This window comes from Pyrus communis, chromosome 15, assembly GCF_041283825.1.
Source record: "Pyrus communis isolate YQ-2024b chromosome 15, ASM4128382v1, whole genome shotgun sequence".
In the NCBI taxonomy this organism is placed as follows: domain Eukaryota; kingdom Viridiplantae; phylum Streptophyta; class Magnoliopsida; order Rosales; family Rosaceae; genus Pyrus; species Pyrus communis.
The window spans coordinates 14,228,526-14,300,614 of record NC_142579.1 but is presented as its reverse complement, the minus strand read 5'-3'; positions in this window follow the sequence as shown (position 1 = coordinate 14,300,614).

Sequence of the window (72,089 nt, the reverse complement as noted above, 5' to 3'; positions counted from 1 at the left end):
ATAAGTACATGAAATGGACCCAACTTGCTCCCCCTTGCATGGCAAGGAATGGAGTTTGTGTTAAGCCCAAGGCAAGGTGAATGTAATTGGGTTAGGGCCATTGTTTTGTGTCTTCAAGTGCATACAAGGCCTTCAAATTCGTCCATCCTCTTGGCTCCATGGATAAGCTATCCAATCCATGCCCAAAAATGCTCCAAATGGCCTCAAAATGCACTTTCTTGCTCCCTAGGCCCTTAGAACCTGAAAACACACAAAAGAAGCATAAAGGACTAAAATAATGAGAGAAACATAACGTAAATGCACGAGAACAAGCCATTTAAGTCGCATGAATATGCTCCTATCACTCATATCATCAAGGTTAAAAGCAAAAGTATCTCATATCATGCTCTTTCCCTGTCTTTTTCTTTGTCCTTGTTCTTACTCGCATGGCAAAGTAAAAGAAGCAATCAGCCGGCACTTGGAGTCAGTCTTCCGTTCTGGAGCCAACTGCCTGGAATCTATTCCTGATTGCTTACCTAGCGTTGCTCTCGAGTAGTCATCTTCAACGGTTGATACACTTCCGGAGAAGGGACCACTTCTGCAAAGGGGAGCGAGTAAGGCAAGTGAAAATGATACATTGAAGCATGTGGAGACTAACATAGGCTGAGTTATCCTCCAACCCTTTTCATTACGAATTGGAAAGATTGAACAAAGAAACAGACCAAAGGGGTAAGCTCAGACCTTCGGGGAAGACCAAAAGAATCCTCCAGCCCAGTAGCACAAAGGAAAATCAACAAGTGGAGGAGACCAAAAGAATCATGCAGCCCAGTTCGAGAGTATGCCTGTGGAATCACCAAGATCAATGCCTCAATGCAATCACCAAGGAGAAGAGGGAATTTACACTCCATAACCAGATTTGCGTCCCTAAACTCTTCTCTTTGTTAATTACATTCTGCCATGTTTAGTATGTTTAGTTGTTGTTTGTGTGTTTACTTATGTTTTGTGTGAATCTATGCTTAAAACATTGAGGACAATGTTTGATTTAAGTGTGGGGGGGGGGGGGTAACTAAGTATATTTAATGCAAATTCGTGGGATTTTATCACCCATTACTTCAAATGTTGTTCCTTGCTGTTTTAAGGTGTTTTTAAGTTGTTTTAGAGTGTTTTAGTATGTTTTGTTTTTATAACTCCGAAAATCACATAAAAATTTGAAAAACATGTTTTAAAAAGCCTAAAAAGAGTGTTTTGAGTCGTTTTTGTGTGTTTGTGTCTTAGGGTACCTTCCAACACAATGATAAGGATTTGGTTTGTAATTGCATGACGGTTAAAAAGAGTTATTAACATAGAGAAAAGTTTGATTTACTCTTGGTATATGCTTGGTTATGGTTATAATGTATGACTTCACATGCAATCATAAAAGAAAAATTCGTTTTTGTAACATGCTTGAAGGAAGGAACTCAAACAAATGCTACATCCCTGTGAGATTCGAGCCATTACTTTCTTTGGAGAGTTATTTTCTGTGATTCTTTGTTTTCTAAAGTTGTTGCATGATCTCATTATTCCTTGCTTGGTTACTACTTAGAATGCAATTGTATCATGATAGAACTAAATGCTAGAACTTATATCCGTTTCATTCAAAGCATGACATTGAATTGCATAACATATATCAAGATGAAGTTGTGTAGTTGCCACCATAGCCAAATAGCCTTACTTCCCATATTTCGTATATATTAGTTTTAACCCCGTTGAGCCTCGTTTAGCCTATTTTCTTTGCTAACCACATCACCCCTTACCTAGCCTAGTGTAGGACAGTCCACACCCTTGTTCTTAAATGATAGTGAGCATGACTTAAATGAATTCCTTTTGAGTACATTATGAAACAAAATGAGTGTGGGGGAGAATGTTTTGTTCTTAAGCGTTTATGTATGTTTTGAGAGTCAAAAGAAAAGAAAAAAATTGTGAAAAACATATGAAAAAGAAAAACAGAAAAGAAAAGAAAGAAAGAAAGAAAAAAGAGCTTGTTCTCCCTTTTTGTTCAAAAGTTGAGTTTTCATTCAAAAGTTAATTCTAAGTTAATTCAAATTCTTTGCTCGCTATTTCTTTAAGAACCTTTGTTTTCCATATCCCTTCTTTGTTAGCCAAACACTTTTTAGCCCCGTTACACCCCTTTGACTTCTATCTTGATCGTTATGTGTTTAATAATGTGGAGTTTGGAATTGATATGAGCATATGGTGTCACTGGTTCTTGCATCTAAGTAGTAGCATTCCATTCATGAGATCATACCTAAACATGCTTATTAACTCCAGAAATTGCTTCCTTTGAAATACATATATGTGAGTGTTCATTTTTATGTTTACATCAATCTTCTCACATATACCTAGTGTAGGGTGTGTAGTCAGAAAATTTGTGTGAAAAACGAGAGTATATCTTGTAAGGATTTGAGCAAATTCTCTAAGGCATGTTACTACATTCGAAATGTGTTTTAAATGCTTAATTGTGAACTAGTATGTGGTGACTATGATTAAAAATGTACTTAAGTGTAGAGATGGCTAAAATCTGTGGGAATAATGATTTTTAACTTGTTATGTGCATTGGAAATCCGTGAGACGATTGTTGGAAGGTGTAGGTGGTGTTTTGTTCGTTTTGTCTAGTTTCATGTTCTTTTGTTGTTTTGTTTTGCTCGAGGACTAGCAAAAGATAAGTGTGGGGGTATTTGATAGGAGCATATTTAGGCGACTTACTTTGCTTGTTCTCGTGCATTTACGTTGTGTTTCTTTAGTTATTTTAGTCCTTTATGCTTCTTTTGTGTGTTTTCAGGATAATAAGACGTGTTTGACGAAAGGATGCCTTGTGGAGTGTTTTGGAGCACTATTGGGCTAAGGATGGATAGCTTATACTTGGAGCCCAAGTGTTGGATGAAATTGAAGGCCTTGTATGCACTTGAAGACACAAAACAATGGCCCTAACCCAATCACATAACACCTTGCCATGGGCTTAACACAAACACCATTCCTTGCCATGCAAGGATGAGCAATTTGGGTCCATTTCATGTACTTAAACTCTAGCCCAATCCACAATCACTTCAAAGCCATGCAAAACCTTTCAACACCCTTTAATCATCCCCCTTTAAGTTATGATTTTATTTCCTAACCCTACATGCATTATTTATTAGCATCTTCACATGCATTCACACACACTTTACACATTCAAACACTAGCCAAAACCGTGAGCTCCCATTCCCTTATGCCATTTTCAGATTTCCACCCACTAACCTAGTCATCAACACATGCATTCCCTTCACATTCACCCACATGCACTCCCACTCTTTAATCATATGCACTCCCATCATAAATCCATCCCATTTTCAGCCATTACACTTCATCATTGCAGCCACATTTCCAACCCACATGCACATTCAATCATTCACACTTGCACCCTTTATTCTTCATCATTTCAGCCATGTATAAGTAGTCTTGCATTTGCAGAAAATCCACTTCCTTTACACATGCATTCATCATCATCACTCTAGTTTTAATTCACATGCAAAACCATCAACACATGCACCCATCACCAAAACACTTATCTTTGCCGTGAGTTCCCTTGAAATTCCAGCTTTCCCATTCATCATTTCACCAACAATTCAGCCACATTCCACATGCATAACCAACCTAGTGTCACTCCCATTCATTCCCTTTAATCATTCAGCCACCATCATACATTTATTCTCTTCCCAAACACATACACAACCTGCCATCATTCCAGAAAACACACTCAATGCCGTGGGCTTTCAATGCAATTCCAGCTTTCACATGCTTTCCTAGCTGTTTGTTCATCATTAATTAGCCACTTGCATGCTTAAACAAACAGCCATTTACACCTTCATTCTCCTATAAAAGCCCTTGCATTCACTCCCCATAACATCTCATTTTTTTTTCCATTCACTTCACACAACACAAACACAACCCTTGTGCCGCAAATCCCCTTCCATTTCTGTGCAGTTTTTCTCCTCCATTGCAGCCACTATCCAACCACTTCCCATCCATCCAAAACACTTCACATAATCCCCAAAGCTCACCTTAGACCTTGTGCTACAACAACGAGGAAGAAAAGAGTGCCTAAACGTTCATACAATTCAAGTTTGAGTTGTTGGAATGTTTAGGTGTTTCTTTGATTTCAAAGTTTAAATTTAATTCTCTTTGTTTTGTACGTATGAGAATGGAAGAGAAGAGTGCCTAAACGTTCATACAATTCACGTTTGAGTTGTTGGAATGTTTAGGGGTTTCTTTGATTTCAAAGTTATGAGGAACTAAACCCCCTTTAGCTAGGGGGTGATTCGAAACTATGTTTATATTTGCAATATGAATTGACTAACTTTCGTTGGAATTTCATAAGTTGTGGATTCAATTTGGTTAACCGTTTGATTGATAACTTATTTATGAATGTTTATTAAGAATGCGCGCTTAATTTTCATGCATGAATATGACGCTAGAATATAAGTGAATTTCACCTAATCATTATGAACTTATATTCACAAGTAGTGGAGGTTGCTTATAAACAATCGCGTTAAATGAATTCTTGGCACGAGTTTCATGCTCATCATAGTAACGAATGCCTCGTCAACACTTATAGTTTTCATAATGCTTAATGATCTTTGATTGTATCTTTATTGTGCTTTTCACGTAAAGGACTTTTGGAGAATGTGGTGAATTGCGTTGCGCTAACCCATCCAATTCATTAACTTAAGGAGAACTTGACGGTTAATTTAAGCGGACCTAATTAACCCGGAGTGTTGAGTTTCATAATTTATCGAAAGACCAACTGAGAATCAATCTTGTATGCAAGTGTAACATGTGTGGAGAAGAACCCCTTGGCTATTCCATCATCCATATTTTCATCACATTCATATTTACGTTTTGCCTTTAATTACAATTTGTCCATTTAATTTAATCTCGTCCAAACACAATCTCCCCCATCTTTTATTAAGTCTTAATCATTCGTATTTGTTTTATTTTTGTGTTTTCAAGTATTTGAAGTCTTGTGTACTTGTTTTGAGTTCTTGTTAAGTAAGTTAAGTGTTTTAAAAATTAGTTTTATTTATTTGAATCAAGTGTTTAGCACCCCTAGTTAATCCCCGGTTAGAACGATCCCTACTTACATCATTACTACAATTGTCACAAATAGGGTTTAGTTTGTGTGCGTATAATCTACGTATCAATTGTCCTAAACTAGGCTAGGTAAGGATAATGTGGTTTAACAAAGAATAAAGGTTAAACGAAGCTCAACGGGGTTAAAACTTACAACAAGTACGAAAAATGGGAAGTAAGGCTATTTGGCTATGGTGGCAACTACACAACTTCATCTTGATATATGTTATGCAATTCAATGTCATGCTTTGAATGAAACGGATATAAGTTCTAGCATTTAGTTCTATCATGATACAATTGCATTCTAAGTAGCAACCGAGCAAGGATAATGAGATCATGCAACAACTTTAGAAAACAAAAAATCACAGATTATACTCTCCAAAGAACGTTATAGGCTCAAGTCTCTCAGGGTTGTAGCGTTTGTTTGAGTTCCTTCCTTCAAGCATGTTACATAACTAATTTTTTCTTTTATGATTGCATGTGAAGTCATACATTATAACCATAACCAAGCATATACTAAGAGTAAATCAAACTTTTCTCCATGTTTATAACTCTTTTTAACAGTCATGCAATTAGAAACCAAATCTTTATCATTGTGTTGGAAGGTGACCTACGACACAAAAACACAAAAACGACTCAAAACACTCTTTTTAGGTTTTTCAAAACATGTTTTTCAAATTTTTATGTGATTTTCGAAGTTATAAAACAAAACACACTAAAACAGTTTAAAAACACCTTAAAACAGCAAGGAACAACATTTGAAGTTAAGGGTGATCAAATCCCACGAATTTGCATTAACAACATTAGTTACCCCCCCCCCCCCCACACTTAAATCAAACATTGTCCTCAATGTTTCAAGCATAGATTCACACAAAACATAAGTAAACACACAAAAAGCAACTAAACATACTAAACATGGCAGAATGTAATTAACAAAGAGAAGAGTTTAGAGACGCAAATCTGGTTATAGAGTGTAAATTCCATCTTCTCCTTGGTAATTGCATTGAGGCTTTGATCTTTGTGATTCCACAGGCTTACTCTTGAACTGGGCTGCATGATTCTTTTGGTCTCCTCCACCTGTTGATTTTCCTTTGTGCTACTGGGCTGGAGGATTCTTTTGGTCTTCCCCGAAGGTCTGAGCTTACCCCTTTGGTCTGTTTCTTTGTTCAATCTTTCCAATTCGTATTGAAAAGGGTTGGAGGATAACTCAGCCTATGTTTGTCTCCACATGCTTCAATGTATCATTTTCACTTGCCTTACTCGCTCCCCTTTGCAGAAGTGGTCCCTCCTCCGGAAGTGTATCAACCGTTGAAGATGACTACTCGAGAGCAACGCTAGGTAAGCAATCAGGAATAGATTCCAGGCAGTTGGCTCCAGATCGGAAGACTGACTCCAAGTGCCGGCTGATTGCTTCTTTTACTTTGCCATGCGAGTAAGAACAAGGACAAAGAAAAAGACAGGGAAAGAGCATGATATGAGATACTTTTGCTTTTGACCTTGATGATATGAGATACCTTTGCTTTTGAAGAAGCGGTGAATGAATCAGCACACTTCAATCTGACGTTTCCTCCTGGGTCATCTGTACTCCAGGCATCCGGTATCATCTTTGGGGAAGAAGAAAAAATTGAGTATTTCAAAAGGCTTTGCTGGGAGTGCGCCCTCAGAGGTGAGGGAGAGTTGGGCATTTTCTTCAGGTCTGCCTTGCCATAAAAAAATGAAGGTCAACATATATAGAGATAATAGCAAGTGGTGGTACTTTTTACCCTTGTCGACAAACGTTTTGATCCCGCAAATCCGGCTTTTTGAAATAGTGGCGCCTCTTCGATCTTTGAATACGCCTCTTCGATTTCTGAGCAGGCGCCCCTTCGATTTCTGAACGACGCCCCTTCGCTTTCTGAACGACACGTGGTAGTGCAGATGCGGCTCCTTTTGACAAAGTTGCACGCGTCTTCTGAAAAGCAGAGAAAGTGATAGGAGCATATTCATGCGACTTAAATGGCTTGTTCTCGTGCATTTACGTTATGTTTCTCTAGTTATTTTAGTCCTTTATGCTTCTTTTGTGTGTTTTCAGGTTCTAAGGGCAAGGTATGCAAAAGGATGCCTTTTGGAGCCTTTTGGAGCAAATTAGAGATTGGAATGGATATCATATGCTTGGAGCCAAGAGGATGGACGAAATTAAAGACTTGAAGTAGGAAAGTTAAATCCTAAAAGACCTCATGTTTAAGCATCATTGAAGACTCCTACGCATTTTAGAACACAAAAACAACATTCCTTGCAACCTTAGGACATTGTCGTGTGTTTCCTTGTGTCTCCCTTCCTTGCCATGCAAGGAAGGGCTTTGTTCCCTATTTTAAACACTTAAAGCATTCATTTATCATATCATTCACTTATTATAAGCATTCACTTATCATATCATTCACTTATCAAACCATTCACTTATCACTTATCACTTCCATTCACTTATCACTCACCACATATCATTCATTTATCACTTAACATATCATTCATTTATCACTTAACATATCATACACTTATCATAATCATTCACTTATACACTTATCATAATCATTCACTTATTCTTTCATCATTCAACCACCAATTCAACACATGCATTTCAAACCTTTCAACACCCTTTAATCATCTCCCTTTAAGTTATGATTTTATTTCCTAACCCTACATGCATTATTTATTAGCATCTTCACATGCATTCACACACACTTCACACAAACAAACAACTCAAAATCGTGAGCTCCCATTCCCTTATGCCATTTTCAGATTTCCACCCACTAACCTAGTCATCAACACATGCATTCCCTTCACATTCACCCACATGCACTCCCACTCTTTAATCATATGCACTCCCATCATAATTCCACCACCAATTCAGCCACAAAACATTATCATTGCACCACATTCAACCACTCCACATCCCTCACCAAGAAACCATTCAACACACACATGCATCCTGAAATTCTTTGCCATGCAATCACATGCATTTCCCTTGACCTTTTCAGCCATCACACTTCATCATTACACCACCATTCACTCTTTAACCCACACACACTTCACACAAACAACATTCACATGCATTCACATGCATTTCCAACACAAAACACACTCAAAACCGTGGCCACCTTTGCATTTCAGGATTCCCATTTGCATTTTCAGATTTCCAGCTTTCCCTTTTATTTTTCAGCTTTCATTCTTCATCATTGCAGCCATTCCACATGCAATTCTCCATCATTCCTCCACACAAACACCTTAAACAAATAGCCATATACATCTCCACTCCTCCTATAAATACCCTTGCATTCCCATCATTCAAAACATCTCATTCCATTGTAGATACCACAACACAAACACTCCATTCCTTCTCTAGCCGTGAGTTTCTCTCCATTTTCTGCACCATTTTCTCCACCACTCCTCACCTATTTCCATAATTCCCCACTCCATTCCACACTTCCATCCCCCAAACCAATTATCCTTAGACCTTATGCTACAATAAAGAGGAAGAGAAGAGGGCCTAAACGTTCATACAATTCAAGTTTGAGTTGTTGGAATGTTTAGGCGTTTCTTTGATTTCAATGTTTAATTTCAATTCTCTTTGTTTTGTATGAGGAACTAAACCCCCCTTTAGCTAGGGGGGGATTCGAAATATATGTTTATGCTTGCATTTTGATTTGATTACTTTTAATTACGTTTCATAAGTTGTGAATTCAATTTGTTTAACTATTTGATTGATATCCTATTTATGTATGTTTATTGAGAATGAACGCTTAATTTTCATGCATGAATATGACGCTAGAATATAAGTGAGTTTCACCTAATCGTTATGAACTTATATTCACAAGTAGTGGAGGTTGCTTATAAACAATCGCGTTAAATGAATTCTTGGCACGAGTTTCATGCAATCATAGTAACGAATGCCTCGTCAACACTTATAATCTTCATAGAGCGTAATGATTCTTGCTTGTATCTCTATTATGCAATCATGTAGGGGACTTGTGGGGAATGTTTTGGGTTGTCGTATGCAATCATCCAATTCAATAACGTTAGGAAGATTTGAAGGTTAATTTAAGCGGACCTAATTAACCCGGGGTGATGAGTTTCATAATTTATTGAAATGCAATTGGAAATCTTTTTATTATGCAAGTGTAACATATGTGGAGATGACCCCCTTAGCTAGCATTCATCCATTCTATTTCATCAATTTCATATTTACATTCTGTTTTAATTTGTTCATTTAATTTAATTTCGTATAAACTTAAATCCCCCTTTACTTTAATGTCAATTTAGTTAGAAATCATTTTAGTTTGTGTTTTTAAAAGCATTTTGAGTCTTTGGTTTGTCTTAGTGTTTTAAAGTTTAGTTTTACATTCTTTGAGTCTAGTTTAGTGTTTTATATTACGTTTTTATGTTTTTGAGTCAAATCCAAGTGATTAACAATCCCTCCTAATCCCCGGTCCAGAACGATCCCTACTTACATCATTACTACAATTGTCAAAAAGAGGGTTTAATTTATGCGCGTATAATTCTCGCATCAAATTTTGGCGCCGTTGCCGGGGATTAGCAACTTTGCTAATCCCTTGGTTCTTTTCTTTTTTTTTTTTTTGTTTAGTTGTTTTCGTTTTAGTTTCTAAATTAGTGTTGTTTTCTTTGTTTGTTGTTACTTTTCATATTTGATTTAGTTCTCTTTCTTTGATTTTAGGTGCTAAAGAAGTAAGATATGGATTTTGCTAGCATTCAAGCTCAATTGGCAAATCTTACTTCTAAATTGTCGCCGTATGCCGAAAGGACCACAATGCAGAGTGTCCCTACATTTGATGCTTCATATAGGCAAGGATTTCAAGCCAATCAATGTCCACAAAGAGATTGGAGGGATCATTCAAACTCTATATGGTGGGAAGATCAACAAGTTCAACGTGAAGCATATTGGCAACCATATGAGGAGTTCTATTCAAGACCTATGCAGCCACCACAACTTCATATGCAATATGCTCAATTAAATTCAAGTTCGCCAATAGATTATATTCAAATTCTTAATGAAATAAATTCTTTGGCGCAGGGGTCACAAAATCAAGCCAAGGAGGCTCAACAAGAAGCATATTGGCAACCATATGAGGAGTTCAATACAACACCTATGCAGCCGCCACAACCTCCCCCACAACAATTCCAATCAAGTTCAAGTATGTCCATGGATAATGATAAAAATTTTCAATTACTAACCTCTTTGACGCAGGACGAACAAAATCAAGACAAGAAGTTGGGTAAATTGGACGAGCAATTTGGGCAGATTATGGAGTTCATGAAACAAATTCAAGAGCAAAGTGAACTCTCCAACTCAACTATTGAAAACTCGAAGGAAGATTTTGAAATCCATAATGCTATCACTTTGGGAAGTGCTATGGAGGTTGGAGCTGACCTAAAAATGTCCAAACATAGCCTAGAAGTGGAGGAAGAGCTGCTAATTGAGGAGGAGGAAGAAGACATGCACACGGCAAGGGTAGAACAACCCTTGCCGCAGCCCCCTAAGCCCTCTAAACCACCCACCACCAGTAAGGACGTCCCAATTCCATGTTATTCTGATGTTATTCCACCCAATGTCCCTTTTCCTAGCAGGTTTTTGATTCCCAACCAAGAAGAGAGTAAAAAGGACATCGTGGAAGCCTTCCCAAAGGTGCAAAATGCTATTCAAATTCTTGGTGCAACACAGCAAGTTTTAGATGGTGTTGAATTCTTCAAAGGACTTTGTACACCAAGAAGAATGATTCAAGAGAAGGTAGTGGCTGGAGAAGATGTAGAAGGCATCAAAGAGGACATATTTGAAACCACAATTCCCAAGGAAGTTGGATTTTATGACACGGGACAAGTCATAACTTTCGAAGGGGTGTTTATTCTGGAGTTCATTTTGGAGCACACAAGTAAGCCGCCTCCCCGAATTTCAATTTTCTTTTATACTAACATGTGGTTAATGATTCAGGCACCCAATCTGGAATTTAAACTATTACCGGATCATTTCAAGTATCACCGCCCATTCAAAGATAAATTCCATGCCGTTTGATTTTATTTATGTAAAAAAAAAAAAAAAAAAAAAAAAAAAAAAAAAAGATACTAAACATGGAGAAAGATGGAGCCTTCACAGAGGATGTTTACGTGAAGCCCCGCTACGAGGCGTCGAAGCAGAAGGAATAGAAGCGGAAGGCATAGGAGCGGAAGGCGCAGAAGCGGGAGGTATCGGAGCGGAAGCCATCGGAGCTAGAGCATTCCAGGCCTCAATACTTGGCCAAGCGCTGGATGACCCAGGAAAAAGGTGCCTCTGGAGACAAGTCTCAAGCCTTTGACGGTCACTGTGAATTCGACCCTCAGATTCTTGCAGCTCATCAAGCTTTCTCTTCATGCCCGACGAATAGTTATTTGCAAGCACATGCAAACTTCTATTCTCGTACTTAAGCTGCTGGATCTCTTGCTTAAGACTCTCCACCTCTGCCATCAATGATTCCACCTGACGGGAGCGGGCAAGCAGGCGTTGGCCCATGTTGGACACAGAACTCGCACACTGAACACTAAGTGCGAGGGACTCTTGAACGGCCAACTCATCGGACCGTCCTGACAGCAGCCTACTATCTTTTGGAGTGAGGAGGTTTTTAGCTACTATTGTAGCTGTTGTGGCGTCCTGCATCACAGAGTCTTCACCTGAAAGAGGACCGTTAGAAGATAAAAAAGAAGGGCGCCATACATTACCTTGACGGGGCGCAACCGGATCGCTGCTGAGACTCAAATCTAAGCTAAGGTTCGATGAGTTTGCCATTTTTTTCAAAAGTGTTCAAAGAGAAGGGGTGGATGGAGTTAAAAATTTCACAAAGGGCCGGAGTCGAGTTTCAGGAATGGGAAATCTTCAGAGTGTGTATATTGGCGGTGATCGATAGCTCTATAAAATGCCAAGGCGACGCGTCCACCGATTCAAAGAGCCGGAATTTCCGGCGTAATTTAGGCGACGCGTTCTCGGCTTTTCAGAAGACGCGTTCAACTTTGGCAAAAGATTTCTGACAAAGCTGAAAACACGTGGAGGCCATCATCGCAACTACACATCTTTAGCCGACAAGCGCAAAGTTCGGCGACGCTTTCTCTGCTTTTCAGAAAACGCGTGCAGCTTTGTCAAAAGGAGCCGCATCTGCACTACCACGTGTCGTTCAGAAAGCGAAGGGGCGTCGTTCAGAAATCGAAGGGGCGCCTGCTCAGAAATCGAAGAGGCGTATTCAAAGATCGAAGAGGCGCCACTATTTCAAAAAGCCGGAATTGCGGGATCAAAACGTTTGTCGACAAGGGTAAAAAGTACCACCACTTGATATTATCTCTATATATGTCGACCTTCGTCTTTTATGGCAGGGCAAACCTGAAGAAAATGCCCAACTCTCCCTCACCTCTGAGGGCGCACTCCCAGCAAGGCCTTTCAAAATACTCAATTCTTTCTTCTTCCCCAAAGATGATACCAGATGCCTGGAGTACATATGACCCAGGAGGAAACGGCGGATTGAAGCATGTGCTGATTCATCCACCGCTTCTTCAAAGCAAAGGTATCTCATATCATCAAGGTCAAAAGCAAAAGTATCTCATATCATGCTCTTTCCCTGTCTTTTTCTTTGTCCTTGTTCTTACTCGCATGGCAAAGTAAAAGAAGCAATCAGCCGGCACTTGGAGTCAATCTTCCGATCTGGAGCCAACTGCCTGGAATCTATTCCTGATTGCTTACCTAGCGTTGCTCTCGAGTAGTCATCTTCAACGGTTGATACACTTCCGGAGAAGGGACCACTTCTGCAAAGAGGAGCGAGTAAGGCAAGTGAAAATGATACATTGAAGCATGTGGAGACAAACATAGGCTGAGTTATCCTCCAACCCTTTTCAATACGAATTGGAAAGATTGAACAAAGAAACAGACCAAAAGGGTAAGCTCAGACCTTCGGGGGAGACCAAAAGAACCATCCTGCTGCCCAGTTCAAGAAGTAGCACAAAGGAAAATCAACAATGGGCAGAAACCAGTTCAAGAGTAAGCCTGTGGAATCATCAAGATCAAGCCTCAATGCAATCAACAAAGAGAAGAGGGAATTTACACTCCATAACCAGATTTGCGTCCCTAAACTCTTCTCTTTGTTAATTACATTCTGCCATGTTTAGTATGTTTAGTTGTTGTTTGTGTGATTACTTATGTTTTGTGTGAATCTATGCTTAAAACATTGAGGACAATGTTTGATTTAAATGTGGGGGGGTAACTAATGTTGTTAATGCAAATTCGTGGGATTTTATCACCCATAACTTCAAATGTTGTTCCTTGCTGTTTTAAGGTGTTTTTAAGTTGTTTTAGAGTGTTTTAGTATGTTTTGTTTTTATAACTCCGAAAAGCACATAAAAATTTGAAAAATTGTTTTGAAAAGCCTAAAAAGAGTGTTTTGAGTCGTTTTTGTGAGTTTGTGTCTTAGGGTACCTTCCAACACAATGATAAGGATTTGGTTTGTAATTGCATGACTGTTAAAAAGAGTTATAAACATAGAGAAAAGTTTGATTTACTCTTGGTTTATGCTTAGTTATGGTTATAATGTATGACTTCACATGCAATCATAAAAGAAAAATTCGTTTTTGTAACATGCTTGAAGGAAGGAACTCAAACAAACGCTACAACCCTGTGAGACTCGAGCCATTACCTTCTTTGGAGAGTTATTTTCTGTGATTCTTTGTTTTCTAAAGTTGTTGAATGATCTCATTATTCCTTGCTTGGTTGCTACTTAGAATGCAATTGTATCATGATAGAACTAAATGCTAGAACTTATATCCGTTTCATTCAAAGCATGATATTGAGTTGCATAACATATATCAAGATGAAGTTGTGTAGTTGCCACCATAGCCAAATAGCCTTAGTTCCCATATTTCGTATATATTGTAAGTCTTAACACCGTTGAGCCTCGTTTAACCTATTTTCTTTGCTAACCATATCACCCCTTACCTAGCCTAGATTAGGACCATCCGTACCCTTGTTCTTAAAAGATAGTGAGCATGACTTAAATGAATTCCTTTTGAGTACATTTTGCAAGAAAATGAGTGTGGGGGAGTAAAAGTTTGTTCTTAAGTTTGTATGTTTTGAGAGTCAAAAGAAAAGAAGAAAAAAAAAAAAAAAAAAATTTGTGAAAAACATATGAAAAAGAAAAAAGAGAAAAGAAAGAAAAAAAAAATAAATAAATAAAAAAAAAAGAGCTTGTTCCCCCTTGTTGTTCAAAAGTTGAGTTTTCATTCAAAAGTGAATTCTACGTTAATTCAAATGCTTTGCTCGCTATTTCTTTAAGAACCTTTGTTTTCCATATACCTTCTTTGTTAGCCAAACACCTTTAGCCCCGTTACACCCCTTTGACTTCTATCTTGATCGTTATGTGTTCAATAATGTGGAGTTTGAAATTGATATGAGCTTATGGAATCACTGGTTCTCATTCTAAGTAGTAGCATTCCATTCATGAGATCATATTCATGTCATTATCGTAAATCCAGAAAATGCTTTCCTTGTTATAACATATGTGAGTGTTCGTCTACATGTTTACATCAATCTTCTCACATATAACTAGTGTAGGGTGTGTAGTCAGAAAATCTGTGTGAAAAACGAGTGCATATCTTGTAAGGATTTGAGCAATTTCTCTAAGGCATGTTACTACATTCAAAACATGGTTTTAAATGCTTAATTGTGAACTAGTATATGGTGACTATGATTAAGAATGTACTTAAGTGTGAAGATGACTAAAATCTGTGGGAATGATGATTTTTAACGGGTCATGTGCATTGGAAATCCCTAAGACGGTTGTTGGAAGGTTTAGGTTGTGTTTTACTTGTTTTGTTTCGTTTGGTTTTGTTTTGTTTTTCTTTCTGTTTTGCTCGAGGACTAGCAAAAGATAAGTGTGGGGGTATTTGATAGGAGCATATTCATGCGACTTAAATGGCTTGTTCTCGTGCATTTACGTTATGTTTCTCTAGTTATTTTAGTCCTTTATGCTTCTTTTGTGTGTTTTCAGGTTCTAAGGGCAAGGTATGCAAAAGGATGCCTTTTGGAGCCTTTTGGAGCAAATTAGAGATTGGAATGGATATCATATGCTTGGAGCCAAGAGGATGGACGAAATTAAAGACTTGAAGTAGGAAAGTTAAATCCTAAAAGACCTCATGTTTAAGCATCATTGAAGACTCCTACGCATTTTAGAACACAAAAACAACATTCCTTGCAACCTTAGGACATTGTCGTGTGTTTCCTTGTGTCTCCCTTCCTTGCCATGCAAGGAAGGGCTTTGTTCCCTATTTTAAACACTTAAAGCATTCATTTATCATATCATTCACTTATTATAAGCATTCACTTATCATATCATTCACTTATCAAACCATTCACTTATCACTTATCACTTCCATTCACTTATCACTCACCACATATCATTCATTTATCACTTAACATATCATTCATTTATCACTTAACATATCATACACTTATCATAATCATTCACTTATACACTTATCATAATCATTCACTTATTCTTTCATCATTCAACCACCAATTCAACACATGCATTTCAAACCTTTCAACACCCTTTAATCATCTCCCTTTAAGTTATGATTTTATTTCCTAACCCTACATGCATTATTTATTAGCATCTTCACATGCATTCACACACACTTCACACAAACAAACAACTCAAAACCGTGAGCTCCCATTCCCTTATGCCATTTTCAGATTTCCACCCACTAACCTAGTCATCAACACATGCATTCCCTTCACATTCACCCACATGCACTCCCACTCTTTAATCATATGCACTCCCATCATAATTCCACCACCAATTCAGCCACAAAACATTATCATTGCACCACATTCAACCACTCCACATCCCTCACCAAGAAACCATTCAACACACACATGCATCCTGAAATTCTTTGCCATGCAATCACATGCATTTCCCTTGACCTTTTCAGCCATCACACTTCATCATTACACCACCATTCACTCTTTAACCCACACACACTTCACACAAACAACATTCACATGCATTCACATGCATTTCCAACACAAAACACACTCAAAACCGTGGCCACCTTTGCATTTCAGGATTCCCATTTGCATTTTCAGATTTCCAGCTTTCCCTTTTATTTTTCAGCTTTCATTCTTCATCATTGCAGCCATTCCACATGCAATTCTCCATCATTCCTCCACACAAACACCTTAAACAAATAGCCATATACATCTCCACTCCTCCTATAAATACCCTTGCATTCCCATCATTCAAAACATCTCATTCCATTGTAGATACCACAACACAAACACTCCATTCCTTCTCTAGCCGTGAGTTTCTCTCCATTTTCTGCACCATTTTCTCCACCACTCCTCACCTATTTCCATAATTCCCCACTCCATTCCACACTTCCATCCCCCAAACCAATTATCCTTAGACCTTATGCTACAATAAAGAGGAAGAGAAGAGGGCCTAAACGTTCATACAATTCAAGTTTGAGTTGTTGGAATGTTTAGGCGTTTCTTTGATTTCAATGTTTAATTTCAATTCTCTTTGTTTTGTATGAGGAACTAAACCCCCCTTTAGCTAGGGGGGGATTCGAAATATATGTTTATGCTTGCATTTTGATTTGATTACTTTTAATTACGTTTCATAAGTTGTGAATTCAATTTGTTTAACTATTTGATTGATATCCTATTTATGTATGTTTATTGAGAATGAACGCTTAATTTTCATGCATGAATATGACGCTAGAATATAAGTGAGTTTCACCTAATCGTTATGAACTTATATTCACAAGTAGTGGAGGTTGCTTATAAACAATCGCGTTAAATGAATTCTTGGCACGAGTTTCATGCAATCATAGTAACGAATGCCTCGTCAACACTTATAATCTTCATAGAGCGTAATGATTCTTGCTTGTATCTCTATTATGCAATCATGTAGGGGACTTGTGGGGAATGTTTTGGGTTGTCGTATGCAATCATCCAATTCAATAACGTTAGGAAGATTTGAAGGTTAATTTAAGCGGACCTAATTAACCCGGGGTGATGAGTTTCATAATTTATTGAAATGCAATTGGAAATCTTTTTATTATGCAAGTGTAACATATGTGGAGATGACCCCCTTAGCTAGCATTCATCCATTCTATTTCATCAATTTCATATTTACATTCTGTTTTAATTTGTTCATTTAATTTAATTTCGTATAAACTTAAATCCCCCTTTACTTTAATGTCAATTTAGTTAGAAATCATTTTAGTTTGTGTTTTTAAAAGCATTTTGAGTCTTTGGTTTGTCTTAGTGTTTTAAAGTTTAGTTTTACATTCTTTGAGTCTAGTTTAGTGTTTTATATTACGTTTTTATGTTTTTGAGTCAAATCCAAGTGATTAACAATCCCTCCTAATCCCCGGTCCAGAACGATCCCTACTTACATCATTACTACAATTGTCAAAAAGAGGGTTTAATTTATGCGCGTATAATTCTCGCACCAGAAAGCGTCGCCGAACTTTGCGCTTGTCGGCTAAAGATGTGTAGTTGCGATGATGGCCTCCACGTGTTTTCAGCTTTGTCAGAAATCTTTTGACAAAGTTGAACGCGTTTTCTGAAAAGTCGAGGGAGCGTTGCCTAACTTACGCCGGAAAATCCGGCTCTTTGAATCGGTGGACGCGTCGCCTTGGCTTTTTATAGAGCTATCGATCACCGCCAACATACACACTCTGAAGATTTCCCATTCTTGAACATCGTCTCCGGCCCTTTGAAAAATTTTAACTCCATCCACCCCTTCTCTTTGAACACTTTTGAAAAAAATGGCAAACTCATCGAAGCTTAGCTTAGATTTGAGTCTCAGCAGCGATCCGGTTGCGCCCCGTCAAGGTAATGTATGGCGCCCTTCTTTTTTATCTTCTAACGGTCCTCTTTCAGGTGAAGACTCTGTGATGCAGGACGCCACAACAGCTACAATAGTAGCTAGGAACCTCCTCACTCCAAAAGATAGTAGGCTGCTGTCAGGACGGTCCGATGAGTTGGCCATTCAAGAGTCCCTCGCATTTAGTGTTCAATGTGCGAGCTCTGTGTCCAACATGGGCCAACGCCTGCTTGCTTGGTCCCGTCAAGTGGAATCGTTGATGGCAGAGGTGGAAAGTCTTAAGCAGGAAATCAAACAGCTTAAGTACGAGAATAGAAGTTTGCATGTGCTTGCAAATAACTATTCGGCGGGCATGAAGAGGAAGCTTGATGAGCTGCAAGAATCTGAGGGTCGAATTCACAATGACCGTCAAAGGCTTGCGTCTTATCTCCAGAGGCACCTTTTTCCTGGGTCATCCAGCGTTTGGCCAAGTATTGAGGCCTGGAACGCTCTAGCTCCACATGCACTCCCACTCTTTAATCATATGCACTCCCATCATAAATCCATCCCATTTTCAGCCGTTACACTTCATCATTGCAGCCACATTTCCAACCCACATGCACATTCAATCATTCACACTTGCACCCTTTATTCTTCATCATTTCAGCCATGTATAAGTAGTCTTGCATTTGCAGAAAATCCACTTCCTTTACACATGCATTCATCATCATCACTCTAGTTTTAATTCACATGCAAAACCATCAACACATGCACCCATCACCAAAACACTTATCTTTGCCGTGAGTTCCCTTGAAATTCCAGCTTTCCCATTCATCATTTCACCAACAATTCAGCCACATTCCACATGCATAACCAACCTAGTGTCACTCCCATTCATTCCCTTTAATCATTCAGCCACCATCATACATTTATTCTTTTCCCAAACACATACACAACCTGCCATCATTCCAGAAAACACACTCAATGCCGTGGGCTTTCAATGCAATTTCAGCATCTTCACATGCAATTCCAGCTTTCACATGCTTTCCTAGCTGTTTGTTCATCATTAATTAGCCACTTGCATGCTTAAACAAACAGCCATTTACACCTTCATTCTCCTATAAAAGCCCTTGCATTCACTCCCCATAACATCTCATTTTCCATTGTACATACCACAACACAAACACACACCATCTTCACATCCTGAAATTCCCTTCCTTGCCGTGGGTTTCTTTCCATTTTCTACCATTCCTCATCCATTTCCATAATTCCCCAATCCATTCAACACACCAACAACATCCCTTAGACCTTGTGCTACAATAAAGAGGAAGAGAAGAGGGCCTAAACGTTCATACAATTCAAGTTTGAGTTGTAGGAATGTTTAGGTGTTTCTTTGATTTCAATGTTTAAATTCAATTCTCTTTGTTTTGTATGTTTGAGGAATGGAAGAAAAGAGTGCTTAAACGTTCATACAATTCAAGTTTGAGTTGTTGGAATGTTTAGGTGTTTCTTTGATTTCAATGTTATGAAGAACTAATCCCCCTTTAGCTAGGGGTAATTCGAAATAAATGTTTATGCTTGCATTTTGATTTGATTACTTCTAATTGCGTTTCATAAGTTGTGAATTCAATTTGTTTAACCGTTTGATTGATAACTTATTTATGTATGTTTATTGAGAGTGCACACTTAATTTTCATGCATGAATATGACGCTAGAATATAAGTGAGTTTCACCTAATCGTTATGAACTTATATTCACAAGTAGTGGAGGTTGCTTATAAACAATCGCGTTAAATGAATTCTTGGCACGAGTTTCAAGCTCATCATAGTAACGAATGCCTCGTCAACACTTATAGTTTTCATAATGCTTAATGATCTTTGATTGTATCTTTATTGTGCTGTTCACGTAAAGGACTTTTGGAGAATGTAGTGAATTGCGTTGCGCTAACCCATCCAATTCATTAACTTAAGGAAAACTTGACGGTTAATTTAAGCGGACCTAATTGACCCGGGGTGATGAGTTTCATAATTTATTGAAATGTAATTGGAAATCTTTTTATTATGCAAGTGTAACATATGTGGAGATGACCCCCTTAGCTAGCATTCATCCATTCTATTTCATCAATTTCATATTTACATTCTGTTTTAATTTGTTCATTTAATTTAATTTCGTATAAACTTAAATCCCCCTTTACTTTAATGTCAATTTAGTTAGAAATCATTTTAGTTTGTGTTTTTAAAAGCATTTTGAGTCTTTTGATTTGTTTTAGTGTTTTAAAGTTTAGTTTTACATTCTTTGAGTCTAGTTTAGTGTTTTATATTGTGTTTTTACGTTTTTAAGTCAAATCCAAGTGATTAACAATCCCTCCTAATCCCCGGTCCAGAACGATCCCTACTTACATACTTACTACAATTGATAAAAAAGAGGGTTTAATTTGTGTGCGTATAAATCACGCATCAGGGAGGTGCGGCTGACTTAGGGGAGAGGGTTGCTTGGCTTGCAAGGCAAGCCAAAGCCTTCTAGAATGGATTGGGGCGCCACTTTTCTAGGGCTTATAGAAAGAATAGGTTTTGTGGCAGATTTGGGCCTTCTAGAATAGGATGCTTCTAGAAATAGGTTCTAGAATTATCCATTTAGGTCCCCATGCAATTAGGATTAAGACATGATAAGGTTTGGATAAGATAAGATGAGATAAGGTTTGGATAATGTTTTGGATAATTGGATGATGTTGGATAAGGTTGGATAATGTTTAGATAATGTTTTGGATAAGGTTTCCTCTTTTGAGCTCCTTCCTTATCCACTTTGTCCTTAGCTTAGTTCCTTCCTCTTCTTATCACATATCTAGCCTCTTGAAGTTCAAATTCGTCCATCCATGTTAGCCCATATGCAAGCTATCCCCATAGTGTCCAAAATAGCTCCAAAATGCACCAAAATGCACTTTCTTGATACTTTGACCCATAGGACCTACAAACACACGAAATTGAGTTGTAATACGACATTAACTAAGAAATAATAGCACAAATGCACAAGAATAAGGTAGTTAAGTCGCCTAAATATGCTCCTATCAAATTCCCCCACACTTATCTTTTGCTAGTCCTCAAGCAAAACAAATAAACAAAAGAAACAAAACATATAATCTAAACCTTCCAACGTTCGTCTCAGGGATTTCCAATGAAACATGACATGTCAAAGATCACCACTCACATAGATTTAAGCAATCCTTACCCTCGAGCATACTTAATCATAGTCACAATTCACTAGCTCGCATTTACTCAATTAAAACAACATTTTGAATGTAGTAACATGCCTTAGAGAATTTCCTCAATTCCTCACCGGATATACTCTCTGTTTTCACGCAGATTTTCTGACTACACTCCCTACACTAGGTATATGTGAGAAGATTGATGTAAACATGTAGACGAACACTCACATATGTTAGAACAAGAAAAGCATTTTCTGGAATTATTAACATGTAGACGAACACTCACATATGTTAGACACGAGAACCAGGGATACCATATGCTCAAACCAATTCTAAACTCCACATATTGAAATACATAACAATCAAGATAGAAGTCTAAGGGTTGTAACGGGGCTAAGGTATTGGTTAACAAGGAAAGGTAGAGGAAACAAACATTCTTAAAGCAATAGTGAGCAAAGTAATGAATTAGGCACTTAGAATTCCCTTTAGAATGCAGAAGTCAACTTTGAATACCCAAGGGGAAGTCACACAAAACTTAGGGCCATATTCAAACTTTTTGGACCCTTTCTTCAACAATCAACACTTGTGAGTTCTTTCTCACTTCTTTTCTTTATTTTCTTCTTTTTCACGATTTTTTTCTTTCTTTTTCTTTTTCCCGTGCCCCTTTTAAGACTTTGGCACACACACACTCACAAAATCCTTTCCCCCACACTTGTTTTCTGCAAGAATGTCACTCAAAAGGAATTCCTTCTAAGTTATGCTCCACTATACTTCAAGAACAAGGGTATGGAAAGTCCTATTCTAGGCTAGGTAAGGGTGATGTGGTTAACAAGAAAATAGGCTAACTAAGGCTCAAAGGGGTTTAGACCTACAATACAAATGACAAGGGTGGATTCGGCTATTTGGCTATGGTGGTGACTATTACACAACTTCATCTTGTTATTTGTTATGCTAATCAATTTCATGCTTTGAATAAAACGGGTATGAGTTCTAGTATTTGGAACTATAGTGATGAAACGCATTCTAAGTAGCAACCAAGCAAAGAATAATGAGATCATGCAACGACTTTTAGAAAACAAGAATGCACAGATTAATAACTCTCCAAATAAACGTTTAGGCTCAAGTCTCTCAGGGATGTAGCGTTTGTTTGAGTTCCTTCCTTCAAGCATGTTACAAAAACTGATTTTATCCTTTGTGATTACATGTGAATTCGTAAACTATAACTACAACCAAGCATAAACCAAAGAGCAAATCACACGTCCATCATTGTTGTAACTCTCTTTAACAGTCATGCATTAAAAACCAAATCCTCATCATTGTGTTGGAAGGTACCCTAAGACACAAACAAACACACAAAAACAACTCTTTTTGGCTTTTTCAAAACACTTTTTTTCAAATTTTCGGATTTTTACTTCAACACACACCAAAACAGCTTAAAATGCACTAAAAACACTTAAAAACAGTGAGAAACAACATTAGAAGTGATAGGTGATAGAATCCCACGAATTTTGCATAAAAACACTTGTTTACCCCCCCACACTTAAATCAAACATTGTCCTCAATGTTTCACACAAAGACTCACATAAAAGCAAACAAATAATAAACAACTAAGCACGATAAAATAAACAGCAAGGAGAAGGGTTTAGAAACGCAAATCTGGGTTTGGAATGGAAGTTCCATCTTCTCCTTGTCGAATACATGGGTTGCCTCCCAAGAAGCGCTTGCTTTAACGTCTTCCAGCCGGACGAATATGCCGTGTTAAGCTTCACTAGTAGTACCCACGGCATGGAGGGATCTGTCCTCCACCACATGCTCCTCGAAGTTCTCGTAGTAGGGCTTTAATCGATGGCCATTCACCGTGAACTCTTGTCCTGTTTTCAAGCTTTGAACTTGGACTGCACCATAAGGAAAAACATTAGTAATAACAAACGGGCCAACCCACTTAGAACGCAACTTACCAGGAAACAAGCGAAGGCGGGAATTAAAGAGTAGCACTTTCTGCCCAATGGAGAATGATTTGCCTCGAATCATCTTATCATGAAAAGCCTTTGTCTTTTCCTTGTAAATTCGAGCGTTGTCATACGCCTCGTTCCTTATCTCTTCTAATTCATTCAATTGGAGCTTCCTGTGAAGTTGATGCGAGATTTATACGCACACAAATTAAACCCTCTTTTCGTCAAATTGTAGTATAAGTATAAGTAGGGATCGTTCTTAACCGGGCATTAGGAGGGATTGCAAATCACTTGGAAACTGACTCAAAAACGTAAAATAAAGTTAAAAACGTTCGCAAAGACTCAAAGGACTCAAAACAAGTTCAAAAGACTCAAAACTGTCTAAAAACACTAACTAGGCAGTTTCTGACCTTAAACCCAATGTTGGACGAATTTAAGATTATGGTTTGATTCAAACGTAAAAACACAATATAAAACACTATACTAGACTCAAAGAATGCAAAACTAAACTTTAAAACACTAAAACAAACCAAAAGACTCAAACATCACCCAAAACACTCAAAACAGCCTTAAAATCACTTTCTGGGCAGTTTTGAGCACTTTGGTGAATTTGGACGAATTTTGGGAAATAAATTGAATCAAAACACTTTAAAACATAAACTAAACAAAGTCTAAACACTAAAGAACAAGAAAGTAAAGGGGGGTTTTAAATTGACGAGAATTGAAATAACGAAACAAGTTAATAAACTAGACAGAATGTAAAGATGAATTTGATGGAATTGAATGGATGGGAACCTAGCTAAGGGGTTCATCTCCATACATGTTATACTTGCATAATAAAATGATTTCCAATTGCATTTCAATAAACTATGATACTCAACACCCCAAGTTAACCGTGATGCACTAATTAACCTTCAAATCTTCCTAACGTTATTGAATTGGATGATGCATGCGACAATTCAAAACATTCCCCACAAGTCCTCAACATGAATGCATAGAAGAGGTACAAGCAAGAATCATTACGCTCTATGAAAATTATAAGTGTTGACGAGGCATTCGTTACTATGATTGCATGAAACTTATGCCAAGAATTTGTTTAACGCGATTGTTTATAAGCAACCTCCACTACTTGTGAATATAAGTTCGTAACTATTAGGTGAAACTCACTTATATTCTAGCGTCATATTCATGCATGAAAATTAAGAGTGCATTCTCAATAAACATACATAAATAAGTTATCAATCAAACAGTTAAATAAATTGAATCCACAACTTATGAAACGCAATTAGAAGTAATCAAATCAAAATGCAAGCATAAACATATATTTCGAATCCCCCCCTAGCCAAGGGGGGTTTAGTTGAATTTAAACATTGGAATCAAAGAAACACCTAAACATTCCAACAACTCAAACTTGAATTGTATGAACGTTTAGGCCCTCTTCTCTTCCATTCCTCATTCGTACAAAACAAAGAGTATTGAAATTAAACATTGAAATCAAAGAAACACCTAAACATTCCAACAACTCAAACTTGAATTGTATGAACGTTTAGGCCCTCTTATCTTCCTCTTCGTTGTAGCACAAGGTCTAAGGATAGTTTGATGGTGTGAATGGTTTGGGGAGTGGTTGGAGTGGCTGCAATGGAGGAGAAAAGTGTTTTGGTGGCTGCTGCAAGGGTGTGGAGAGGTTTTGACGAATTTCTGGAATATGGAAGAGTGAATGAGAATGAATGAATGTTGTGTGAAGTGTGTATGGTATTTATAGGGAGAAAGAGAGGGAACATGACAGCTAGGAACTTGGTGGAAATCTGAAATGGTGATGGGAGATGCATGTGGCTGATTTATGCATGTGATTAAAGGGTGGGAATGCATGTGCTTTGACAGAAATGAAAGGGAATGCATGTGCAATGAGTGTGGAGTGAATGATTGAATGCATGTGGCTGATTTATGAAGAGTGAATGCATGTGGCTGATAGGTATGAATGATTATGGTTGCATGTGGGTGGAAATGCATGTGGGAATGCATGTGCAAAGCTGGAAATGCATGTGGAATTAAAACTAGAGTGAATGATGATGAATGCATGTGGATTAAAGAGAGAGAATGTGGTGTAATGATGAAGTGGAATAAGTGCATGTGGATGTGGCTGATTTGATTTATGGAAGATGCATGTGGATTAAGATGAGTGAATGATTATGGGTGCATGTGGATGAATGTGCATGTGCAAGGTTGTTGTTGTGATAAGTGATAAGTGTATGGTTACTATGATGAGCATGAAACTCATGCCAAGAATTCATTTAACGCGATTGTTTATAAGCAACCTCCACTACTTGTGAATATAAGTTCATAACGATTAGGTGAAACTCACTTATATTCTAGCATCATATTCATGCATGAAAATTAAGCGCGCATTCTTAATAAACATACACAAATAAGTTATCAATCAAACGGTTAAACAAATTGAATCAACAACTTATGAAACACAATTAGAAGTAATCAAATCAAAATGCAAGCATAAACATTTATTCAAATCACCCCCTAGCTAAAGGGGAGTTAGTTCCTCATGGTACAAAATAAAGAGAATCAAAGAAACACCTAAACATTCCAACAACTCAAACTTGAATTGTATGAACGTTTAGGCACTCTTCTCTTCCTCTTCGTTGTAGCACAAGGTCTAAGGATAGTTTGATGGTGTGAATGGTTTGGGGAGTGGTGGAAATGGAAGGATGGTGTTTGGATTGTAAGGGAGAGTCACGGCATGGGTGGTGTTATGGACTACATTTCTGCAATGGATGAGTTTATGAATGGAATGGATGGACTTTGTGAAGGGCACGGCCCCAAGGGACCAATTTCTGTTGTGAAATGAATTCTGAATGAATGAGAATGAATGAATGAGTATTTACAGGTGAAATGGGGGGAACATGACAGCTAGGGTGCATGTGGAGTGGTTTTGTGGCTGCAATGATGAAGTGAATGCATGTGAATTATTTATGAAGGGAATGCATGTGCAAGGATGGAAATGGGATGCTGGAAAGTGGAGGGAGAGCCACGGCAATGATTATTTCTGGTGGTGTATGTTTGAATGGTGCATGTGGGTGAATGTGTGGCTGAAATGTAAAGGGGGAAGATGATGAATGCATGTGCACGGCATGGGTATTTTCTGGAATGTTGAATGTGCATGTGAAGTGGCTGATTAGAATCTAGGGTGCATGTGGAGTGGTTTTGTGGCTGAAATGATGAAGTGAGATGCATGTGAATGCAAAGGGAGGCCACGGCAATGAGTGATGTTTGTTTGAATGTTTGCAATGATGAAATGGATGGGAGTGGTTTGATGAATGAGTGGATGGAATGATGAAAGAATAAAGGGTGCATGTGGGTGAATGTGTTTGCATGTGCACGGTTTTAGGGAGAAAGGTGGATGAATGTGCATGTGAGTTGGATTGTGAAAACATGTGAATGCATGTGTTTGATGAATGATAAGTGGTGAATGATAAGTGATGAATGATAAGTGGTGAATGATATGATAAGTGATAAGTGGTGAATGATAAGTGATATGATATGTGGTTATGATAAGTGATAAGTGGTGATGATAAGTAATGGGAGCATGTGAGGGAATGAATAATGAATGCATGTGTTGGTTTTGGGAGAAAGGTGGAGATGCACGGCATAAGGGAATTGGAAAGGTTTAAATGTCCTAAAACTAAAGGGAACAAAGTTCCAACACTTTGGTCTTCAATTTCGTCCAACATTTTGGCGCCAAGCATAAGCTATCCATCCTTAGCCCAAAAGTGCTCCAAAAGTCTCCAAAATGCATCTTTTTGCTCCTTTAGCCCTTTGGACCTACAAACACACGAAAATAGCTTAAAGGACTAAAATAACTAAAGAAACATAACGTAAATGCACGAGAACAAGCCATTTAAGTCGCATGAATATGCTCCTATCAAATACCCCCACACTTATCTTTTGCTAGTCCTCGAGCAAAACAAAACAACAAGAGAACACGAAACTAGACAAAACGAACAAAACACAACCTACACCTTCCAACAATCGTCTCACGGATTTCCAATGCACATGACAAGTTAAAAATCATTAGTCCCATAGATTTTAGTCATCTTCACACTTGAGTACATTCTTAATCATAGTCACCACATACTATTTCACAATTAAGCATTTAAAACCATGTTTTGAATGTAGTAACATGCCTTAGAGAATTTGCTCAATTCCTTACAAGATATGCACTCGTTTTTCACACAGATTTTCTGACTACACACCCTATACTAGTTATATGTGAGAAGATTGATGTAAATATGAATTCTAACACTCACATATGTTATATCAAAGAAAGCATTTTCTGGATTTACGATAATGACATGAATATGATCTCATGAATGGAATGCTACTACTTAGAATGAGAACCAGTGATTTCCATAAGCTCATATCAATTCCAAACTCCACATTATTGAACACATAACGATCAAGATGGAAGCATAAGGGTTGAAACGGGGCTAAAGGTGTTTGGCTAACAAAGAAAGGATAGGGAAAACAAACGTTCTTTAAGCAATAGTGAGCAAAGTATTGAATTAGGCACTTAGAATTCCCTTTAGAACGCAGAAGTCAACTTTGAACACCCAAGGGGAAGTCACACAAAACTTAGGGCCATATTCAAACTTTTTGGGCCCTTTCTTCAACAATCACACTAGTGAGTCCATTCTCACTTATTTTCACTCTTTTTCTTTCTTTTCTTCTTCTTTTTTTTTTTTTTCACATTTTTTTTTCTTTTTCCCGTGCCTCCTTTAAGACTTAGGCACATACATACACACAAAAATCCCTTCCCCCACACTTATTTTCTGCAACATATTAATCAAAAGGAATTCATTTAAGTCATGCTCACCATACTTCAAAAACAAGGGTATAGGAAAGTCCTACTCTAGGCTAGGTAAGGGGTGATGTGGTTAGCAAAGAAAATAGGCTAAACGAGGCTCAACGGGGTGAAAACTAATATATACGAAATATGGGAAGTAAGGCTATTTGGCTATGGTGGCAACAACACAACTTCATCTTGATATATATTATGCAATTCAATGTCATGCTTTGAATGAAACGGATATAAGTTCTAGCATTTAGTTCTATCATGATACAATTGCATTCTAAGTAGCAACCAAGCAAGGAATAATGAGATCATGCAACAACTTTAGAAAACAAAGAATCACAGAAAATAACTCTCCAAAGAAAGTAATGGCTCGAGTCTCACAGGGATGTAGCGTTATTATGAGTTTCTTCCTTCAAGCATGTTACAAAAATGAATTTTTCTTTTAGGATTGCATGTGAAGTCATATATTATAACCATAACCAATCATATACCAAGAGTAAATCAAACTTTTCTCCATGTTTATAACTCTTTTTAACAGTCATGCAATTACAAACCAAATCCTTATCATTGAGTTGGAAGGTACCCTACGACACAAACACACAAAAACGACTCACAACACTCTTTTTTTTTGGCTTTTCAAAACATGTTTTTCAAATTTTTATGTGATTTTCGGAGTTATAAAACAAAACACACTAAAAACACTCTAAAACGACTTAAAAACACCTTAAACCAGCAAGGAACAACATTTGAAGTTATGGGTGATAAAATCCCACGAATTTGCATTAACAACATTAGTTACCCCCCCCACACTTAAATCAAACATTGTCCTCAATGTTTTAAGCATAGATTCATACAAAGCATAAGTAAACACACAAAAAGCAATTTAAACATACTAAACATGGCAGAATGTAATTAACAAAGAGAAGAGTTTAGGGACGCAAATCTGGTTATGGAGTGTAAATTCCCTCTTCTCCTTGGTAATTGCATTGAGGCTTTGATCTTGGTGATTCCACAGGCATACTCTTGAACTGGGCTGCATGATTCTTTTGGTCTCCTCCACTTGTTGATTTTCCTTTGTGCTACTGGGCTGGAGGATTCTTTTGGTCTTCCCCGAAGGTCTGAGCTTACCCCTTTGGTCTGTTTCTTTGTTCAATCTTTCCAATTCGTATTGAAAAGGGTTGGAGGATAACTCAGCCTATGTTTGTCTCCACATGCTTCAATGTATCATTTTCACTTGCCTTACTCGCTCCCCTTTGCAGAAGTGGTCCCTTCTCCGGAAATGTATCAACCGTTGAAGACGACTACTCGAAAGCAACGCTAGGTAAGCAATCAGGAATAGATTCCAGGCAGTTGGCTCCAGATCGGAAGACTGACTCCAAGTGCCGGCTGATTGCTTCTTTTACTTTGCCATGCGAGTAAGAACAAGGACAAAGAAAAAGACAGGGAAAGAGCATGATATGAGATACTTTTGCTTTTGACCTTGATGATATGAGATACCTTTGCTTTTGAAGAAGCGGTGAATGAATCAGCACACTTCAATCTGCCATTTCCTCCTGGGTCATATGTACTCCAGGCATCTGGTATCATCTTTGGGGAAGAAGAAAGAATTGAGTATTTCGAAAGGCTTTGCTGGGAGTGCGCCCTCAGAGGTGAGGGAGAGTTGGGCATTTTCTTCTGGTCTGCCTTGCCATAAAAGACGAAGGTCGACATATATAGAGATAATATCAAGTGGTGGTACTGTTCTTTTACCCTTGTCGACAAATGTCTCTTCGATATCAGAACGACGCCTCTTCGATTTCTGAGCAGGCGCCCCTTTGCTTTCTGAACGACACGTAGTAGTGCGGATGCAGCTCCTTTTGACAAAGCTGCACGCGTTTTCTGAAAAGCAGAGAAAGCGTCGCCGAACTTTGCGCTTGTCGGCTAAAGATGTGTAGTTGCGATGATGGCCTCCACGTGTTGTCTGAAAAGAAGAAATCTTTTGACAAAGTTGAACGCGTCTTCTGAAAAGCCGAGAAAGCGTCGCCTAAATTACGCCGGAAATTCCGGCTCTTTGAATCGGTGGACGCGTCGCCTTGGCCTTTTATAGAGCTATCGATCACCGCCAACATACACACTCTGAAGATCTCCCATTCTTGAAAATCGTCTCCGGCCCTTTGAAAATTTACTCCAAAAAAAATCCGCCCCTTCTCTTTGAACACTTTTGAAAAATGGCAAACTCATCGAACCTTAGCTTGGAATTGAGCCTTAGCAGTGATACGGGCGCGCCGCGTCAAGGTAACGTATGGCGCCCTTCTTTCTTATCTTCTAACGGTCTTCTTACAGGTGAAGACTCCGTGATGCAGGACGCCACAACAGCTACAATAGTAGCTAGGAACCTCCTCACTCCAAAAGATAGTAGGCTGCTGTCAGGACGGTTCGATGAGTTGGCCGTTCAAGAGTCCCTCGCACTTAGTGTTCAGTGTGCGAGTTCTGTGTCCAACATGGGCCAACGCCTGCTTGCCCGCTCCCGTCAGGTGGAATCATTGATGGCAGAGGTGGAAAGTCTTAAGCAAGAGATCCAGCAGCTTAAGTACGAGAATAGAAGTTTGCACGTGCTTGCAAACAACTATTCGACGGGCATGAAGAGGAAGCTTGATGAGCTGCAAGAGTCTGAAGGTCGGATTCACAGTGACCGTCAAAGGTTTTCGTCTTTCCTCCAGAGGCACCTTTTTCCTGGCTCATCTAGCGCTTGGCCAAGTATTGAGGCCTGGAATGCTCTAGCTCCGATGCCTCCCGCTCCGATGCCTTCCGCTTCGATGCCTTCCGCTCCGATGCCTTCCGCCTCGATGCCTTCCGCTCCGACGCCTCGTAGTGGGGCTTCACGTAAACAACCTTTGTGAAGCTCCAACTTTCTCCATGTTTAGTATCATTTTTTTTTTTTTTTTTTTTTTTTTTGAACATGCTTTGTTTTATTCAGTGCATTGGGTTGCCTCCCAAGTAGCGCTTTCTTTTACGTCTTGCAGCCGGACGAAGAACCCAATCACTCCAGGATATGTTCACGAATCGGATGAGAACTCCGAGTCATAAACTAGTACCTAAAACAAGAAACAAAACAAGATTAAGAATCTGGAATAAAAACAAACAAAAATAAAACAATCCAAGGGATTAGCAAATTTTCTAATCCCCGGCAACGGCGCCAAAATTTGATGCGTGATTTATACGCACACAAATTAAACCCTCTTTTCGTCAAATTGTAGTATATGTATAAGTAGGGATCGTTCTAGACCGGGGATTAGGAGGGATTGTTAACCACTTGGATTTGACTCAAAAACGTAAAATAACAATATGAAACACTATACTAGACTCAAAGAATGCAAAACTAAACTTTAAAACACTAAAACAAACCAAAAGACTCAAACATCACCCAAAACACTCAAAACTGCCTTAAAATCACTTTCTGGGCAGTTTTGAGCACTTTGGTGAATTTGGACGAAATTGGGAAATAAAATGAATCAAAACTCTTAAAAACACAAACTAAGACACTTTCTAACTAAATTAGACAATAAAGTAAAGGGGGATTGAGTTTTAACGAAATTAAAACTAATGCACAGATTCTAATTAAAACAGAATGTAAATATAAAAATGATAAAATGGAATGAATGGATGATGGAATAGCTAAGGGGTTCATCTCCACACATGTTACACTTGCATAATAAAATGATTTCCAATTGCATTTCAATAAATTATTAAACTCAACGCCCCGGGTCAATTAGGTCCGCTTAAATTAACCGTCAAGTTCTCCTTAAGTTAATGAATTGGATGGGTTAGCGCAACGCAATTCACTACATTCTCCAAAAGTCCTTTACGTGAACAGCACAATAAAGATACAATCAAAGATCATTAAGCATTATGAAAACTATAAGTGTTGACGAGGCATTCGTTACTATGATGAGCATGAAACTCATGCCAAGAATTCATTTAACGCGATTGTTTATAAGCAACCTCCACTACTTGTGAATATAAGTTCATAACGATTAGGTGAAACTCACTTATATTCTAGCGTCATATTCATGCATGAAAATTAAGCGCGCATTCTTAATAAACATACACAAATAAGTTATCAATCAAACGGTTAAACAAATTGAATCAACAACTTATGAAACACAATTAGAAGTAATCAAATCAAAATGCAAGCATAAACATTTATTCAAATCACCCCCTAGCTAAAGGGGAGTTAGTTCCTCATGGTACAAAATAAAGAGAATCAAAGAAACACCTAAACATTCCAACAACTCAAACTTGAATTGTATGAACGTTTAGGCACTCTTCTCTTCCTCTTCGTTGTAGCACAAGGTCTAAGGATAGTTTGATGGTGTGAATGGTTTGGGGAGTGGTGGAAATGGAAGGATGGTGTTTGGATTGTAAGTGAGAGTCACGGCATGGGTGGTGTTATGGACTACATTTCTGCAATGGATGAGTTTATGAATGGAATGGATGGACTTTGTGAAGGGCACGGCCCCAAGGGACCAATTTCTGTTGTGAAATGAATTCTGAATGAATGAGAATGAATGAATGAGTATTTATAGGTGAAATGGGGGGAACATGACAGCTAGGGTGCATGTGGAGTGGTTTTGTGGCTGCAATGATGAAGTGAATGCATGTGAATTATTTATGAAGGGAATGCATGTGCAAGGATGGAAATGGGATGCTGGAAAGTGGAGGGAGAGCCACGGCAATGATTATTTCTGGTGGTGTATGTTTGAATGGTGCATGTGGGTGAATGTGTGGCTGAAATGTAAAGGGGGAAGATGATGAATGCATGTGCACGGCATGGGTATTTTCTGGAATGTTGAATGTGCATGTGAAGTGGCTGATTAGAATCTAGGGTGCATGTGGAGTGGTTTTGTGGCTGAAATGATGAAGTGAGATGCATGTGAATGCAAAGGGAGGCCACGACAATGAGTGACGTTTGTTTGAATGTTTGCAATGATGAAATGGATGGGAGTGGTTTGATGAATGAGTGGATGGAATGATGAAAGAATAAAGGGTGCATGTGGGTGAATGTGTTTGCATGTGCACGGTTTTAGGGAGAAAGGTGGGTGAATGTGCATGTGAGTTGGATTGTGAAAACATGTGAATGCATGTGTTTGATGAATGATAAGTGGTGAATGATAAGTGATGAATGATAAGTGGTGAATGATATGATAAGTGATAAGTGGTGAATGATAAGTGATATGATATGTGGTTATGATAAGTGATAAGTGGTGATGATAAGTAATGGGAGCATGTGAGGGAATGAATAATGAATGCATGTGTATGGTTTTGGGAGAAAGGTTGAGATGCACGGCATAAGGGAATTGGAAAGGTTTAAATGTCCTAAAACTAAAGGGAACAAAGTTCCAACACTTTGGTCTTCAATTTCGTCCAACATTTTGGCGCCAAGCATAAGCTATCCATCCTTAGCCCAAAAGTGCTCCAAAAGTCTCCAAAATGCATCTTTTTGCTCCTTTAGCCCTTTGGACCTACAAACACACGAAAATAGCTTAAAGGACTAAAATAACTAAAGAAACATAACGTAAATGCACGAGAACAAGCCATTTAAGTCGCATGAATATGCTCCTATCACCCTTCTTTTTTATCTTCTAGCGGTCTTCTTACAGGTGAAGACTCCGTGATGCAGGACGCCACAACAGCTACAATAGTAGCTAGGAACCTCCTCACTCCAAAAGATAGTAGGCTGCTGTCAGGACGGTCCGATGAGTTGGCCGTTCAAGAGTCCCTCACACTTAGTGTTCAGTGTGCGAGCTCTGTGTCCAACATGGGCCAACGCCTGCTTGCTCGGTCCCGTCAAGTGGAATCATTGATGGCAGAGGTGGAAAGTCTTAAGCAAGAGATCCAGCAGCTTAAGTACGAGAATAGAAGTTTGCATGTGCTTGCAAATAACTATTCGTCGGGCATGAAGAGGAAGCTTGATGAGCTGCAAGAATCTGAAGGTCGAATTCACAGTGACCGTCAAAGGCTTGCGTCTTATCTCCAGAGGCACATTTTTCCTGGGTCATCCAGCGTTTGGCCAAGTATTGAGGCCTGGAATGCTCTAGCTCCGATGCCTCCCGCTCCGATGCCTTCCGCTTCTATGCGTCCCGTTCCGATGCCTTCCGCTTCTATGCCTTCTGCTTCGACGCCTCGTAGTGGGGCTTCACGTAAACATCCTCTGTGAAGGCTCCATCTTTCTCCATGTTTAGTATCTTTTTTTTTTTTTTTTTTTTTTTTTTTTTTTTTTTTTAACATAAATAAAATCAAACGGCATGGAATTGGTCCTTGAATGGAAGGTGATACTTGAAGTGAACCGGCATTGGTTTGAATTCTAGTGTAGGTGCCTGATTCATAAAAAACAGCAAGTTAGTATAAAATGTAATGGAATTTGGAAAAAAAAACTTACTTGTTTTGTCCGATAAGAACTCAATGACAAACACCACTCCTTTGAAAGTTTCAGGGATATTGGACTTGGCCAGATTGCAAGTGATGGTTATGACTTGTCCAATGTCATCAAATTTAACTTCTTTGGATTTTGTGGTTTCAAGAACGTCCTCTTTGATGAATTCATGACATTCCCTACTTTGCACCTTTGGAAGGGCTTCCAAGATGTCTTTTTCACTTTCTTCTTCCTTGGAATTCATGAACCTGCAAGGAATAGGGATATTTGTTGGAATGGGGTTAGAACTAATTGGAACAACCTTACTTGAATTAGATGGCGTAGGAGCAATAAGTGCTTCTGACAAAGGTGCTTCAAATCCTCCCTTCGGATTTACAATGGTTGAACTAGGGAGTTTGCCTTGGTCGCAAAATTGTCCTACGAACTCCGCTATCTGCCCAATTTGCTTTTCCAAGTGGTCCAACCTTTTGTCTTCTTGTCGAGCCTCATTGTCTTGATTTTGTGAGCCCTGCACCAAACAAATTAATTCGTTAAGCTTTTGATTATAATCTATTGACGAACTTAAATTTGGTTGGGCATATTGAATATGAGGTTGTGGTGGGTGTATAGGTCTTGAATAGAACTCCTCATATGGCTACCAATATCCTTCTTCTTGAACATGTTGAGGTTCCCACCACATAGAGTTTGATTGATCACTCCAATCTGAACTGTAAGTATTGGAAAACACGTTATTCCTTGATTGAAGATCAAATATATCAACACTTTGCATTTGAGACCTTTCCATGAGCTGTGACAAAAGAGAAGCATTATCAAGTGCCATGTTGTTCTTCTCTAGTATTTGAATTCAACAAACAAAACAAAAATCAAAAACTAAAACTAAAATACATAACAGAAACAAACAATCCAAGAGATTAGCAAATTTGCTAATCCCCGGCAACGGCGCCAAAATTTGATGCGAGATTTATACGCACACAAATTAAACCCTCTTTTCGTCAAATTGTAGTATAAGTATAAGTAGGGATCGTTCTTAACCGGGGATTAGGAGGGATTGCAAATCACTTGGAAACTGACTCAAAAACGTAAAATAAAGTTAAAAACGTTCGCAAAGACTCAAAGGACTCAAAACAAGTTCAAAAGACTCAAAACTGCCTAAAAACACTAACTAGGCAGTTTCTGACCTTAAACCCAATGTTGGACGAATTTAAGATTATGGTTTGATTCAAACGTAAAAACACAATATAAAACACTATACTAGACTCAAAGAATGCAAAACTAAACTTTAAAACACTAAAACAAACCAAAAGACTCAAACATCACCCAAAACACTCAAAACAGCCTTAAAATCACTTTCTGGGCAGTTTTGAGCACTTTGGTGAATTTGGACGAATTTTGGGAAATAAATTGAATCAAAACACTTTAAAACATAAACTAAACAAAGTCTAAACACTAAAGAACAAGAAAGTAAAGGGGGGTTTTAAATTGACGAGAATTGAAATAACGAAACAAGTTAATAAACTAGACAGAATGTAAAGATGAATTTGATGGAATTGAATGGATGGGAACCTAGCTAAGGGGTTCATCTCCATACATGTTATACTTGCATAATAAAATGATTTCCAATTGCATTTCAATAAACTATGATACTCAACACCCCAAGTTAACCGTGATGCACTAATTAACCTTCAAATCTTCCTAACGTTATTGAATTGGATGATGCATGCGACAATTCAAAACATTCCCCACAAGTCCTCAACATGAATGCATAGAAGAGGTACAAGCAAGAATCATTACGCTCTATGAAAATTATAAGTGTTGACGAGGCATTCGTTACTATGATTGCATGAAACTTATGCCAAGAATTTGTTTAACGCGATTGTTTATAAGCAACCTCCACTACTTGTGAATATAAGTTCGTAACTATTAGGTGAAACTCACTTATATTCTAGCGTCATATTCATGCATGAAAATTAAGCGTGCATTCTCAATAAACATACATAAATAAGTTATCAATCAAACAGTTAAATAAATTGAATCCACAACTTATGAAACGCAATTAGAAGTAATCAAATCAAAATGCAAGCATAAACATATATTTCGAATCCCCCCTAGCCAAGGGGGGTTTAGTTGAATTTAAACATTGGAATCAAAGAAACACCTAAACATTCCAACAACTCAAACTTGAATTGTATGAACGTTTAGGCCCTCTTCTCTTCCATTCCTCATTCGTACAAAACAAAGAGTATTGAAATTAAACATTGAAATCAAAGAAACACCTAAACATTCCAACAACTCAAACTTGAATTGTATGAACGTTTAGGCCCTCTTATCTTCCTCTTCGTTGTAGCACAAGGTCTAAGGATAGTTTGATGGTGTGAATGGTTTGGGGAGTGGTTGGAGTGGCTGCAATGGAGGAGAAAAGTGTTTTGGTGGCTGCTGCAAGGGTGTGGAGAGGTTTTGACGAATTTCTGGAATATGGAAGAGTGAATGAGAATGAATGAATGTTGTGTGAAGTGTGTATGGTATTTATAGGGAGAAAGAGAGGGAACATGACAGCTAGGAACTTGGTGGAAATCTGAAATGGTGATGGGAGATGCATGTGGCTGATTTATGCATGTGATTAAAGGGTGGGAATGCATGTGCTTTGACAGAAATGAAAGGGAATGCATGTGCAATGAGTGTGGAGTGAATGATTGAATGCATGTGGCTGATTTATGAAGAGTGAATGCATGTGGCTGATAGTATGAATGATTATGGTTGCATGTGGGTGGAAATGCATGTGGGAATGCATGTGCAAAGCTGGAAATGCATGTGGAATTAAAACTAGAGTGAATGATGATGAATGCATGTGGATTAAAGAGAGAGAATGTGGTGTAATGATGAAGTGGAATAAGTGCATGTGGATGTGGCTGATTTGATTTATGGAAGATGCATGTGGATTAAAGATGAGTGAATGATTATGGGTGCATGTGGATGAATGTGCATGTGCAAGGTTGTTGTTGTGATAAGTGATAAGTGTATGGTTATGATAAGTGTATGATGTGATAAGTGAATGATATGATAAGTGAATGATATGATAAGTGGATGATATGATAAGTGGTGAATGATAAGTGGATGATATGATAAGTGGTGAATGATAAGTGGTGAAACATATGTAATGATATGTGGGAGTGTGGCTGAAATGAAGAAGTGGAATGTTGGAATGTTATGCACGGCTAAGGATATAGGAAAGGTTTAAATGTCCTAAAACTAAAGGGAACAAGGTTCCAACACTTTGGTCTTCAATTAGGTCTTCAATTTCGTCCAACACTTTGGCTCCAAGCATAGGCTATCCATCCTTAGCCCAAAAGTGCTCCAAAAGTCTCCAAAATGCATCTTTTTGCTCCTTTAGCCCTTTAGACCTACAAACACACGAAAATAGCTTCAAAGTACTAAAATAACTAAAGAAACATAACGTAAATGCACGAGAACAAGCCATTTAAGTCGCATGAATATGCTCCTATCAGAAGTCCAGCCGCATCAATGTCTATGTTGAATGTCTTGATGGCCCAATGCGCCTTGTGCTCCAATTCCACGGGAAGATGGCATGGTTTGCCATAAATGAGCCGAAATGGGGACATGCCCAGGGGGGTCTTGTAAGCCGTGCGATATGCCCACAACGCATCCTCCATTCGTACACTCCAATCCTTCCTTGTAGGGCCCATGGTTTTTTCTAGAATCTGCTTAATCTCCTTATTTGAAACCTCGGCTTGCCCATTGGTTTGAGGATGATAAGGTGTTGAAACCTTATGCGTGACGTTGTACTTCTTGAGCAAAGCCTCAATGGTTCGATTGCAAAAGTGAGATCCTCCATCACTTATGATCACTCGTGGCATTCCAAACCTTGCAAATAGGTTAGTTCTAATGAAATCTGCAACCACTCGAGAATCATTAGTTCGGGTGGCTTTTGCTTCCACCCATTTCGACACATAATCCACAGCAAGTAAGATATACAAGAAACCATGTGAGGAAGGAAAAGGACCCATAAAATCAATACCCCAAACATCAAAAATTTCAACCGGGAGAATAACATTTTGCGGCATTTGATCCTTTGCACTAATGTTGCCCATTCTTTGGCAACGATCACAAGACATACAAAAGTTTCTAGCATCCTTAAATAGAGTTGGCCAATAGAATCCACATTCTAAAACCTTAAGGGCTGTGCGTTGTGTCCCAAAGTGTCCCCCACATGCATAAGTGTGACAAAATGTTAAAATAGAAGTGAATTCCATGTCATGCACACACTTAAGTATAATCTGATCCGAGCAATATTTCCACAAGTATGGATCATCCCAAACATAAAACCTAGCGTCTTTTTTCAATTTATCACGTTGGTTTCTATTTAAAGTGTTAGGAACTTGTTTAGTCACCAAATAATTTACCAAATCCGCATACCAAGGCTCACTTACCTTAATGGATAACAATTGCTCGTCGGGGAATGTTTCTACAATAGGGTACGGCTCCTCCTCATGTATCATGCGGCTTAGGTGGTCAGCCACCACATTTTCACTTCCCTTTGTGTCCTTGATTTCGATGTCAAACTCTTGAAGAAGTAGCATCCATCGAATTAGCTGTGGTTTGGCTTCCTTCTTCGTGAACAAGTACTTTAAAGCTGCATGATCAGTGAAAATAATAACCTTAGTACCAAGTAAATATGATCGAAATTTATCTAAAGCAAAGACAATGGCAAGAAGTTCTTTTTCAGTAGTTGAATAGTTCAATTGAGCATCATTCAACGTCCGAGATGCGTAGTAGATGACATGCGGCTTCTTGTCCTTCCTTTGGCCTAAAACAGCCCCTAACGCATAGTCGGATGCATCACACATTAGCTCGAACGGAAGGCTCCAATCTGGTGGCACAATGATGGGTGCCGTGGTTAGCATGTCTTTGAGGAGTTGGAAAGCTGCCGTGCATTCCTTGGTGAAATCGAAAGGTGCATCTTTTTGTAGGAGGCGGCATAAAGGTTGGGAGATCTTCGAGAAATCCTTGATGAACCTCCTATAAAAACCTGCATGTCCAAGGAATGAACGCACCTCTCTAACCGAAGTAGGAGAGGGTATGTGACGCACAAGATCTATTTTTGATTTATCTACCTCAATACCTTTTTTAGAAATAATATGACCTAAAACTATGCCTTGTTTAACCATGAAATGACATTTCTCCCAATTTAACACAAGGTTAGTTTCAATGCATCGTTTTAAAATCAAACTAAGATTATTCAAGCAACCATCAAATGAATCACCAAACACACTGAAATCGTCCATAAAAACTTCAATAATTTTCTCAACATAATCTGAAAATATGCTCATCATGCATCTTTGAAATGTGGCAGGTGCATTACATAAACCAAATGGCATACGACGATAAGCAAATGTACCAAAAGGGCATGTGAAAGTGGTTTTTTCTTGATCTTCCGGAGCTATCACAATTTGATTATAACCTGAATATCCATCAAGAAAACAATAAAAAGCATAACCGGCTAACCTTTCAAGCATTTGATCAATGAATGGCAAGGGAAAATGATCTTTCCTTGTCATGGCATTAAGCTTCCTATAGTCAATACAAACCCTCTAACCTGTTTGGATTCGCGTAGGAACAAGCTCATTCTCAGCATTTGTCACCACAGTTACTCCGGATTTCTTTGGAACACATTGCACCAGAGACACCCACCAACTATCCGAAATTGGATAGATCACTCCACAATCCAAGAGCTTGATTATCTCCTTCTTCACAACTTCCATCATTGGAGGGTTGAGTCGGCGTTGAGCCTCTCGAGATGCTTTGGACCCCTCCTCCAAAAGTATACGATGCATGCACGTAGTCGGGCTTATTCCCTTGATGTCGGCCAAGGTCCACCCAATGGCGGTTTTGTACTCCTTTAACACCCTCACTAACTTACCTTCTTCTTGTGTCGTGAGTGAGGAGGATATGATGACGGGCAAGGTCTCTGGATCTCCCAAGAAAACATACTTCAAATGACTGATAGGAGCATATTCATGCGACTTAAATGGCTTGTTCTCGTGCATTTACGTTATGTTTCTTTAGTTATTTTAGTACTTTAAGCTATTTTCGTGTGTTTGTAGGTCCAAAGGGCTAAAGGAGCAAAAAGATGCATTTTGGAGACTTTTGGAGCACTTTTGGGCTAAGGACGGATAGCTTATGCTTGAAGCCAAAGTGTTGGACGAAATTGAAGACCTAATTGGAGCCAAAGTGTTGGAACCTTGTTCTCTTTAGTTTTAGGACATTTAAACCTTTCCTAATCCCAATCATGCCATGCATAACACACATCCATTCTAACACATTGTCATTGCACATGCATTTCCTTCATTAGTTAACCCACATGCACTTATCCCTTATCATCACCACATATCATATCACTTAATCACTTATCACTTATCATCACCACTTAACCACTTATCATATCATAACCACATATCATATCACTTATCACTTATCACTTAACATATCATCCACCTACTTCACCTACAACATCCACCTACTTCACCTACAACATCCACTTCACCTACAACATCCACCTACTTCACCTACAACATCCACCTACTTCACCTACAACATCCACCTACTTCACCTACAACATCCACTTCACCTACAACATCCACCTACTTCACCTACAACATCCACCTACTTCACCTACAAATGACATAGCCATATGTTCCCTCCACTACTTCTATAAATACCCTTGCATTCATTCATTCAAAAAAATCTCATTCCATTGTAGATACCACAACACAAACACTCCATTCCTTCTCTAGCCGTGAGTTTCTCTCCATTTTCTGCACCATTTTCTCCACCACCATCTTTCCATTTCCATCACTCCTCACTCCATTCCACACTTCCATTCCCCCAAACCAACTATCCTTAGAACCATATGCTACAACAACGAGGAAGAGAAGAGGACCTAAACGTTCATACAATTCAAGTTTGAGTTGTTGGAATGTTTAGGCGATTCTTTGATTTCAATGTTTCATTTTAATTCTCTTTGTTTTGTACGTATAAGGAATGGAAGAGAAGAGTGCCTAAACGTTCATACAATTCAAGTTTGAGTTGTTGGAATGTTTAGGTGTTTCTTTAATTTCAAAGTTATGAGGAAATAAACCCCCCTTTAGCTAGGGGGTGATTCGAAATAAATGTTTATACTTGCATTTTGATTTGATTACCTTTCGTTGGAATTTCATAAGTTTTGAATTCAATTTGTTTAACCGTTTGATTGATAATTTATTTATGAATGTTTATTAAGAATGCGCGCTTAATTTTCATGCATAAATATGACGCTAGAATATAAGTGAATTTCACCTAATCGTTATGAACTTATATTCACAAGTAGTGGAGGTTGCTTATAAACAATCGCGTTAAACGAATTCTTGGCACGAATTTCATGCTCATCATAGTAACGAATGCCTCGTCAACACTTATAGTTTTCATAATGCTTAATGATCTTTGATCGTATCTTTATTGTGCTGTTCACGTAAAGGACTTTTGGAGAATGTGGTGAATTGCGTTGCGCTAACCCATCCAATTCATTAACTTAAGGAAAACTTGACGGTTAATTTAAGCGGACCTAATTAACCCGGGGCGTTGAGTTTCATAATTTATCGAAAGACCAACTGAGAATCAATCTTGTATGCAAGTGTAACATGTATGGAGATGAACCCCTTAGCTAGCATTCATCCATAAATTTCATATTTACATTCTGTCTAGTTTATTAACTTGTTTCGTTATTTCAATTTTCGTAAAAACCTCAATCCCCCTTTTGCTTTAATGTTCATTTTAGTTAGAATTCAATTTAGTTTGTGTTTTTAAAGCATTTTGAGTTTTTGGTTTGTCTTAGTGTTTTAAACTTTATTTTACGTTTTTGAGTCAGTGTCCAAGAGATTTGCAATCCCTCCTAATCCCCGGTCCAGAACGATCCCTACTTATACTTATACTACAAATCGACAAAAAGAGGGTTTAATTTGTGTGCGTATAAATCTCGCATCAAATTTTGGCGCCGTTGCCGGGGATTAGAAAATTTGCTAATCCTTTGGATTGTTTGTTTCTGTATTGTCTTTTAGATTTAGTTTTTTTTATTTGTGTTTTGTTTGTTAAGAACAAGATGGCACTTGATAATGCTTCTCTTTTGTCACAACTCATGGAAAGGTCCCAAATGCAAAGAGTTGATATATTTAATCTTCAATCAAGGAATAACGTGTTTTCCAATACTTACAATTCGGATTGGAGTGATCATTCAAACTCTATGTGGTGGGAACCTCAAAATGCTCAACAAGGAGGATATTGGCAGCCACCACAACCTCATATTCAATATGCCCAACCAAATTTATGTTCGTCAATAAATTATAATCAAAAGCTTGATGAATTAATTTGTTTGGTGCAGGGCTTACAAAATCAAGACAATGAGGCTCAACAAGAAGGATATTGGCAGCCGTATGAGGAGCTCTATTCAACGCCTATGCAGCCACCACAACCTGCCCAAAGTAATGTAGGTAATTCAAATGATAATGATACGATTTTTCAAATACTTACTACTCTGGAAAAGCAAATTGGGCAGATAGCGGAGTTCGAAGGACAATTTTGCGACCAAGGAGAACTCCCTAGTTCAACCATTGCAAATCAGAAGGGAGAATTTGAAACTGCCAAGGAAATCATGTTGAGCAGTGACAAGGAGGTTGGAACGGACCCTCAACCATCAAAATCAAATCACAAGGAAGAGGAATACACCCAACCCACGGAAAGGGTGGAAACACCTTTACCGGAGGCTCCTATTGCTCCTATGCCATCTAATACAGGTATGGTTGTTCCAAATTTCATTATTTTTAACCCTATTCCTTGCAGATTCATGACTTCCAAGGAAGAAGAAGGTGAAAAAGACATCTTGGAAGCCCTTCCAAAGGTGACAAGTAGGGAATGTCATGAATCCATCAAAGAGGACGTTCTTGAAACCACAAAATCCAAAAAAGTTAAATTTGATGACATTGGACAAGTAATAACCATCACTTGCAATCTGGCCAAGTCCAATATCCCTGAAACTTTCAAAGGAGTGGTATTTGTCATTGAGTTCTTGTCAGACAAAACAAGTAAGTATTTTTTTCCAAATTCCATTAGATTTTATACTAACTTGCTATTTTTTTTTAATCAGGCACCTACACTAGAATTCAAACCAATGCCGGTTCACTTCAAGTATCACCTTCCATTCAAGGACCAATTCCATGCCGTTTCATTTTATTTATGTTAATAAAAAATAAAAATAAAAAATAAAATAAAAAATAAAAAAAAATAAAAAAAAAAGAGAAAAAGAAAAAAAGAAAGATACTAAACATGGAGAAAGGTGGAGCTTCACAAAGGTTGTTTGCGTGAAGTCCCAATACGAGGCGCAGAAGCGGAAGGCGCAGAAGCGGGAGGCATAGAAGCAGGAGGCATCGAAGCGGAAGGCATCGGAGCGGGAGGCATCGGAGCTAGAGCATTCCAGGCCTCAATACTTGGCCAAGCGCTGGATGACCCAGGAAAAAGGTGCCTCTGGAGATAAGACGCAAGCCTTTGACGGTCACTGTGAATTCGACCCTCAGATTCTTGTAGCTCATCAAGCTTCCTCTTCATGCCCGCCGAATAGTTATTTGCAAGCACATGCAAACTTCTATTCTCGTACTTAAGCTGTTTGATTTCCTGCTTAAGACTTTCCACCTCTGCCATCAACGATTCCACTTGGCGGGACCGAGCAAGCAGGCGTAGGCCCATGTTGGACACAGAGCTCGCACACTGAACACTAAGTGCGAGGGACTCTTGAACGGCCAACTCATCGGACCGTCCTGACAGCAGCCTACTATCTTTTGGAGTGAGGAGGTTTTTAGCTACTATTGTAGCTGTTGTGGCGTCCTGCATCACAGAGTCTTCACCTGAAAGAGGACCGTTAGAAGATAAAAAAGAAGGGCGCCATACATTACCTTGACGGGGCGCAACCGGATCGCTGCTGAGACTCAAATCTAAGCTAAGGTTCGATGAGTTTGCCATTTTTTTCAAAAGTGTTCAAAGAGAAGGGGTGGATGGAGTTAAAAATTTCACAAAGGGCCGGAGTCGAGTTTCAGGAATGGGAAATCTTCAGAGTGTGTATGTTGGCGGTGATCGATAGCTCTATAAAATGCCAAGGCGACGCGTCCACCGATTCAAAGAGCCGGATTTTCCGGCGTAAGTTAGGCGACGCTCCCTCGGCTTTTCAGAAAACGCGTTCAACTTTGTCAAAAGATTTCTGACAAAGCTGAAAACACGTGGAGGCCATCATCGCAACTACACGTCTTTAGCCGACAAGCGCAAAGTTCGGCGACGCTTTCTCTGCTTTTCAGAAAACGCGTGCAGCTTTGTCAAAAGGAGCCGCATCTGCACTACCACGTGTCGTTCAGAAAGAGAAGGGGCGTCGTTCAGAAATCGAAGGGGCGCCTGCTCAGAAATCGAAGAGGCGTATTCAAAGATCGAAGAGGCGCCACTATTTCAAAAAGCCGGAATTACGGGATCAAAACGTTTGTCGACAAGGGTAAAAAGTACCACTACTTGATATTATCTCTATATATGTCGACCTTCGTCTTTTATGGCAGGGCAAACCTGAAGAAAATGCCCAACTCTCCCTCACCTCTGAGGGCGCACTCCCAGCAAAGCCTTTCAAAATACTCAATTCTTTCTTCTTCCCCAAAGATGATACCAGATGCCTGGAGTACATATGACCCAGGAGGAAACGGCGGATTGAAGCATGTGCTGATTCATTCACCGCTTCTTCAAAGCAAAGGTATCTCATATCATCAAGGTCAAAAGCAAAAGTATCTCATATCATGCTCTTTCCCTGTCTTTTTCTTTGTCCTTGTTCTTACTCGCATGGCAAAGTAAAAGAAGCAATCAGCCGGCACTTGGAGTCAATCTTCCGATCTGGAGCCAACTGCCTGGAATCTATTCCTGATTGCTTACCTAGCGTTGCTCTCGAGTAGTCATCTTCAACGGTTGATACACTTCCGGAGAAGGGACCACTTCTGCAAAGGAGAGCGAGTAAGGCAAGTGAAAATGATACATTGAAGCATGTGGAGACAAACATAGGCTGAGTTATCCTCCAACCCTTTTCAATACGAATTGGAAAGATTGAACAAAGAAACAGACCAAAAGGGTAAGCTCAGACCTTCGGGGGAGACCAAAAGAACCATCCTGCTGCCCAGTTCAAGAAGTAGCACAAAGGAAAATCAATGATGGGCGGAAACCAGTTCGAGAGTAAGCCTGTGGAATCATCAAGATCAAGCCTCAATGCAATCAACAAAGAGAAGAGGGAATTTACACTCCATAACCAGATTTGCGTCCCTAAACTCTTCTCTTTGTTAATTACATTCTGCCATGTTTAGTATGTTTAGTTGTTGTTTGTGTGTTTACTTATGTTTTGTGTGAATCTATGCTTAAAACATTGAGGACAATGTTTGATTTAAGTGTGGGGGGGGTAACTAATGTTGTTAATGCAAATTCGTGGGATTTTATCACCCATAACTTCAAATGTTGTTCCTTGCTGTTTTAAGGTGTTTTTAAGTTGTTTTAGAGTGTTTTAGTATGTTTTGTTTTTATAACTCCGAAAAGCACATAAAAATTTGAAAAATTGTTTTGAAAAGCCTAAAAAGAGTGTTTTGAGTCGTTTTTGTGAGTTTGTGTCTTAGGGTACCTTCCAACACAATGATAAGGATTTGGTTTGTAATTGCATGACTGTTAAAAAGAGTTATAAACATAGAGAAAAGTTTGATTTACTCTTGGTTTATGCTTAGTTATGGTTATAATGTATGACTTCACATGCAATCATAAAAGAAAAATTCGTTTTTGTAACATGCTTGAAGGAAGGAACTCAAACAAACGCTACAACCCTGTGAGACTCGAGCCATTACCTTCTTTGGAGAGTTATTTTCTGTGATTCTTTGTTTTCTAAAGTTGTTGAATGATCTCATTATTCCTTGCTTGGTTGCTACTTAGAATGCAATTGTATCATGATAGAACTAAATGCTAGAACTTATATCCGTTTCATTCAAAGCATGATATTGAGTTGCATAACATATATCAAGATGAAGTTGTGTAGTTGCCACCATAGCCAAATAGCCTTACTTCCCATATTTCGTATATATTGTAAGTCTTAACACCGTTGAGCCTCGTTTAACCTATTTTCTTTGCTAACCATATCACCCCTTACCTAGCCTAGATTAGGACCATCCGTACCCTTGTTCTTAAAAGATAGTGAGCATGACTTAAATGAATTCCTTTTGAGTACATTTTGCAAGAAAATGAGTGTGGGGGAGTAAAAGTTTGTTCTTAAGTTTGTATGTTTTGAGAGTCAAAAGAAAAGAAAAAAAAAAAAAAATTGTGAAAAACATATGAAAAAGAAAAACAGAAAAGAAGAGAAAAGAAAGAAAGAAAAAAAAAAAAAAAAGAGCTTGTTCCCCCTTGTTGTTCAAAAGTTGAGTTTTCATTCAAAAGTGAATTCTACGTTAATTCAAATGCTTTGCTCGCTATTTCTTTAAGAACCTTTGTTTTCCATATACCTTCTTTGTTAGCCAAATACCTTTAGCCCCGTTACACCCCTTTGACTTCTATCTTGATCGTTATGTGTTCAATAATGTGGAGTTTGAAATTGATATGAGCTTATGGAATCACTGGTTCTCATTCTAAGTAGTAGCATTCCATTCATGAGATCATATTCATGTCATTATCGTAAATCCAGAAAATGCTTTCCTTGTTATAACATATGTGAGTGTTCGTCTACATGTTTACATCAATCTTCTCACATATAACTAGTGTAGGGTGTGTAGTCAGAAAATCTGTGTGAAAAACGAGTGCATATCTTGTAAGGATTTGAGCAATTTCTCTAAGGCATGTTACTACATTCGAAATGTGTTTTAAATGCTTAATTGTGAACTACTATGTGGTGACTATGATTAAGAATGTACTTAAGTGTAATGATGGCAAAAATATGTGGGAATGATGATTTTTAACTTGTCATGTGCTTTGGAAATCCCTAAGACGGTTGTTGGAAGGTTTAGGTTGTGTTTTACTTGTTTTGTTTCGTTTGGTTTTGTTTTGTTTTTCTTTCTGTTTTGCTCGAGGACTAGCAAAAGATAAGTGTGGGGGTATTTGATAGGAGCATATTCATGCGACTTAAATGGCTTGTTCTCGTGCATTTACGTTATGTTTCTTTAGTTATTTTAGTACTTTAAGCTATTTTCGTGTGTTTGTAGGTCCAAAGGGCTAAAGGAGCAAAAAGATGCATTTTGGAGACTTTTGGAGCACTTTTGGGCTAAGGACGGATAGCTTATGCTTGAAGCCAAAGTGTTGGACGAAATTGAAGACCTAATTGGAGCCAAAGTGTTGGAACCTTGTTCTCTTTAGTTTTAGGACATTTAAACCTTTCCTAATCCCAATCATGCCATGCATAACACACATCCATTCTAACACATTGTCATTGCACATGCATTTCCTTCATTAGTTAACCCACATGCACTTATCACTTATCATCACCACATATCATATCACTTAATCACTTATCACTTATCATCACCACTTAACCACTTATCATATCATAACCACATATCATATCACTTATCACTTATCACTTAACATATCATCCACCTACTTCACCTACAACATCCACCTACTTCACCTACAACATCCACTTCACCTACAACATCCACCTACTTCACCTACAACATCCACCTACTTCACCTACAACATCCACCTACTTCACCTACAACATCCACTTCACCTACAACATCCACCTACTTCACCTACAACATCCACCTACTTCACCTACAAATGACATAGCCATATGTTCCCTCCACTACTCCTATAAATACCCTTGCATTCATTCATTCAAAAAAATCTCATTCCATTGTAGATACCACAACACAAACACTCCATTCCTTCTCTAGCCGTGAATTTCTCTCCATTTTCTGCACCATTTTCTCCACCACCATCTTTCCATTTCCATCACTCCTCACTCCATTCCACACTTCCATTCCCCCAAACCAACTATCCTTAGAACCATATGCTACAACAACGAGGAAGAGAAGAGGACCTAAACGTTCATACAATTCAAGTTTGAGTTGTTGGAATGTTTAGGCGATTCTTTGATTTCAATGTTTCATTTTAATTCTCTTTGTTTTGTACGTATAAGGAATGGAAGAGAAGAGTGCCTAAACGTTCATACAATTCAAGTTTGAGTTGTTGGAATGTTTAGGTGTTTCTTTAATTTCAAAGTTATGAGGAAATAAACCCCCCTTTAGCTAGGGGGTGATTCGAAATAAATGTTTATACTTGCATTTTGATTTGATTACCTTTCGTTGGAATTTCATAAGTTTTGAATTCAATTTGTTTAACCGTTTGATTGATAATTTATTTATGAATGTTTATTAAGAATGCGCGCTTAATTTTCATGCATAAATATGACGCTAGAATATAAGTGAATTTCACCTAATCGTTATGAACTTATATTCACAAGTAGTGGAGGTTGCTTATAAACAATCGCGTTAAACGAATTCTTGGCACGAATTTCATGCTCATCATAGTAACGAATGCCTCGTCAACACTTATAGTTTTCATAATGCTTAATGATCTTTGATCGTATCTTTATTGTGCTGTTCACGTAAAGGACTTTTGGAGAATGTGGTGAATTGCGTTGCGCTAACCCATCCAATTCATTAACTTAAGGAAAACTTGACGGTTAATTTAAGCGGACCTAATTAACCCGGGGCGTTGAGTTTCATAATTTATCGAAAGACCAACTGAGAATCAATCTTGTATGCAAGTGTAACATGTATGGAGATGAACCCCTTAGCTAGCATTCATCCATAAATTTCATATTTACATTCTGTCTAGTTTATTAACTTGTTTCGTTATTTCAATTTTCGTAAAAACCTCAATCCCCCTTTTGCTTTAATGTTCATTTTAGTTAGAATTCAATTTAGTTTGTGTTTTTAAAGCATTTTGAGTTTTTGGTTTGTCTTAGTGTTTTAAACTTTATTTTACGTTTTTGAGTCAGTTTCCAAGAGATTTGCAATCCCTCCTAATCCCCGGTCCAGAACGATCCCTACTTATACTTATACTACAAATCGACAAAAAGAGGGTTTAATTTGTGTGCGTATAAATCTCGCATCAATGACTTGGCAATGGTTTAAGTTCAAGGGAAGGTGGCTGCACAACTGAAGGAATGGGCTTATCAATCGAAATTGGAATTGAAATTGGGTCCGAGGACTTACCAGATTGTAGTGGCAATGATTCAAGGGCAGCCACTATCTCAACCATGTCATTACTAGGGGGCACGGCATGGTGCTCACCATGCATGCCGTGGGTATGCACTTGCCCTACTTCCTTGTCCTTGAGTTCCATTCCCTTTGTGATGACCAATTCAAGTGCATCTTCGTTCAATTGTTCAAAATGGTCCTGCGCCAACGAATCAATTACATCAATAGCAAAACATGAATGATCATCAAGAGGGTACTTAATAGATTCAGAAAGATTGAAATTAATCACTTCCCCATCAAATTCCATTGTCAAGGTCCCATTAAACACATCAATCTTTGTGCGGGCGGTTTTCATAAAGGGCCGGCCAAGAAGAATTGGCAAGGACGGGGCATGGTTTGATTCTTCCTTTTCCAATACATAGAAGTCCGCCGGAAAGATTAGATGATTAACCTGCACTAACACATCTTCCAAAACACCCTTTGGATAGGCATTAGATCTATCGGCCAATTGAATAATCACACCATCATTTTTTAACTCACCTAGGTTCATAGATGCATAAATTGAGTAAGGCATAACATTAATAGATGCACCTAAGTCTAGCATCGCATGTTCAAACCGATTATTGCCAATAACACAAGGAATTGTAAAACTACCCGGATCTTTGCATTTAGGGGGCAATTTACGTTGTAAGATGGATGAGACATTTTCACTTACCTTTACAACCTCTTTGTTCGAAATTCTCTTCCTAGTGGTGCAAAGTTCTTTTAAAAACTTAGCATACCTTGGAACTTGCTTAATTGCATCCAAAAATGGTATATTGACTTGTACTTTTCTAAATGTCTCTAAAATGTCCTTTTCAACTTCCTCCTTCTTTGTTTGCATGAATCTGCGAGGAAAGGGTACATTTGGAGGAATAGCATTAGAAATAATCGAACTTGGAACATTCTTACCCTTGGAAGCCGAATGGTGTAGGTTAGGTGGCTGCGGCATGGTACTTTCTACCCTTGCCGTGGCTTGTTCTTGCTCCCCCTCCTCAAATTGCAACTTTTCATCCTCTGTTGGGGCGGTTTTAGAGGGTTGTGAGGCCGTTCCAACTTGTTTCCCACTTCGCAACATGATTGCTTTGGCAGATTCGAATCCTCCTTTCGGGTTGACAACGGTTGAACTAGGCAACTTGCCTTGCTCTCTAAATTGGCCCATGAACTCAGCCATTTGTCCCACTTGTCTCTTCAATTCAGTCACCTCTCGAGCTTGATGTTGCACTTCATTGGCTTAATTGTGCATGTCCTTTGCTTGTTTTTCTTGCCCCTGCGCCAATGTAGTTAGTAATTGAATAACTTGAGAATTATCAAAAGACGAACCTGAGTTGTTTTGGGACAATGGTGGTTGGTTGGATTGGTATGGCCATGGGAACCCAGGGGGGTTTTGTTGAAATCCCCTTTGTGGTGCAGATTGTTGGGACTCTCTCCACTTGAAATTAGGGTGATCTCTCCATCCGGGGTTGTAGTTGTTGGAGTACGGATCATATTTGGGTTGGTTTTGGCCTTGGAAACCAATGGCGTTGGCAGATTCCCATCCTCCATTCTCTATCAATTGAGGGCATGTCTCGGATGGATGCCCTTGCATTGAGCATACGCCACATACTTGGTTTTCTTGTGGTTTTGACCCCATGACAACCTGAGACACAAGAGAAGTAAGATTAGCCAATTGTGATTGAATGTCGGAAATTGCACTTACCTCATTTACACTTTGTTGCTGCCGTGGCATGTCTCTTTGGCCAACTCCTTCGTATTTTTGAGCATTCAAAGCTCGGTTGGCAATGAGAGTCTTGGCGGCCATGGGTGTTTTGTCCACTAAAGCTCCACCCGCTGAGGCATCTAGCATTTGACGTTCAATTGGTAGAAGCCCTTCGTAGAAATATTGGAGAAGAAGTTCCTCCTTCATCTGGTGCTGTGGACATGAAGCAACAAGGGTTTTAAAACGTTCATAATAAGTTGGAAATGATTCACCTTGATCTTGCTGAATGCCACTAATTCTTTTACGTAAAAGAATGACTCGAGAAGTTGGGAAAAACTTCTCCAAAAACGCCCTTTTCATACTCTCCCATGAAGTGACAGTTCCGGGAGCCAGTTCATACAACCAATCTTTAGCCTTTTCCAAGAGAGAAAAGGGGAAAGCCTTCATCTTCAAAATGCTCCCATCAACATTCACCGGGGTCATACTTGAGCAAACAACCTCGAACTCCTTCAAGTGTTTATTAGGATCTTCCATAGACAAGCCATGGAACTTAGGAATATGATGCAATAAACTGGACTTGAGTTCGAACTCGTCAGTCTTGTCGGGGGCTGCCCTTGGATATTGAATGCATAGAGGCATGGCATTAACCAATCCCGAAGCGGAAAGCTCCTTGATTGTTCGGTTGTCGGCTGCCATAACTTGTTCTTCCTCAACAACCCTTGCCGTGGCCTCCTCCTCCACTTGTATTTCGCCCTCTTTGATGCGTGATTTATACGCACACAAATTAAACCCTCTTTTTATCAATTGTAGTAAGTATGTAAGTAGGGATCGTTCTAGACCAGGGATTAGGAGGGATTGTTAACCACTTGGATTTGACTCAAAAACGTAAAATAACAATATGAAACACTATACTAGACTCAAAGAATGCAAAACTAAACTTTAAAACACTAAAAAAAACGAAAAGACTCAAACAGTACCCAAAGCACTCGAAACTGCCTTAAAAACACTTTCTGGGCAGTTTTGAGCACCTTGAGTACTTTGGACGAATTTGGGAAACAAAATGAATCAAAACACTTTTAGACACAAACTAAATTGATTTCTAACTAAATTGAACAATAAAGTAAAGGGGGATTGAGTTTTAGACTAAATTAAACTAAATGCACAGATTGTAAATTAAAGCAGAATGTAAATATGAATGTGATGGAATTGAATGGATGAATGCTAGCTAAGGGGTTCTTCTCCACACATGTTACACTTGCATACAAGATTGATTCGCAGTTGGTCTTTCGATAAATTATGAAACTCAACACTCCGGGTTAATTAGGTCCGCTTAAATTAACCGTTAAGTTTTCCTTAAGTTAATGAATTGGATGGGTTAGCGCAACGCAATTCACAACATTCTCCAAAAGTCCTTTACGTGAACAGCACAATAAAGATACAATCAAAGATCATTAAGCATTATGAAAACTATAAGTGTTGACGAGGCATTCGTTACTATGATGAGCATGAAACTCGTGCCAAGAATTCATTTAACGCGATTGTTTATAAGCAACCTCCACTACTTGTGAATATAAGTTCATAACGATTAGGTGAAACTCACTTATATTCTAGCGTCATATTCATGCATGAAAATTAAGCGCGCATTCTTAATAAACATACATAAATAAGTTATCAATCAAACGGTTAAACAAATTGAATCAACAACTTATGAAATTCCAACGAAAGTTAATCAATTCATAATGCAAACATAAACATAGTTTCGAATCACCCCCTAGCTAAAGGGGGGGTTTAGTTCTTCATAACATTGAAATCAAAGAAACACCTAAACATTCCAACAACTCAAACTTGAATTGTATGAACGTTTAAGCACTCTTTTCTTCCATTCCTCAAACATACAAAACAAAGAGAATTGAATTTAAACATTGAAATCAAAGAAACACCTAAACATTCCAACAACTCAAACTTGAATTGTATGAACGTTTAGGCCCTCTTCTCTTCCTCTTTATTGTAGCACAAGGTCTAAGGATAGTTTGATGGTGTGAATGGTTTGGGGAGTGATGGAAATGGATGAGGAGTGGTGTTTGGATTATAAAGGAGAAACTCACGGCAATGGGGGAAGTGTTTGTGGTATGTACAATGGATGAATTTCTGAAATTGGAGAGTGTGAGATAGAAATCTGTATGAATGAGAATGCATGTGGATTAAAAAGAGAGAATGTGGTGTAATGATGAAGTGGAATAAGTGCATGTGGATGTGGCTGATTTGATTTATGGAATATGCATGTGGATTAAAGATGAGTGAATGATTATGGGTGCATGTGGATGTTTTGGGAGAAAGGTGGATGAATGTGCATGTGCAAGGTTGTTGTTGTGATAAGTGATAAGTGTATGATATGATATGATAAGTGGTGAATGATATGTGATAGGAGCATATTCATGCGACTTAAATGGCTTGTTCTCGTGCATTTACGTTATGTTTCTCTAGTTATTTTAGTCCTTTATGCTTCTTTTGTGTGTTTTCAGGTTCTAAGGGCAAGGTATGCAAAAGGATGCCTTTTGGAGCCTTTTGGAGCAAATTAGAGATTGGAATGGATATCATATGCTTGGAGCCAAGAGGATGGACGAAATTAAAGACTTGAAGTAGGAAAGTTAAATCCTAAAAGACCTCATGTTTAAGCATCATTGAAGACTCCTACGCATTTTAGAACACAAAAACAACATTCCTTGCAACCTTAGGACATTGTCGTGTGTTTCCTTGTGTCTCCCTTCCTTGCCATGCAAGGAAGGGCTTTGTTCCCTATTTTAAACACTTAAAGCATTCACTTATCATATCATTCACTTATCAAACCATTCACTTATCACTTCCATTCACTTATCACTTATCACTTATCACTTCCATTCACTTATCACTCACCACATATCATTCATTTATCACTTAACATATCATTCATTTATCACTTAATACATCATTCACTTATCACTTATCATACTCATAATCATCTACACATTTCAACCATTTAAACATATGCATTTCAACTCACATGCATCATCATCATGCAACCAACCTTGCCACATGCTTTCCAAGCTTTCCCCCTTCATCATTAAGCCACATTCACTCCCATTTCTCTCCCCTTAACAGCCCTAAACCGTGCATAATTAAAGAACACCATTCAACACACACATGCACCAAAAGATAACATTGGCATGCATCACATGCATTTCCAACACTTCCCCCTTTGTGCCGTGCCTTCCCTTCCACTTTCCAACCACATTCTTTCAATTCCCACTTCATCATTACACCACCTAAGCCACATGCACTCCCATTCTTTAATTCAGCCACTTAATCATTCAACCACAAAACAATCACACAACACACCAACACACATGCATCCTGAAATTCTTTGCCGTGCAATCACATGCATTTCCCTTGACATTTTCAGCCATCACACTTCATCATTACACCACCATTCACTCTTTAACCCACACACACTTCACATAAACAACATTCACATGCATTCACATGCATTTCCAACACAAAACACACTCAAAACCGTGGCCACCTTTGCTTTTCAGCATTCCCATTTGCATTTTCAGATTTCCAGCTTTCCAACCTAGCCACATTCACATGCATTCACTCATAATCATTCACCAAACTTGCAGCCACATTTCCACCCACCTCCTAGCTGTCATGTTCCCTCCATTACTCCTATAAATACCCTTGCATTCATTCATTCAATATCATCTCATTTCATACACAACACACCACAAACACACCACCAAACTTCCTTTGTCGTGGCTTCCCATCTCTCCCTTATAATCCAAACACCATTCCTCTTCCATTTCAATCATTCCCCAATCCATTCAACACACCAACAACATCTCCTTAGACCTTGTGCTACAACAACGAGGAAGAGAAGAGTGCCTAAACGTTCATACAATTCAAGTTTGAGTTGTTGGAATGTTTAGGTGATTCTTTGATTTCAATGTTTCATTTTAATTCTCTTTGTTTTGTACGTATGAGGAATGGAAGAGAAGAGTGCCTAAACGTTCATACAATTCAAGTTTGAGTTGTTGGAATGTTTAGGTGTTTCTTTGATTTCAAAGTTATGAGGAACTAATCCCCCTTTAGCTAGGGGGTGATTCGAAACTATGTTTATATTTGCAATATGAATTGATTAACTGATAGGAGCATATTCATGCGACTTAAATGGCTTGTTCTCGTGCATTTACGTTATGTTTCTCTCGTTATTTTAGTCCTTTATGCTTCTTTTGTGTGTTTTTAGGTTCTAAGGGCCTAGGGAGCAAGAAAGTGCATTTTGAGGCCATTTGGAGCATTTTTGGGCATGGATTGGATAGCTTATCCATGGAGCCAAGAGGATGGACGAATTTGAAGGCCTTGTATGCACTTGAAGACACAAAACAATGGCCCTAACCCAATTACATTCACCTTGCCTTGGGCTTAACACAAACACCATTCCTTGCCATGCAAGGGGGAGCAATTTGGGTCCATTTCATGTACTTAAACTCTAGCCCAATCCACAATCACTTCAAAGCCATGCAAAACCTTTCAACACCCTTTAATCATCCCCCTTTAAGTTATGATTTTATTTCCTAACCCTACATGCATTATTTATTAGTATCTTTACAAGACATTATCATTGCATAACATTCCATTTCCACCTCTTTCCAACCTAATTCACATGCATATCAACCCTACAAGCATTCCCATCATAATTCCACCACCAATTCAGCCACAAAACATTATCATTGCACCACATTCAACCACTCCACATCCCTCACCAAGAAATCATTCAACACATGCATCCATAATCAGTTTTTCCAACCTTTGCCGTGCATAACCATTGATAATTCCAGCATTTCCACATGCATAATCAACCTAGTGTCACTCCCATTCATTCCCTTTAATCATTCAGCCACCATCATACATTTATTCTCTTCCCAAACACATACACAACCTGCCATCATTCCACAAACAACACCCTTTGCCGTGGCCTACATTCACATGCATAAAACAGCCACATGCATCTCCCATCACCATTTCAGATTTCCACCAAGTTCCTAGTTGTCATGTTCCCTCCTCTTCACCTATAAATAAGCATCCACACCTCAATTCATACACTTACTCTTCCATACACATTTTCAGTTACAAACACCAAGCAACAAACCCATTCCATTGCCGTGAGTCCCACTTCATTTTCTGCATATTTTCTCTTCACTCTTCCATCTCCAACCACTCCCTACTCCATTCCACATACACCTAAAGCCCTTAACATCTCCTTAGACCTTGTGACACAACGAAGAGGAAGAGAAGAGTGCCTAAACGTTCATACAATTCAAGTTTGAGTTGTTGGAATGTTTGGGTGTTTCTTTGATTTCAAAGTTATAATTTAATTCTCTTTGTTTTGTACGTATGACGAATGGAAGATAAGAGTGCCTAAATGTTCATACAATTCAAGTTTGAGTTGTTGGAATGTTTAGGTGTTTCTTTGATTTCAAAGTTATGAGGAACTAAACCCCCTTTAGCTAGGGGGTGATTCGAAACTATGTTTATATTTGCAATTTGAATTGATTACGTTTGGTTGGAATTTCATAAGTTGTGGATTCAATTCGTTTAACTGTTTGATTGATAACTTATTTATGTATGTTCATTGAGATTGCAAGCTTAATTTTCATGCATAAATATGACGCTAGAATATAAGTGAATTTCACCTAATCGTTATGAACTTATATTCACAAGTAGTGGAGGTTGCTTATAAACAATCGCGTTAAACGAATTCTTGGCATAAGTTTCATGCGTATTCCATAGTAACGAATGCCTCGTCGATGTTTATGATTTCCGTTGAACTTAATGATCTTTGTTGAATGTCTCTATCATGCGTATTCCATAGTTAGGGACTTTGATTAAGAATAATTTGGTTGTAATGCGTATTCCATTCAATCCAACGAATTTAGGGAAATCTGAAAGTTAATCTAAGCGGATCTAATTAACTTGGAGCATTGAGTTTCACAACTTATCGAAAGACCAACTGAGAATCAATTTTGTTTGCAAGTGTAACATGTGTGGAGAAGAACCCCTTGGCTATTCCATCATCCATATTTTTATCACATTCATATTTACATTTTGCCTTTAATTATATTCTGTCTTTTTAATTTAATATCGTCCAACCACAATTCCCCCCCTATTTTGTTAAGTCTTAATCATTCGTATTTGTTTTATTTTTGTATCTTTAAGCTTTTGGAGTCATAAACAATTGCAAATTCGTCTAAATCAAGTTCTAGCTTCTATTTGAGTCAATTTGATTGTTTTAGACAATTTGAGTTTTTCAAAGCCATTCTGAGTCATAGTAGTCTTGTTAAGAGTATTTTAATTTAGTTTTTATGTTTTTAAGTCAATTTAGAAGGTTTTAGCAAGCCCTCCTAATCCCCGGTCTAGAACGATCCCTCACTTATCCATTCTACTACAATTGTCAAACGAGGGTTTAATTTGAGTGTCAAGTAAATCTCGCATCAAATTTTGGCGCTGTTGCCGGGGATTAGCAACTTTGCTAATCCTTTGTCTTTATTTTTATATTTTTTTTGTTTTTCGTGCATTCTTATTTCAGATTCTTAGTTTGTTTGTTTCCTTGTTTTTTTAGGTACTGTGTATGACTCGTCGCTCTCGGCCTATTATAGAGAACATCTCCGACTTTGACGGTGATTTTGAACGCACTTTGAGGAGAACGAGGAGTCAACAAGAGCCACCACAACCTCCACCACAACCTGGGCTTGAAGAAGACGAAGTAGGTGTAGAAGAAAAGCCCACGGATCAGATTTTTGAAGAAGAACAAGCCATGGCAGCAGATAATAGAACCATCAAGGAGCTTTCGGCCTCGGGTTTGGATAATGCATTGCCTCTTTGTATCCAATACCCCACGGCTGCAGAGGGGAAGACTGAGGAATTTGAACTTAAATCCAGTTTGTTACACCATATTCCGAAGTTCCATGGCTTGTCTATGGAAGACCCCAACAAACACTTGAAGGAGTTCGAGGTGGTTTGTTCGAGCATGACCCCCGTCAATGTGGATGGGAGTATATTGAAGATGAAGGCCTTTCCATTTTCACTTATGGACAAGGCCAAAGATTGGCTCTACGAACTAGCCCCGGGAACTGTGACTTCGTGGGAGAGTATGAAGCGTGCTTTCTTGGAGAAATTCTTCCCTACTTCGAGAGTGATTCTCCTACGGAAGAAAATTAGTGGTATTCAACAGAATCATGGTGAGACATTCCCGGCTTATTATGAGCGCTTCAAGGGCCTTGTAGCTTCATGTCCTCAACATCAAATGAAGGAGGAACTTCTCCTTCAATATTTCTATGAGGGCCTCCTTCCTATCGAACGTCAAATGGTTGATGCGTCAGCGGGAGGAGCATTGGTGGACAAAACACCAAGGGATGCCAAGATTCTCATAGCCAACCGAGCGCTCAACGCTCAACAATATGAAGGAGTGGGCCAAAGGGAAGCCCCACGGCAACAAAGTGTAAATGAGGTGAGTGCTATTTCTGAAATTCAATCACAACTTGCTAATCTTACTTCTCTTGTTTCTCAGGTTGTGATTGGTCCAAAAGCACAAGAACACCAAGTTTGTGGCGTGTGCTCAATTCAAGGGCATCCATCCGACAAGTGCCCTCAACTAATCGAGAATGGTGGGTGGGAATCTGCCAATGCAATTGGTTTCCAAGGACAAAATCAAAACAACCCATACTCGAACACTTACAATGCCGGATGGAGGGACCATCCAAACTTCAAATGGAGGGAGCCACAACAAGCTGCCCAACAAGGAGGATTTAGGCCAAACCCCCCTGGTTTTTATTCCAAGCCGTATGCACCCCAACAACCTTCGACATCATCTCATTCAGGTACGTCCTTGGAAAGTGATCAAGCTATGCAATTACTAACCTCTATTTCGCAGGGGTTGCAAAATCAAAACAACCGGATAGCAAATAACGAGAAGGAGATGACGGATATGAAGAAACAAATAGGGCAGATTTCTGAGTTCCTTGGACAGATTAGAGAGCAAGGAAAGCTTCCTAGCTCAACCACAGTCAATCCAAAGGGAGGATTCGAATCCGCCAAGGCCATCACCCTAAGGGGTGGAAAAGAAGTTGGGACCGAGCCAAACAATCCCAAATCTGCCCAGAAAGTAGATGAAGAGACGACACAACCTGAGGCAGATCACCCTAACTCGGCCAAATCAGGTAATTTAAGTTCAAATTCATGTACTTCACGTCCTAATCTGCCCAATGTACCTTTTCCTCGCAGGTTCATGCAAGAAAAAAAGGAAGAAAGCGAGAAGGACATTCTTGAAACGTTCCGGAAAGTGCAAGTGAACATACCGCTTCTCGATGCAATCAAACAGGTTCCAAAGTATGCTAAATTCCTCAAGGACCTATGCAATACAAAGAGAAGAAGGGCAAACAAAGAGGTAGTGAAGGTAAGCGAGAATGTGTCCGCTGTTTTGCAACGTAAACTGCCTACCAAGTGCAAAGACCCCGGTAGTTTCACGATTCCTTGTGTAATTGGACATAATCGTTTTGAACATGCCATGCTTGATTTAGGTGCATCCATAAATGTCATGCCTTATTCTATTTATGCATCTATGAATTTGGGTGAATTAAAACAAGATGGTGTAATTATACAATTGGCTGATCGTTCTAACGCGTATCCAAAAGGAGTTTTGGAGGATGTGCTTGTGCAGGTGAACCATTTAATTTTTCCGGCTGATTTCTACGTCCTAGACATGGAGGATTCAACCCATTCTACATCTTTGCCGATTTTCCTTGGTAGGCCATTCATGAAGACGGCCCGAACGAAGATTGATGTATACAAAGGCACCTTGACAATGGAATTCGATGGGGAAGTGATTGATTTTAATATTTCTGAAACTATGAGATATCCCGTTGATGACCATTCTTGTTTTTCCATTGATGTTATCGATTCTTTGGCACAGGTATACCTTGAAGAATTGAACGAGGACGCCCTGGAAACAACCATCACTAAGGCCATAGAGCGCAAAAATGAAGGATTTGGGCCAATGCAAGGCCACGGCAAGGAGGAGGAATTCTTTGCAATGGGTTCTAGTGAAGAAATAATTGAGGTTGTGGCAGCCCTTGAGTCATTGCCACAACAATATGGTAAGGTTCCACTCTCACTTTCAAATTCAGTTTCCACTAAGATGCTACCTTCTGTTGTTCAGGCACCATCGCTTGAACTTAAGCCGTTGCCAGACCATTTGAAGTATGTGTTTTTGGGAAAAGGCGAAACATTGCCCGTCATCATTTCATCAAGTCTCACGGCAATGGAGGAGGAGAAGCTTGTGAGGGTGCTGCGAGAACACAAAACGGCCATAGGGTGGACTTTGGCCGACATTAAAGGAATAAGCCCTACCACATGCATGCACCGTATACTTCTTGAGGAGGGGGCTAAACCAACTCGAGAGGCTCAACGCCGTCTCAACCCTCCGATGATGGAAGTGGTGAAGAAGGAAATAATCAAGCTTTTGGATTGCGGAGTGATCTACCCTATCTTCGATAGCCGTTGGGTCTCTCCAGTTCAAGTCGTTCCCAAGAAGTCCGGAGTAACTGTTATCAAGAATGATGAGAATGAGCTCGTGCCTACACGCATTCAGACTGGATGGCGGGTATGTATCGATTACCGGAAGCTAAATGCCATGACTAGGAAAGATCACTTTCCTTTGCCATTCATCGACCAGATGCTCGAAAGGTTAGCCGGTCATGCTTTTTACTGTTTTCTTGATGGATACTCTGGATATAACCAAATTGTGATAGCCCCGGATGATCAAGAGAAGACCACATTCACATGTCCCTTTGGAACATTTGCTTATCGTCGCATGCCATTTGGCTTATGCAACGCACCGGCCACTTTCCAAAGGTGTATGGTAAGTATATTTTCCGATTTTGTTGAAAAGATCATTGAGGTTTTCATGGATGATTTCAGTGTATTTGGGAGTTCATTTGATAATTGCTTGGATAATCTGACCTTAATTTTGAAACGATGTGTTGAAACTAACCTTGTCTTGAATTGGGAGAAATGTCACTTTATGGTGAAACAAGGTATAGTTTTAGGACATATTGTTTCAGAAAAAGGAATTGCAGTAGATAAATCGAAAATAGACCTTGTACGTCACTTACCCTCTCCTACTTCGGTTAGAGAGGTACGTTCGTTTCTTGGCCATGCAGGGTTCTATAGGCGTTTTATCAAGGACTTCTCCAAGATGTCCAACCCTCTTTGCCGATTGCTTCAAAAAGATGTGCCATTCAAGTTTGATGAAGAGTGTAATTCGGCATTTAACCAACTCAAGGAGAAGCTAGTCTCGGCCCCCATTATTGTACCTCCAGATTGGAGCCTTCCGTTCGAGCTCATGTGCGATGCATCCGACTATGCATTAGGAGCTGTTCTAGGACAAAGAAGAGACAAGCGGCCGCATGTCATATACTATGCCTCTCGGACTCTCAATGATGCCCAATTGAACTACTCCACGACGGAAAAAGAACTTCTAGCTGTGGTTTTTGCTTTAGATAAATTCCGTTCATATTTAATTGGTACTAAAGTAATCGTTTATTCTGATCATGCAGCTTTGAGGTACTTGCTCACGAAAAAGGAAGCAAAGCCGAGGCTTATCCGTTGGATTCTTCTTCTTCAAGAATTTGATATTGAAATCCGGGATAAGAAAGGAAGCGAGAATGTAGTGGCTGACCATTTAAGCCGAATGATCCACGAGGAGCATGAACATGCCATACCTATCCCTGAAACTTTTCCCGATGAGCAGCTGCTATCCATTGAGGTAAGTGAACCATGGTATGCAGATTTAGTGAATTACTTGGTGGCTAAACAAATTCCAAATGAACTAAACAAGCACCAACGTGATAAGCTTAAAAATGATGCACGTTTCTATGTTTGGGATGACCCTTATTTGTGGAAGTATTGCTCAGATCAAATTGTACGTAGATGTGTGCATGATTCTGAATTTCACTCAATTCTAAGCTTTTGTCACACATATGCATGTGGTGGTCATTTTGGCACACAACGCACTGCCCTCAAGGTTCTAGAGTGTGGTTTTTATTGGCCGACTATATTTAGGGATGCTAGAACCTTTTGTATGTCTTGTGATCGTTGCCAACGAATGGGTAACATAGGTACCAAGGACCAAATGCCGCAAACCCCTGTCTTTAATGTTGAAATTTTTGATGTTTGGGGCATTGATTTCATGGGCCCTTTCCCTCCATCTTATGGTTTCACTTATATCTTGCTAGCCGTTGATCATGTTTCTAAATGGGTGGAAGCAAAAGCCACCCGTACTAACGATTCTAAGGTGGTTGCAGATTTCGTGAAAACTAACATTTTTGCTAGGTTTGGAATGCCGAGAGTAATCATAAGTGATGGAGGGTCTCACTTTTGCAATCGGACCATTGAGGCGTTGCTAAGAAAGTACCATGTCAACCATAAGGTCTCCACACCTTACCATCCTCAAACAAATGGCCAAGCCGAGGTGTCTAACCGAGAAATCAAACAAATTTTGGAGAAGACCGTTGGACCAACAAGGAGGGATTGGAGCTTACGTTTAGATGATGCACTGTGGGCATATCGTACGGCATACAAAACACCCATTGGGATGTCACCTTTTCGGCTCGTCTATGGTAAGCCATGTCATTTGCCCGTAGAGTTAGAGCACAAGGCATATTGGGCCGTGAAGATTTTCAACATGGACATAGATGCAGCGGGAGTTCATAGGAAGCTCCAATTGAATGAACTTGAGGAGATTCGGAATGAAGCCTATGAGAATGCCCGGATGTACAAAGCCAAGACCAAAGCATTCCATGATAAAATGATTCGAACCAAGACCTTCACAGTTGGGCAGAAAGTGTTACTTTTTAACTCTCGCCTACGTTTGTTTCCTGGTAAGTTGCGTTCTAAATGGATTGGCCCGTTTGTTGTTACTAATGTTTTCCCTCATGGTGCAGTGCAAATCAAAAGTTCAAGGACGCAGCAAGAATTCAAAGTGAATGGGCATCGATTGAAGCCCTATTACGAGATGTTTGAGGAGCATGTCGTGGAGGAGGTACCCCTCCATGCCGTGGAACCTAGTCAAGCTTAAACGGAGGTACCGTCCGGCTGCAAGACGTAAAAGAAAGCGCTTCGTGGGAGGCAACCCATGCATCCGAATAGAGAAGAACTTGGAAACCCCTTTAAGAGACTTATTTTTATTCCTTTCTTTTTCTTTACTGCCTTTACTTTGCTTTCTTTCTCGTATTTGTTTATTTGCTTGCTCTGTTGTGACTTTCTGCTTAAAACATTGAGGACAAAGTTTGATTTAAGTGTGGGGGGGGGTAAACAATTTGTATTTGCATGAATTTCGTGGGATTTATTCACCTATCACTTAGAATGTTGTTTCTTGCTGTTTTAAGCGTTTTTAGAGTGTTTTAGTGTGTTAAAAATATGTGTTTTTAGAGTCATTTGAGTCATTTTGGTGTTTGTTTGTGTCTTAGCGCTACTTGGGAGGCAACCCATGCATTCAACAAAGGAAGACTTAGAAAGCACTCCAAATCCAGATTCCTAAAAAAAAAAAAAAAAAAAAACTCTTCTCTTTGTTGCTATTTCGTTTCTGCCTTGTTAGGTTGTTTAGTTGTTATTGTTTGTTTGTTTATTAATTGTGTGAGTCTATGATTGTAACATTGAGAAAATGTTTGATTTATTGATAGGCACTGCTAAACAAAGAAAGATGGTGCTTCACAAAGGGTGTTTGCTTGAGGCCCCACTACGTGGCTTTACTCTTGAAGCGGAAGGCGTAGGAACAGAAGGCATCGGAGCGGAAGGCGTAGGAACAGAAGGCATCGGAGCGGAAGGCATCGAAGATAGAGCATTCCAGGCCTCAATACTTGGCCAAGCGCTGGATGAGCCAGGAAAAAGGTGCCTCTGGAGGAAAGACGAGAACCTTTGACGGTCACTGTGAATCCGACCTTCAGACTCTTGCAGCTCATCAAGCTTCCTCTTCATGCCCGTCGAATAGTTGTTTGCAAGCACGTGCAAACTTCTATTCTCATACTTCAGCTGTTGGATCTCCTGCTTGAGACTTTCCACCTCTGCCATCAATGATTCCACCTGACGGGAGCGGGCAAGCAGGCGTTGGCCCATGTTGGACACAGAACTCGCACACTGAACACTAAGTGCGAGGGACTCTTGAACGGCCAGCTCATCGGACCGTCTTGACAGCAGCCTACTATCTTTCGGAGTGAGGAGGTTCCTAGCTAATATTGTAGCTGTTGTGGCGTCCTGCATCACGGAGTCTTCACCTGTGAGAGGACCGTTAGAAGAAAAGAAAGAAGGGCGCCATACGTTACCTTGACGCGGCGCGCCCGTATCACTGCTAAGGCTCAATTCCAAGCTAAGGTTCGATGAGTTTGCCATTTTTCAAAAGTGTTCAAAGAGAAGGGATGGAGTTAAATTTCAAAGGGCCGGAGTCGATTTTCAAGAATGGGAAATCTTCAGAGTGTGTTTGTTGTGGTGATCGATAGCTCAATAAAAAAGCCAAGGCGACGCGTCCACCAATTCAAAAAGCCGGAATTTCCGGCGTAATTTAGGCGACGCTTTCTCGGCTTTTCAGAAGGCGCGTTCAACTTTGTCAAAAGATTTCTTCTTTTCTGACAACACGTGGAGGCCATCATCACAACTACACATCTTTAGCCGACAAGCGCAAAGTTCGGCGACGCTTTCTCTGCTTTTCAGAAGACGCGTGCAGCTTTGTCAAAAGGAGCCGCATCTGCACTACCACGTGTCGCTCAGAAATCGAAGGGGCGCCTGCTCAGAAATCGAAGAGGCGTATTCAGAAATCGAAGAGGCGCCACTATTTCAAAAAGCCAGAGTTGCGGGATCAAAACGTTTGTCGACAAAGGTAAAAAGTACCATCACTTGCTATTATCTCTATATATGTCGACCTTCGTCTTTTATGACAGGGCAAACCTGAAGAAAATGCCCAACTCTCCCTCACCTCTGAGGGTGCACTCCCAGCCAAGCCTTTCGAAATACTCAATTCTTTCTTCTTCCCCAAAGATGATACCAGATGCCTGGAGTACATATGACCCAGGAGGAAACAGCACAACAAATACATGTGCTGATTCATTCACTGCTTCTTCAAAAGCAAAGGTATCTCATATCATCAAGGTCAAAAGCAAATGTATCTCATATCATGCTCTTTCCCTGTCCTTTTCTTTGTCCTTGTTCTTACTCGCATGGCAAAGTAAAACAAGCAATCAGCCGGCACTTGGAGTCAGTCTTCCGTTCTGGAGCCAACTGCCTGGAATCTATTCCTGATTGCTTACCTAGCGTTGCTCTCGAGTAGTCATCTTCAACGGTTGATACACTTCCGGAGAAGGGACCACTTCTGCAAAGGGGAGCGAGTAAGGCAAGTGAAAATGATACATTGAAGCATGTGGAGACAAACATAGGCTGAGTTATCCTCCAACCCTTTTCAATACGAATTGGAAAGATTGAACAAAGAAACAGACCAAAGGGGTAAGCTCAGACCTTCGGGGAAGACCAAAAGAATCCTCCAGCCCAGTAGCACAAAGGAAAATCAACAAGTAGAGGAGACCAAAAGATTCCTGCTGCCCAGTTCAAGAAGTAGCACAAAGGAAAATCAACGATGGGCAGAAACCAGTTCAAGAGTAAGCCTGTGGAATCACAAAGATCAAAGCCTCAATGCAATTACCAAGGAGAAGATGGAATTTACACTCTATAACCAGATTTGCGTCTCTAAACTCTTCTCTTTGTTAATTACATTATGCCATGTTTAGTATGTTTAAGTGCTTTTTGTGTATTTACTTATGCTTTGTGTGAATCTATGCTTAAAACATTGAGGACAATGTTTGATTTAAGTGTGGGGGGGTAACTAAGTATATTTGATGCAAATTCGTTGGATTTTATCACCTATCACTTCACATGTTGTTTCTCACTGTTTTAAAACTGTTTTAGTGTGTTTTGTCTTAAAAATTCGAAAATCCCATAAAAATTTGAAAAATTGTTTTGAAAAACCCAAAAAGAGTTGTTTTAAAGTTGTTTTTGTGTGTGTGTTTGTGTCTTAGGATACCTTCCAACACAATGATAAGGATTTGGTTTGTAATTGCATGACTGTTAAAAAGAGTTATAAACATAGAGAAAAGTTTGATTTACTCTTGGTATATGCTTGGTTATGGTTATAATGTATGACTTCACATGCAATCATAAAAGAAAATTTAGTTTTTGTAACATGCCTGAAGGAAGGAACTCAAACAAATGCTACAACCCTGAGAGACTTGAGCCTATAACGTTCTTTGGAGAGTATAATCTGTGATTTCTTGTTTTCTAAAGTCGTTGCATGATCTCATTATTCTTTGCTTGGTTACTACTTAGAAGGCGTTTCATCATATAGTTCCAAATGCTAGAACTCATGCCCATTTCATTCAAAGCATGTTATTGATTTGCGTAACACATATTCAAGATGAAGTTGTGTAGTTGCCACCATAGCCAAATAGCCTCACTTCCCATATTTCGTATATGTTGTAAGTTGTACCCCCGTTGAGCCGTGTTAGCCCATGTTCTTTGTTAACCCACTTTTTCCTCACCTAGCCTAGTTTAGGACAATCCCCACCCTTGTTCTTAAAAGATAGTGAGCATGACTTAATTGAATTCCTTTTGAGTTACATTATGAAAGAAAATAAGTGTGGGGGAGAGAATGTTTAAGTGTTTATGTTTTGAGATTCAAAAGAAAAGAAAAGAAAAAAAAAAAAGTAAAAAAAAAAAAAAAAAAAAAAAAAAAAAGAGAGAAAAGAAAAAAATGAAAGAATAAGTGATTGAAGAAAGGTTCCAAAACACCAATTCTGGGCGTAAATTGTCTAAATTCTCCCTTTTTGTTCAAAAGTTGAGTTTTCATTCAAAAGTGAATTCTAAGTTGATTCAAATGCTTTGCTCACTAATTCTTTAAGAACCTTTGTTTTCCATATCCCTTCTTTGTTATCCACATACCCCAAGCCCCGTTACAACCCTTGACTTCTATCTTGAGTGTTGTGTATTTCAATTTGTGGAGTTTGAACTTGCTATGAGCTTATGGTGTCACTGGTTCTCACGTCTAAGTAGTAGCATTCCATTCATGAGATCATATCTAAACATGCTTATTAACTCCAGAAATTGCGTTCTTTGTGATACTTATATGTGAGTGTTCGTTTTCATGTTACATCAATCTTCTCACATATGACTAGATTAGGGTGTGTAGTTAGAAATTCTGAGTGAAAATCGAGTGCATATCTTGTAAGGAATTGAGCAAATTCTCTAAGGCATGTTACTACATTCAAAACATGGTTTTAAATGCTTAATTGTGAACTAGTATATGGTGACTATGATTAAGAATGTACTTAAGTGTGAAGATGACTAAAATCTGTGAGAATGATGATTTTTAACATGTCATGTGCATTGGAAATCCCTAAGACGGTTGTTGGAAGGTTTAGGTTGTGTTTTACGTGTTTAGTGTCGTTTTGTTTATTTGTTTTTATTCTGTTTTGCTCGAGGACTAGCAAAAGCTAAGTGTGGGGGTATTTGATAGGAGCATATTCATGCGACTTAAATGGCTTGTTCTCGTGCATTTACGTTATGTTTCTCTCGTTATTTTAGTCCTTTATGCTTCTTTTGTGTGTTTTTAGGTTCTAAGGGCCTAGGGAGCAAGAAAGTGCATTTTGAGGCCATTTGGAGCATTTTTGGGCATGGATTGGATAGCTTATCCATGGAGCCAAGAGGATGGACGAATTTGAAGGCCTTGTATGCACTTGAAGACACAAAACAATGGCCCTAACCCAATTACATTCACCTTGCCTTGGGCTTAACACAAACACCATTCCTTGCCATGCAAGGGGGAGCAATTTGGGTCCATTTCATGTACTTAAACTCTAGCCCAATCCACAATCACTTCAAAGCCATGCAAAACCTTTCAACACCCTTTAATCATCCCCCTTTAAGTTATGATTTTATTTCCTAACCCTACATGCATTATTTATTAGTATCTTTACAAGACATTATCATTGCATAACATTCCATTTCCACCTCTTTCCAACCTAATTCACATGCATATCAACCCTACAAGCATTCCCATCATAATTCCACCACCAATTCAGCCACAAAACATTATCATTGCACCACATTCAACCACTCCACATCCCTCACCAAGAAATCATTCAACACATGCATCCATAATCAGTTTTTCCAACCTTTGCCGTGCATAACCATTGATAATTCCAGCATTTCCACATGCATAATCAACCTAGTGTCACTCCCATTCATTCCCTTTAATCATTCAGCCACCATCATACATTTATTCTCTTCCCAAACACATACACAACCTGCCATCATTCCACAAACAACACCCTTTGCCGTGGCCTACATTCACATGCATAAAACAGCCACATGCATCTCCCATCACCATTTCAGATTTCCACCAAGTTCCTAGTTGTCATGTTCCCTCCTCTTCACCTATAAATAAGCATCCACACCTCAATTCATACACTTACTCTTCCATACACATTTTCAGTTACAAACACCAAGCAACAAACCCATTCCATTGCCGTGAGTCCCACTTCATTTTCTGCATATTTTCTCTTCACTCTTCCATCTCCAACCACTCCCTACTCCATTCCACATACACCTAAAGCCCTTAACATCTCCTTAGACCTTGTGACACAACGAAGAGGAAGAGAAGAGTGCCTAAACGTTCATACAATTCAAGTTTGAGTTGTTGGAATGTTTGGGTGTTTCTTTGATTTCAAAGTTATAATTTAATTCTCTTTGTTTTGTACGTATGACGAATGGAAGATAAGAGTGCCTAAACGTTCATACAATTCAAGTTTGAGTTGTTGGAATGTTTAGGTGTTTCTTTGATTTCAAAGTTATGAGGAACTAAACCCCCTTTAGCTAGGGGGTGATTCGAAACTATGTTTATATTTGCAATTTGAATTGATTACGTTTGGTTGGAATTTCATAAGTTGTGGATTCAATTCGTTTAACTGTTTGATTGATAACTTATTTATGTATGTTCATTGAGATTGCAAGCTTAATTTTCATGCATAAATATGACGCTAGAATATAAGTGAATTTCACCTAATCGTTATGAACTTATATTCACAAGTAGTGGAGGTTGCTTATAAACAATCGCGTTAAACGAATTCTTGGCATAAGTTTCATGCGTATTCCATAGTAACGAATGCCTCGTCGATGTTTATGATTTCCGTTGAACTTAATGATCTTTGTTGAATGTCTCTATCATGCGTATTCCATAGTTAGGGACTTTGATTAAGAATAATTTGGTTGTAATGCGTATTCCATTCAATCCAACGAATTTAGGGAAATCTGAAAGTTAATCTAAGCGGATCTAATTAACTTGGAGCATTGAGTTTCACAACTTATCGAAAGACCAACTGAGAATCAATTTTGTTTGCAAGTGTAACATGTGTGGAGAAGAACCCCTTGGCTATTCCATCATCCATATTTTTATCACATTCATATTTACATTTTGCCTTTAATTATATTCTGTCTTTTTAATTTAATATCGTCCAACCACAATTCCCCCCCCCCCCCTATTTTGTTAAGTCTTAATCATTCGTATTTGTTTTATTTTTGTATCTTTAAGCTTTTGGAGTCATAAACAATTGCAAATTCGTCTAAATCAAGTTCTAGCTTCTATTTGAGTCAATTTGATTGTTTTAGACAATTTGAGTTTTTCAAAGCCATTCTGAGTCATAGTAGTCTTGTTAAGAGTATTTTAATTTAGTTTTTATGTTTTTAAGTCAATTTAGAAGGTTTTAGCAAGCCCTCCTAATCCCCGGTCTAGAACGATCCCTCACTTATCCATTCTACTACAATTGTCAAACGAGGGTTTAATTTGAGTGTCAAGTAAATCTCGCATCATTAACTTTCGTTGGAATTTCATAAGTTGTTGATTCAATTTGTTTAACCGTTTGATTGATAACTTATTTATGTATGTTTATTAAGAATGCGCGCTTAATTTTCATGCATGAATATGACGCTAGAATATAAGTGAGTTTCACCTAATCGTTATGAACTTATATTCACAAGTAGTGGAGGTTGCTTATAAACAATCGCGTTAAATGAATTCTTGGCACGAGTTTCATGCTCATCATAGTAACGAATGCCTTGTCAACACTTATAGTTTTCATGTTGCTTAATGATCTTTGATTGTATCTTTATTGTGCTGTTCACGTAAAGGACTTTTGGAGAATGTTGTGAATTGCGTTGCGCAAACCCATCCAATTCATTAACTTAAGGAAAACTTGACGGTTAATTTAAGCGGACCTAATTAATCCGGAGTGTTGAGTTTCATAATTTATCGAAAGACCAACTGAGAATCAATCTTGTATGCAAGTGTAACATATGTGGAGAAGAACCCCTTGGCTATTGCATCATCCATATTTTCATCGCATTCATATTTACATTCTGCCTTTAATTTACAATCTGTGCATTTAGTTTAATCTCGTCCAAAACTCAATCCCCCTTTTACTTTATTGTTCAATTTAGTTAGAAATCATTTTAGTTTGTGTTTTTAAAGCATTTTAAGTCTTTGGTTTGTCTTAGTGTTTTAAAGTTTAGTTTTGCATTCTTTGAGTCTAATATAGTGTTTTATATTGTGTTTTTACGTTTTTGAGTCAAATCCAAGTGATTAACAATCCCTCCTAATCCCCGGTCCAGAACGATCCCTACTTACATCATTACTACAATTGTCAAAAAGAGGGTATAATTTGTGCGCGTATAAATCTCGTATCAAACGATTTTTCAATTACTTACTACTCTGGAAAAGCAAATTGGGCAGATAGCGGAGTTCGAAGGACAATTTTGCGACCAAGGCGAACTCCCTAGTTCAACCATTGCAAATCAGAAGGGAGAATTTGAAACCACCAATGCTATCATGTTGAGAAGTGACAAGGAGGTTGGAACGGACCCTCAACCATCAAAATCAAATCACAAGGAAGAGGAATACACCCAACCCACGGGAAGGGTGGAAACACCTTTACCGGAGGCACCTATTGCTCCTATGCCATCTAATACAGGTATGGTTGTTCCAAATTTCATTATTTTTAACCCCGTTCCAAGATTCATGACTTCCAAGGAAGAAGAAGGTGAAAAAGACATCTTGGAAGCCCTTCCAAAGGTGACAAGTAGGGAATGTCATGAATTCATCAAAGAGGACGTTCTTGAAACCACAAAATCCAAAGAAGTTAAATTTGATGACATTGGACAAGTCATAACCATCACTTGCAATCTGGCCAAGTCCAATATCCCTGAAACTTTCAAAGGAGTGGTGTTTGTCATTGAGTTCTTGTCGGACAAAACAAGTAAGTTTTTTTTTCCAAATTCCATTAGATTTTATACTAACTTGCTATTTTTTTTTGAATCAGGCACCTACACTAGAATTCAAACCAATGCCGGTTCACTTCAAGTATCACCTTCCATTCAAGGACCAATTCCATGCCGTTTGATTTTATTTATGTTAATAAAAGAAAAAAAAAAAAAAAAAAGATACTAAACATGG